Raw genomic sequence first — 72089 nt, forward strand, 5'->3', positions numbered from 1 at the left:
GTTGGGATGGCTGCTGGATGCCATGGAGGAGAGGAGAGCCATCTTCTTCTCCCGAGACAGTCAGTAATCAAGGGGTCGGGCTGGCAAGAGGGGGGAGCGGCAGTGAGTGCCCATGCACAGTCACAGAGGACCGCTGCCCAGTGCCGAAAGAAAATAAATGACCTCCTTCAGGCAGCAAGGGTGAATGTCTATCACGTCCTGGCATTTGTCCCATCTGTCGTGCCTGGCATGTCCACGTCAATTCACTCCCTGACACCTCGCGGCCTTACAGCACTGGACCCCCAGCACCTTCCTCAAACCCATCTGGTCCCCCACGTCACAAACCCCTGGCTGCCGAGGCACGATCCCGACATGCGCCACCCAATTGCCCTGCCCCCAACACCCCTGACACCCACGCCCTTCCATCCATAAGGCATTCAATCCCCCTGTTGTTGCTGCACAAAGGACAGAGATGGAATCTCCGAGCTGCATCTCCTCATTCCAATGGAGGAGTGAGCACTAGAGCTTTTGGGGAAGTCTGAGGATAGAGTTGTGACCAGCAGCCAGGTGGGGTGCGCCACAGAGTTGAGGAGCCAATAAACCTTTATCTCAAGAAAGTTGCAATCTTCCAGACACCTGTTGCAGCCAATGACACCGATGCAAGCCGATCTGTCAGGCATCTTCGCCCAAACCCCACCCCCACCATGGACCCCACTGAGATGCTTGCCAACACCTCAGAGGACAGCCAGAAAGCCACCTTGGAGGAAAGCTCCGAAGAAACCTTGGAGAAAGCTCCAAGGAAACTTCCGAGGAAACATCTAACAATTGATGCAGACATCACAGGCACCATCCACCAGTGCAGATAGTCACCACAGTGAAACATGTTAGTAGTGAGGCTTCTGGGTCACTTTCTGGTGCACACAACACAGCTATAGATGTACTTCAGGTGGAGGTGGGGCCGTCCAAAGATCAGGCAGGCGGAGGTCTCCCAGAGCCAAGGAAACAGCTATCTCCCAGCCAGATGTTGAGCCACTGGAATCAGTTCTCCTTAAGCTGTTGGACATGCAGAAGCAGAGCCGTGGAATGCAAGAGTGGTTGTCAGCAATTCTCCAGCAACTGAAAAGCTATTTGGAGGACTCCTACAGACTACAGGGCAGGAGGAGGTGCTAGCATTCCATGGTGCTCAGACCAACACTGAAAGGATCGTGTCCATAATCAAAAGCCTGGGCATAGGAGTAGAGGAGCAGAGTATCATTCTGCACGAGGGAGGCACTTCAGCCCACTGAGTCGGTGACAACCCAGTTCCCAGCACCTGTGCCAGACCCATAACTGCTGTGGCACTCCAATCACTCATCCAAAAACGCTGTTAGGGCTGCAAGGTCACCGACTCCCATTGCTGATGGGGGAATTCAGCAGTCTGAGCTCCTCTGCTCCAGTCTCTGGAAACATCCCAAGTAGTCTCAGCACTGGGGGCCCTATGGGCCCACAGTGATAGCCTGGGATGGCATAAGAAATATACCACCACTGTCTTCTTTATGTTGTGAAGTTAGGTAGAGTAATTGTAGATTGGAAGATAGAATTTGGTGTTTGTAAAAAGGGTAAAATTGTAAAATGCTAGGGGGAGAAGAATTGCATGGTCCCTTTAAAAGGTGATGCCCAATGAAAGTACATAGGCAGCCCAAACTGAAACATTAGTATCAAAAGGCCAAGCAGCAGTTTTTACCAAGACAAAAAGTTTTTGAATTTAGCCAATCAATTTGAATCAGGCATTTAGATGCCAAAAACCTATTAAATTTAAATCTGACAACCTAGGGCCGATTCTATTGTGGGAAATATTGATATGTCATCATGGGTATAAAAGAAAGGGGCAGTGAGACAAAGAGGTAGAGCAACTGCCACCTGACAGAGCTAACAGTTCACAGCTCAAGCGAGAGTGAGAGAATCACTGGCTCTCATAGCTTTATCTATATCTTAGAGAAAGCAACATCTAGATAGCAAAGATACTAAAGAAGAAAGAAGTTCCAGAAAGAAGAATCAACAGAGAAGGCCTAGAATATTCCGGAAGACACAAAACCTGGTTGTAATTTAGCGAGTGACTAAATTCCATTTTTGTTAATGAGTGCAAATTGTATTTATTGGAACAGCATATTAGAATCTTGTGTTATTCGGAAAAAGTTAATAGAAGAGATTTATTCGGTTTGTTAATAGATTAATTTGTTCACTGTTAGATAAATAAATTGTTACGTGTTGATTTTAGAGTGAGTGTCATAGAAATCATAGAAACCCGACAGCGCAGAAGGAGGCCATTCGGCCCATCGAGTCTGCACCGACCACAATCCCACCCAGGCCCCACCCCCACATATTTACCCACTAATCCCTCTAACCTACACATCCCAGGACTCTAAGGGGCAATTTTTAACCTGGCCAATCAACCTAACCCGCACATCTTTGGACTGTGGGAGGAAACCGGTGCACCCGGAGGAAACCCACGCAGACACGAGGAGAATGTGCAAACTCCACACAGACAGTGTCAGTGGTTTATTTCGAATTTAACCACTAAAAGTTGCTGAAGAGCAGGTCACACTACTTCACACACACTTTTTACAGATTATAAGGCGAAGTACTCCTCTTTGGGTGTTTCGGCGTTAGTTCTCAGAGAGGGGAATCAACCTCTGCTTTATAACATTTACACCTTGAGAGTGGCCTAAAATGCAATGGTAATGATTGCTTGCAGATTTTGCTGGTCCGTTTGAGTATTACATGGTCTTAGTTAGAATTGATGCACACTCAAAGTGACCAGAAGTAGAGACCATGAGATCTACCACAACTGAACAAACCACTGACAAACTTGACAAAATCTTTTGCAAGATTTGGTAAACCAGAACAGATTGTTTGCTGCCCCCACGAATCAACCTTCTCCCTCTGCAGTGTTCCCCTTCCCTCCCCACAGTGTAGAGCTTCACCCCACCTTCCTGGTTTTTTCCATCTCCTGCCGATCCTGGTTTTTCGCCTCTTGCCCCATTTTACCAGCTTGTCTTTACCAGCGGGATGAGTCAGTAAGATCACAGCCAGTTTTTTTTAGGAAAATTCCACCACTACTAAAAACATCCGTGTTCAACACCATTATTCCTACAAAACCCATCTCCAAACTCCGTGGCCTGGGCCTCGGCTCCTCCCTCTGCGACTGGATCCTGAACTTCCTAACTCATGGACACAATCAGTAAGGATAGGCAACAACACCTCCTCCACGATCATCCTCAACACAAGGCTGTGTTCTCAGCCCCCTACTATACTCCTTATACACCTATGACTGTGTGGCCAAATTCCCCTCCAACTCGAGTTTCAAGTTTGCTGACGACACCACCATAGTGGGTCAGATCTCAAACAATGAAGAGACAGAGTACAGGAATGAGATAGAGAATCTGGTGAACTGGTGCGGCAACAATAATCTCTCTCTCAATGTCAACAAAACTAAGGAGATTGTCATCGACTTCAGGAGGCGTAGATGAGAACATGCCCCTGTCTACATCAACGGGGACAAAGTGGAAAGGGTCGAGAGCTTCAAGTTTTTAGATGCCCAGATCACCAACAACCTGTCCTGGTCCCCCCATGCCAACACTATTGTTAAGAAAGCCCGCCACTGCCTCTACTTTCTCAGAAGACTAAGGAAATTTGGCATGTCAGCTACGACTCTCACCTTTTACAGATGCACCATAGAAAGTATTCTTTCTGGCTGTATGGTATGGCTCCTGCTCTGCCCAAGACTGCAAGGAACTACAAAAGGTCATGAATGTCACCCAATTCATCACACAAACCAGTCTCCCATCCATTTACTCTGTCTACACTTCCCACTGCCTGGGGACTCGACGCACCCCGAACATTTTCTCTTCCACCTTCTTCCGTCGGGAAAAAGATACAAAAGTCTGGAGTCACATACCAACCGACTCAAGAACAGCTTCTTCCCTGCTGCCGTCAGACTTTTAAATGGGCCTACCTTGCATTAAGTTGATCTTTCTCCACATCCCAGCTATGACTGTAACACCACATTCTGCACTCTCTCTCATTTCCTTCACCACGAATGGTATGCTCTGTTTGTATAGCACGCAAGAAATAACACTTTTCACTGTATACAACTAATACATGTGACAATAATAAATCAAATCAAATCAAAATGTCTGATGATTGTGTCTTTGCTACAATATCATGTGAAAATGATGCAGAAAATAAGTGTCGACTGAAATTCTAGGGTCAAAATCAGCCAAATTACAGAATGTTGTATACAATGAAAGAGGAATTGATGTACACCTTATTGACTTTCTTATTGACTGCGTATAATACTTAATGATGCATCGTACTGTGTAGAGTATTATTCATCCTATGTATGACATCATGGTAATTTTGTGTTGTGACCGCAGAAGTAAATGAGGAGTGTTGCTATATATTTAAAGGGGTTGCATGAATGCTTTCAGAACTGATTACATGATTTGATGGTGATTTCTCCAGAGGTTTTTTCTACAGGCTCCTGATTTTACTTTCAATTTTTACTCAGTGCAGTGTAGAGTACATCTATAGAACATAGAACAATACAGCACAGAACAGGCCCTTCGGCCCACGATGTTGTGCCGAGCTTTATCTGAAACCAAGATCAAGCTATCCCACTCCCTATCATCCTGGTGTGCTCCATGTGCCTATCCAATAACCGCTTAAATGTTCCGAAAGTGTCTGACTCCACTATCACTGCAGGCAGTCCATTCCACACCCCAACCACTCTCTGCGTAAAAAACCAACCTCTGATATCCTTCCTATATCTCCCACCATGAACCCTATAGTTATGCCCCCTCGTTACCGCTCCATCCACCCGAGGAAATAGTCTTTGAACGTTCACTCTATCTATCCCCTTCATCATTTTGTAAACCTCTATTAAGTCTCCCCTCAGCCTCCTCCGCTCCAGAGAGAACAGCCCGAGCTCCCTCAACCTTTCCTCATAAGACCTACCCTCCAAACCAGGCAGCATCCTGGTAAATCTCCTCTGCACTCTTTCCAGCGCTTCCACATCCTTCTTATAGTGAGGTGACCAGAACTGCACACAATATTCCAAATGTGGTCTCACCAAGGTCCTGTACAGTTGCAGCATAACCCCACGGCTCTTAAACTCCAACCCCCTGTTAATAAAAGCTAACACACGATAGGCCTTCTTCACAGCTCTATCCACTTGAGTGGCAACCTTTAGAGATCTGTGGATATGGACCCCAAGATCTCTCTGTTCCTCCATAGTCTTCAGAACCCTACCTTTGACCCTGTAATCCACATTTAAATTAGTCCTACCAAAATGAATCACCTCACATTTATATCTCTTTCAATAAAACCTGTTGTGTGTTAGCTTGAAAGCCATGTCTATTCTTTTTGTGCAATACCCACAACTCCAAACATAGGACAGATTTTAAAGAGCTTAAATTAGTTTGGATAAAATTACCAATTCGACAGAAGAACTGATAAACTAACTTCAAATGGCAGGGTGGAATGATTGGCCATATCTGAAAAGTCTCATGCCGCAAACTATTAGATGTAGACGACTAACAACAAGGCAGGAAGCAGAGGGTAGAGATAAATATGTCTTTTTCAGTTGACAAACTGTAAGTGGTGGAGTGCCACATGGATCAGTGCTGGGTGCTTAACTATGCGCAATTTATATCAATGACTTGGATGAAGGTATGACAGCCAAATTTGACGATCACACCAAGATAGGTAGGAAAGTAAGTTGTCAAAATGAGATGCAGTGTCTGGAAAGAGATATAGACAGGTTAAGGGAATTAGCAAAAATTGGCAGCTGGAGTATCACAAATGTGAACTGTTCATTTTGGCAGGAAGAATAGAGAATCATGACACCTAGAATCAGGAGACCTATTAAGTAGAGAAAGATTGCATAATTCAGTGGTACAGGGTACCTTGGTATATGAATCACAGAAGTTAGGTTGCAGGTACAGCAGGTAAGGAAAGCAAATGGATTTCTAAAAATGAATTTACTGGATACGAGCATCTATTACAGTATTTATTGTCCTTTCCTAGTTGCCCTTGAGAAGGTGGTGGTGAGCTATGGTGTAGGTACACCCACAGTGCTGGAGGTATACCCACAGTGCTGTGAAGGGGGGAATTCCAGGATTTTGACTCAGCAACAGTGAAGGAACAGCAATATATTCCCAAGTCAGGATGGTGGCACGGTGGCAAGCACTGCTGTCTCAGTGCCAGGGACCCGGGTTCGATTCCCGGCTTAGGTCACTATCTGCTTGGAGTTTGCAGGTTCTTCCTGTGTCTGCGTGGATTTCCTCCGGGTGCTCCAGTTTCCTCCCACACTCCAAAAATGTAAAGGTTAGGTGCATTGGCCATGCTAAATTCTCTCTCAGTGTACAAATGCCGGATTGTAACGACGAGGGAATTCTCACAACAATTTTCATTGCAGTGTTAATGTAAGCCTACTTGTGACAAATAAATAAACTTTAACTTTAGTAATAGAGTCAAAGAACAAAGAAAAGTGCAGCACAGGAACAGGTCCTTTGGCCTTCCAAGCCTGTGCCAATCATAATGCCCTAAAAAAAAACCTTCTGTCCTTACTCGGTTCATATCCCTCTATTTCCTCCCCATCCAAATGCCTCTTAAATGTTGCTTACGTGCCTGCTTCCATCACCTCCTCTGGCAGGGCATTCTAAGCACCCACCATTTTCTGCGTGAAAAACATCCCCTCGCACATTTCCCTTAAACTTTCCCCCTCTCACCTTGAACCTGTGCCCCCTTGTAATTGACACTTCCACCCGAGGAAAAACCTCTGGCTATCCACTTAGAGGTCTACAAAATTATGCCTGTCATAATTTTGCAGACTTCCATCAGGTCTCCCCTCAGCTTCCATCTTTCCAGTGAAAATAATCTTAGTTTATTCAATCTCTCCTCATAGAGAGGACCCTCGAGACCAGGCAACATCCTGGTGAACCTTCTTTGCACGCTCCCAAAGCTTCCACGCCGTTCTGGTAGTGTAATGACCAGGATTGCAAGCAATACTCCAAATGCAGCCTGACCAAGGTTTTATATAGCTGCAACATGGGGCCTATTTCTCCCATCCCGACATGCACGTTTTTTGGCACGTCAGAATGGGAGAATCACCTGTCGGCCGCTTCGCGGGATTCGCGCATGCGTTCCTAATACATGCGCGTCTCCCACAGCCAGAGAACAGGCGCAGTTGGGACCACGCTGGAAACCAGCGGGAAGAGAGGTAAGTCATTTAAATCTGTTTTTAATGTATATTAAATGTGATTATCGGGCCCGGCACGGAATTCTCCAGGCCCGATAGTATTTCCCATCCCGCCAGGAGTACTTCACTCCGGCAGGGATTAGAGTAGCTCCCCACTTGCGGGGAACTAGCGGGAGACCCTGCCGGAGTGAAGGGGGGACAATCGGGCCCCCCCAGGGTGTCGGGCGGCAAGGGCGTGCTGCCCCCGGGCAAGGGCACTCTGGCAGTGCCAGCCTGTGCCCCCTGGCACTGCCCAAGGGGCAATGTGCCCATAGCCAGGGCGCACCTTGGCACTGCCCATCAGGCATTGGGCAGTGCCAAGTAGGCAGGGCCTAGGGTAGACAAGGGGGTGGGGGCTGGGGCGGAGCCAAGGAGGCGGAGCCAGCGAGGGGCAGGACCTATTGTGGTTGGGGCCAGGGAACGATTGGTGGGGATGGGGGTTCCTGCTGCCACTCTGCATGGGAATCAGTCGGGGCTGGATGGAGGCCAGTGATCGGTCCGCGCTGGTCTGCCGGGGGGTTCTGCCTCCGGGATGGTGGGAATGTCTCCCTCCTGTGGGAGTGGAGGGGTCTGCTGGAGTGGGTGAGGTGGGGGGATTGCCACTAGTTGGGGAGGGGGGAGGCGGTGGAGATCGGGCGCTCCGGGATGGGGGGGGGGGGGTTGGGTCTGGCCCAGGAATACTTGCACGGGCCGCGATCGGGCTGTGGTGGGGGTAGGTAGGGGCAGTATTGAGAGTGTCCCGGGCTGGCCAGTGATCGAGCTGGCCAGCAAACTACAATCTGACAGATCGGGGCCACTGCGCATGCGCAGAGTTGGTCACCTGTGTTGCCACTTTTAGAGAACAATGGACCTCCACGCCCAGATTCCTCTGTATGTTAGAACATAGAAAAACTACAGCACAAAACAGGCCCTTCGGCCCCACAAGTTGTGCCGAACATATCCCTACCTTTTAGGCCTACCTATAACCCCCCATCCTATTAAGTCCCATGTACTCATCCAGGAGTCTCACAAAAGACCCTATTGAGTTTGCCTCCATCACCACTGATGGCAGCCGATTCCACTCGCCCACCCCCCTGTGTGTGGAAAAACGTCCCCCCAACATTTCCCCTGTACCTACCCCCCAGCATCTTAAACCTGTGTCCTCTCGTAGCAGCCATTTCCACCCCAGGAAAAAGCCTCTGAGAGTCCACCCGATCTATGCCTCTCAACATCTTATATACCTCTATTAGGTCTCCTCTCATCCTACGTCTCTCCAAGGAGAAAAGACCGAGCTCCCTCAGCCTATCCTCATGAGGCTTGCCACTCAATCCAGGCAACATCATTGTAAATCTCCTCTGCACCCTTTCAATCTTTTCCACATCCTTCCTGTCATGAGGCGACCAGAACTGAGCACAGTACTCCAATTGGGGTCTGACGAGGGTCTTATATAGCTGCATCATTATTCCCGGACTCCTAAACTAAATCCCTCGATTGATAAAGGCCAGCACACCATACGCCTCCTTAACCACCTCCTCCACCTGCGGGGCTGATTTTAGAGTCCTATGGACCTGGACCCCAAGGTCCTTCTGATCCTCTGCAGTATTAAGAGTCTTTCCCTTTATATTGTACTCCTTCATCCCATTTGACCTGCCAAAATGGACCACGACGCATTTATCTGGGTTGAAGTCCATCTGCCACTTGTCCGCCCAGTCTTGCATCCTATCTATGTCCCTCTGTAACTTCTGACATCCCTCCAGACTATTCACAACCCCACCAACCTACGTGTCGTCGGCAAACTTACCAACCCATCCCTCCATTTCCTCATCCAGGTCATTTATGAAAATGACAAACAGCAAGGGTCCCAGAACAGATCCCTGGGGCACACCACTGGTGACCGACCTCCATTTAGAAAAAGAGCCATCTATACCCACTCTCTGCCTCCTTTGGGCAAGCCATTTCTGGATCCACAGGGCAGCAGCCCCTTGGATCCCATGCCCTCTCACTTTTTCGAGAAGCCTTGCATGGGGGACCTTATCGAACGCCTTGCTAAAATCCATACAAACCACATCTACCGCTTTCCCTTCATCAATGTGTTTAGTCACATTTTCGAAGAACTCCACCAGGCTCATGGTGGCCTTTGACAAAGCCATGCTGAGTATTCTTGAGCATACTAAAGCTCTCTAAATGCTCATAAATCTTGTCCCTCAGGATTTTCTCCATCAGCTTACCAACCACTGAGGTTAGACTCACCGGTCGGTAATTTCCTGGGCTTTCCCTATTCCCCTTCTTGAAAATAGGAACCACATCCGCAATCCTCCAATCCTAAACATTCTGCCATTTACAGTATAATTCATACCTAAATTTGATCCTCCAAAACACATCACCTCGCATTTGTACAGATTAAACTCCATTTGCCATTTCTGTGCCCAAGTCTCCAATCTATCTCTATCCTGTTGTATCCTCTGACAATCCCCGGCACTATCAGCAAGTCCACCAAGTTTTGTGTCATCTGCATATTTACTAATCAGACCACCCATTTTCCTCCAGATCATTTACATGTACTACAACAACAGAGGTCCCAGCACTGATCCCTGCAGAACACCACTAGCTACAGATCTCTATTCTGAAAAACATCCTTCCACCACTACTATCTGTCTTCTATAACCAAACCAGGTATCCATCTAACCAGCCTATCCCAAATCCCATGTGGGGAGTCTGCCATGTGGGACCTTGTCAAATGCCTCATAGAGGTTTACAGTATGGAAATAGGCACTTAGGCCCAAGTTGTCCATGCCACCCTTTTTTTTAAACCACAAAGCTAATCCCAATTGCCTGTATTTGGCCCATATCCCACGATATCTATCTTACTCATGTAACTGTCCAAATGCTTTTTAAAAGACAAAATTGTAACCGCCTTGTTGTGAAGTTAGTGTTTGTAAAATTATTGTAAAAATGCTAAGAACAGAAAGCATTGCATGGACTGTTTAAAAAAAGGTAGTCTTTTTTGTACTGAAGAGAAATAGGTGCATCCAGTACACAGACTTAAACAATGGGTGGCACAGTCGCACAGTGGTTAGCACTGCTGCTTCACAGTGCCAGGAACCTGGGTTCGATTCCTGGCTTGGGTCACTGTCTGTGTAGAGATTGCATGTTCTCCCCGCGTCTGCGTGGATTTCCTCCAGGTGCTCTGGTTTTCTCCACATTCTGAAAGACGTGCTGGTTAGGTGCATTGACCCAAACAGGCGCTGGAGTGTGGCAACTAGAGGAATTTCACAGTAACTTCATTGTAGTGGTAATGTGAGCCTTACTTGCGACTAAATAAATAAACTTTAACTTTAATGTATCAGAGGCAAAAACAACAGGGTTGCCTTTGCAACAGACTTGGGCATTTGAATCAGAACATGTTTTTGAATTTTAACCACTCAATTTGAAATTGGCCTTTGAATAGCAGCAGCCTACCAGATTTGAATTTGATGTTTTCATAACTGGTAAAGCAATTCTATTATTGGGATTTTTGGCATGTCATCAGGGGTATAAAACAAGCTTCCAGCTCCAGAGAACTGCCAGAAGACAACCTGCCAGTAACTGCCACAGTTCACAGCTTGAGAGAGACACACAGACAACAACTGTCTCTAACAGCGTAACAGCCACATTTATGTCTTAAAAGAAAGCATCATCTCAACCATAAAAGATACCAACAGAAGATAGTGAAAACAGAAGATAGCAAAGAAGACAGAATATTCCGGAAGACGACAAACCTGTTTGCATTTTAAGAGTGACGAGAAATTTTATTTTTTTTGGTAATAAGTGGGAATTGTAGTCATCTAAACAGCATTCCATTAGAATATTGTTTTATTGGGTTCGTTCATTGTTTAGTTAACCTGTTTACTGTTAGTTAGATAAATAAAGTGTTACGTGTTGTTTTACAGAAGGAGTCTCAGGCAGTTGTTTTGATTTGACCACTAAAAGTCGTTGAAGTACAGATAATCCCCCTTTTCACACACATTTTAACAGATTATGAAGGGAGGTACTTCTCTTTGAGTGATTGAGTGTTAGTTCTCAGAGAGAAGTTCAACCTCCCCTTCGTAACACCCTCCATTAATACCTCTGGCAGCTTATTCCAATCACCCAACACCCTCTGTGAAAGATTTGCCCCTCTGGACACTTTTGTGTCTCTCCCTTCTCACCTTAAACCTATGCCCTCGAGAACCATAGAACCATAGAAAATTACAGCTTAGAAACAGGCCTTTTGGCCCTTCTTGTCTGTGCCAAACCATTTTTTGCCTTGTCCCACTGACCTGCGCTTGGACCATATCCCTCCACACCGCTCTCATCCACGAACCCGTCCAAGTTTTTCTTAAATGTTAAAAGTGTTTAAAAATGTTAAAAATGTTAAAAGCATTTACCACTTTATCCGGCAGCTCATTCCACACTCCCACCACTCTCTGCGTGAAGAAGCCCCCCCTAATATTCCCTTTAAACTTTTCTCCTTTCACCCTTAACCCATGCCCTCTGGTTTTTTTCTCCCCTAGCCTCAGCGGAAAAAGCCTGCTGGCATTCACCCTATCTATACCCATCAAAATCTTATACACCTCTATCAAATCTCCCCTCAATCTTCTACGCTCCAGGGAATAAAGTCCCAACCTATTCAATCTCTCTCTGTAACTCAGCTTCTCAAGTCCCGGCAACATCCTTGTGAACCTTCTCTGCACTCTTTCAACCTTATTTACATCCTTCCTGTAACTAGGTGACCAAAACTGTACACAATACTCCAAATTCGGCCTCACCAATGCCTTATATAACCGTACCATAACACTCCAACTTTTATACTCGATACGCCGATTTATAAAGGCCAATGTACCAAAGGCACTCTTTACGACCGTATCCACCTGTGACGTCACTTTTAGGGAATTCTGTACCTGTATTCCCAGATCCCTCTGTTCAACTGCACTCTTCAGAGTCCTACCATTTACCCTGTACGTTCTACTTTGGTTTGTCCTTCCAATGTGCAATATCTCACACTTGTCTGCGTTAAATTCCATTTGCCATTTTTCAGCCCATTTTTCTAGTTGGTCCAAATCCCTCTGCAAGCTTTGAAAACCTTCCTCACTGTCCACTACACCTCCAATCTTTGTATCATCAGCAAACTTGCTGATCCAATTGACCACATTATCATCCAGATCATTGATATAGATGACAAACAACAATGGACCCAACACCAATCCCTGCGGCACACCACTAGTCACAGGCCTCCACTCAGAGAAGCAATCCTCCACAACCACTCTCTGGCTTCTTCCATTGAGCCAGTGTCTAACCCAATTTACTACCTCCCCATGTATACCTTGCGACTGAACCTTCCTAACTCGTCTCCCATGAGGGACCTTGTCAACGGCCTTGCTGAAATCCAGGTAGACAACATCCACCGCCTTCCCTTCATCCACTTTCCTGGTAACCTCCTCGAAAAACTCTAATAGATTGGTCAAACATGACCTACCACGCACAAAACCATGCTGACCCTCCCTAATAAGTCCCTGTCTATCCAAATATTTGTATATTGTATATTTGTAGATCTAGTTTTAAACTCCACTACCTTTGGGAAAAGATGTTGACTATCTACCTCATCTATGCCCCTCATTATTTTATACACCTCTATAAGATCACCCATAAGCCTCCTACACTCCAGGGAAAAAGTCCCAGTCTACAGCCTCTCCTTATAGCTCAAACTATCAAGTCCCGGTAGTATTCTAGTAAATCTTTTCTGCACTCTTTCCAGTTTAATAATATCCTTTCTATAATAGGGTGACCATTTCTCCACACAGTATTCCAAGTGTGGCCTTACCAATGTCTTGTACAACTTCAACAAGACGTCCCAACTCCTGTATTCAATGTTCTGACCAATGAAACCAAGCATACCGAATGCTTTCTTCACCACCCTGTCCATCTGTAACTCCACTTTCAAGGAGCTATGAACTTGTACCCCTATATCTCTTTCTTCTGTAACTCTCCCCAATGCCCTACCATTCTCTGAGTAAGTCCTGCCCTGGTTCAACCTACCAAAATGCATCACCTCGCATTTATCTGAATTAAACTCCATTTGCCATTCATCAGCCCACTTGCCCAATTGATCAAGATCTCGTTGCAATCCGAGACAACCTTTTCATTGTCCACTGTGCCACCAATTCTGGTGTCATCTGCAAACTTCTCATCCAAATCATTAACATAAATGACAAATAACAGAGGACCAAGCACCGATCCCTGAGGCACACCGCTGGTTACAGGCCTCTAGTTTAAAAACAAACCCTCGACAACCATCCTCTGTCTCCTGTCATCAAGCCAATTTTGTATCCAGTTGGCTATCTCACCCTGGATCCCATGAGATTTAACCTTATGCAGCAATCTACCATGCGGTTCCTTGTCAAACGCCTTGCTAAAGTCCATGTAATATGTACACTCCTCAAGACATCGCTATCTATTTCCCCAAGTTCCCTAACATTCATGCCTTTCTCAACAGTAAATACAGATGAGAAATATTCATTTAGAATCTTACCTACCTCTTGTGGATCCACACATAGAGGCCCTACTCTCTCCCGAGTTACTCCTTTGCCCTTTATGTATTTGCAGAAGCTCTTTGGATTCTCCTTTGCCTTATCTGCCAAAGCAATCTTGTGTCCCCTTCTTGCCCACCTGATGTCTCTCTTAACTCTACTCTGACAACCTCTATTCTCTTCCAAGGGATCCACTTGATCCCAGCTGGCTATGCATGTCAGATGACTCCTTCTTCTTCTTCACCAGGGCCTCAATATCTCGAGTCATCCAGGGTTCCCTCCTTCTACCAACCTTGCCTTTCACCCTAAACAGAATGCGTTTGCCCTGAACCCTGGTTAGGAAATGTCTGAAAGCCTCCCACTTGCCAGAGGTCCCTTTGCCTGCCAACAGATTCCCGCAATCAAATTTTGAAAGTTCCTGTCCAATATCATCAAAATTGGCCTTGTTCCAATTTAGAATTTTAACTTTTGTGCCAGATGTATCATTCTCCATAGCTATCTTGAAACTAATGGAATTATGGCCACTGGTCATTGTTCCACTGGAGCAAGCAGAGGGGGAGTGATTTGTGGCAGGAGTGCTGGTGAGAGATTTATTTATTTATTTCGTCAGTTAGTGTGTTCTTTTTGCCTTTATTTTTGTAGTAGTGTTTTTCTTAATTCTAAACTGAAAACCGGAAGTGGGCTGCTAAGGAGTCTGGGAAGGGTTTTTTAAGCATGCGAAGTATAAAAGGTAGTCTGCAATATACAGCGGGCAGCGTCGGGAGCAGGCAGCGGAGTGTGTGGGAAGCAGAGTGTGAGCTATAAGGGCTTTGGCTCACAGGGCTTCGGGGGACAGGGCGAGCAGGGGTCAGAGAAAAGTAAACAAGAATGAAAAAAACTGACCTTGGTATAAAGGGGCAAATATGAGTGTGAAGCCAGTGTGTTGTTCCCAGTGTAGGATGTGGGAGGTCCTGGAGGCACCTGGCCTCCCGGACATCCACAGCTGTGAGGGGTGTGTCGAGCTGCGGTTCCTGAGGGACCTTGTTACGGAGCTGGAACTGCAGCTCGAGGATCTTAGGCTGTTAAGGGAGAATGAGGAGGTGATAGACAAGAGCTATCATCAGGTGGTCACACCAGGGCCACGGGTGGAGGCCAAGTGGGTGACGGCCAGGAAGGGTAAAGCTCGGGTGATTGAGAGCACCCCGGTGGATGTGCCCCTACACAACAAGTACTCCTGCCTGAGTACAGCTGGGGGGGACAGCCCGCCTGGGGGAAGCTGCAGTGGCCGTGTCTCCGGAGTGGAGTCTGGCCCTGTAACTCAGAGGGCTAAGGAAAAGAGGAGGAAGGCAGTGTTAATCGGGGATTCGACAGTAAGGGGGTCAAACAGGCGTTTTTGCGGAGGCGGGCGGGGGTCTCGCATGGTGGTCTGCCTCCCTGGGGCCGGGATCCAGGATGTCGCTGGTCGACTCCCAGAAATCCTGACGGGGGAGGGAGAGGAGCCAGAGGTAGCGGTACATATTGGTACCGCTGATGTGGGAAGGAAGGGGGAAAGAGTCATGAAAAGAGAGTAGAGGGAATTAGGGAGACAGCGGAGAAGGAGGAACGCAAAGGTAGTAATCTCAGGATTGCTACCTGTTACACGGGAGGGTGAGGGCAGGAATGGAGTGAGGTGGAGGATGAATGTGTGGCTGAGGGACTGGTGCAGGGGGCAGGGATTCAGGTTCCTGGACCATTGGGACCTCTTTAGGGGCAGGTGTGACCTGTACACAAAAAACGGGTGGCACTTGAATCCCACGGGGACAAATATCCTGGCGGGAAGGTTGGCTAAGGCAACTGGGGAGAGTTTAAACTAGATAGGTTGGGGGGAGGGGATCGAGACGAGGTGACTGGGAGCAAGGAAGTTAGATCACAGAGAAGGATTATGGACGGTGCAAGAGGGAAGATGGACGGGGGATAGAGAAGGGGAGAGCTCAGACAAAAGGATTGAGATGTGTTTACTTGAATGCCAGGAGTGTAGTGAATAAAGTGTCTGTGTGGAGTTTGCACATTCTCTGTGGACAGTTTGCACACTGTCTGTGTGGAGTTTGCACATTCTTCTCGTGTCTGCGTGGGTTTCCTCCGGGTGCTCCGGTTTCCTCCCACAGTCCAAAGATGTGCGGGTTAGGTTGATTGGCCAGGTTAAAAATTGCCCCTTAGAGTCCTGAGATGCGTAGGTTAGAGGGATTAGCAGGTAAATATGTGGGGGTAGGGCCTGGGTGGGATTGTGGTCGGTGCAGACTCGATGGGCCAAATGGCCTCCTTCTGCACTGTAGGGGTTCTATGAAAGGGGATGAGCTCAGAGCGTGGATCGATGCCTGGAAGTGTGATGTGGTGGCCATTACGGAGACTTGGATGTCTCAGGGACAGGACTGGATACTACAGGTGCCGGGATTCAGATGTTTCAGGAAGGACAGGGAGAGAGGCAAGAGAGGGGGTGGAGTGGCACTGCTGATCAGGAATAGTGTAGAGCTGTAGAGAAGGTGTATGCTGTGGAGGGATTGTCTACAGAGAGAGAGTGGGTGGAAGTTCGGAGTGGGAAGGGATCGATCACTTTGCTGGGAGTTTTCTATAGGCCGCCCATAGTAACAGGGAGGTGGAGGAGCAGCTAGGAAACAGATCCTGGAGAGTTGCAATAATAGTAGAGTTGTTGTGATGGGAGACTTTAATTTCCCAAACATAGATTGGAATATCCCTAGGGTAAGAGGATTGGATGGGGAGGAGTTCGTTAGGTGTGTTCAGGAGGGTTTCCTGACACAGCATGTGGACAAGCCTACAAGAGGAGAGGCTGTACTTGATCTGATACTGACCAATGAGCCTGGACAGGTGTCAGATCTCTCAGTGGGAGAGCATCTTGGGGATAGCGATCATAACTCTATTTCCTTTCTGCTTGCATTGGAAAAAGAGAGGATCAGGCAAGCTAGGAAAGCGTTTATATGGAGTAAGGGGAAATATGAAGACATAAGGCAGCAAATTAGAGGAGTAAATTGGAAGGAGGTATTCTCGGGGAAATCTACTGAAGAGAGGTGGCAGTTTTTCAAGGAATGTCTGTCCAGGGTTCTACAGGACAATGTTCCGAGCAGACAGGGAGGAGTTGGTAGATTAAAGGAACCGTGGTGCACGAAAGCTGTGCGGGACCTAGTCGAGAAGAAAAGGAAAGCGTACAAAAGGTTCAGAGAGCTTGGTGAAGATAGGGATCTAGATGAGTATACGGCTTGTAGGAAGGGACTAAAGAAGGAAATTAGGAGAGCCAGAAGGGGTCATGAGAAGGCCTTGGCAAGTAGAATTAAGGAAAACCCTAAGGCGTTCTATAAATATGTGAAGAGTAAAAGGATGAGACGTGAAGGAATAGGGCCTATAAAAGGTGAAGGCGGGAAAATCAGTCTGGAACCAGTAGAAATAGAGTAAGAAGTTTAACAACACCACGTTAAAGTCCAACAGGTTTATTTGGTAGCAAAAGCCACACAAGCTTTCGGAGCTCCAAGCCCCTTCTTCAGGTGAGCCCAGTCCAACGCCGGCATCTCCACATCATGACCAGTAGAAATGGCAGAGGTGCTTAATGAGTATTTTGCCACCGTTTTCACAGAGGAGAAGGACATGGGTGGATGTACTGTGGGCTTGCAGTGGACTGAAAAGATTGAGTATGTGGACTTTAACAAAGAGGTTGTGCTGGAATCTTTGAATGGCATCAAGATAGATAAGTCGCCGGGTCCGGATGGGATGTACCCCAGGTTACTGTGGGAGACAAGGGAAGAGATTGCAGAGCCTCTGGCGATGATCTTTGCGTCGTCGATGGAGACTGGAGAGGTGCCGGAGGATTGCGGATGTGGTTCCTATTTTCAAGAATAGGGATAGCCCAGGAAATTACCGACCGGTGAGTCTAACCTCAGTGGTTGGTAAGCTGATGGAGAAGATCCTGAGGGACAAGATTTATGAGCATTTAGAGAGCTTTAGTATGCTCAAGAATACTCAGCATGGCTTTGTCAAAGGCAGATCGTGCCTTACGAGCCTGGTGGAATTCTACGAAAATGTGACTAAACACATTGACGAACGGAAAGCGGTAGATGTGGTTTATATGGATTTTAGCAAGGCGTTCGATAAGGTCCCCCATGCAAGGCTTCCAGAAAAAGTGAGAGGGCATGGGATCCAAGGGGCTGCTGCCCTGTGGATCCAGAACTGGCTTGCCCAAAGGAGGCAGAGAGTGGGTATAGATGGCTCTTTTTCTAAATGGAGGTCGGTCACCAGTGGTGTGCCCCAGGGATCTGTTCTGGGACCCTTGCTGTTTGTCATTTTCATAAATGACCTGGATGAGGAAGTGGAGGGATGGGTTGGTAAGTTTGCCGACGACACGAAGCTTGGTGGGGTTGTAGATAGTCTCAAGGGATGTCAGAAGTTACAGAGGGACATAGATAGGATGCAAGACTGGGCGGACAAGTGGCAGATGGACTTCAACCCAGATAAATGCGTCGTGGTCCATTTTGGCAGGTCAAATGGGATGAAGGAGTACAATATAAAGGGAAAGACTCTTAATACTGCAGAGGATCAGAAGGACCTTGGGGTCCAGGTCCATAGGACTCTAAAATCGGCCCCGCAGGTGGAGGAGGTGGTTAAGGAGGCGTATGGTGTGCTGGCCTTTATCAATTGAGGGATTGAGTTTAGGAGTCCGGGGATAATGATGCAGCTATATAAGACCCTCGTCAGACCCCACTTGGAGTACTGTGCTCAGTTCTGGTCGCCTCATGACAGGAAGGATGTGGAAAAGATTGAAAAGGCGCAGAGGAGATTTACAATGATGTTGTCTGGATTGAGTGGCATTCCTTATGAGGATAGGCTGAGAGAGCTCGGTCTTTTCTCCTTGGAGAGACGTAGGATGAGAGGAGACCTAGTAGAGGTATATAAGATGTTGAGAGGCATAGATCGGGTGGACTCTCAGAGGCTTTTTCCCAGGGTGGAAATGGCTGCTATGAGAGGGCACAGGTTTAAGGTGCTGGGGGGTAGGTACAGGGGAAATGTTAGGGTGAGTTTTTCACACAGAGGGTGGTGGGCGAGTGGAATCGGCTGCCGTCAGTGGTGGTGGAGGCAAACTCAATTGGGTCTTTTAAGAGACTCCTGGATGAGTACATGGGACTTAATAGGATGGAGGGTTATAGGTAGGCCTAGAAGGTAGGGATATGTTCGGCACAACTTGTGGGGCCGAAGGGCCTGTTTTGTGCTGTAGTTTTCTATGTGTCTATGTCTATGGTCCCAAAGTGATCCCTCACTAACATTTCTTTCACCTGCCCTTCCTTATTTCCTAAGAGGATGTCAATTTTGCCCCCTCCCTAGTTGGGCCATCCACATACTGAAAGAGACATTTCTCCTGAATACATGCAACAAAGTTTTCTCCATTCAAGCCTCTGATATTCTGACTGCCCCAGTCAACGTTGGGAAAGTTAAAGTCCCCGACTATTACCACCCTATTTTTCTTGGAGCTATCTGTAATCTCCTTAAATAGTTGTTCCTCAATTTCCCACTGACTATTTGGGGGCCCATAGTACAATCCTATCAAAGTGATCTCCCCCTTCTTATTTCTCAGTCAAAAATGCAACTCCCCTCCCCTCCTGTTCTATCTTCCCCACCTGTACCCTGGAACATGCGAGTTCATCTGCCTTGCCCATCAGGCCTCTTGCATTGAAATAAATGCAGTTTAATCTGGACTTCTCTTGCTTTCTGCTTTGCTTTTGCCGGACCTGTCTAGTGCTAGGATTACTGACACTGCCTTTACTATTTAATGTGCTCTCTTTAACTTTCGTGCTGTCCTCAACCTTCTCTTCTGTCTCCCTAGTGCTTTGGGTCCCAACCCCCTGCCAAACTAGTTTAAACCCTCCGGAGTGGCTTTAGCAAATCTCCCCGCCAGGATATTAGTCCCCTTCCAATTCAGGTGTAACCCGTCCCTCTTGGTCATCCCTGCCCTGGAAGAGATCCCAATGATTCACAAATCTAAATCCTTGTTTCCTGCACCGGCTCTCAAGCCACACATTCATCTGTCTAATCTTCCTATTCCTACTTTCATTAACACATGGCACCAGCAGTAGTCCAGAAATCACTACTCTCGAGGTCCTGCACTTTAGCCTTCTGCCTAAATCTCTATATTCACACTTCAGAACCTCATCCCTTCTCCTCCCTATGTCATTGGTACCAATGCGTACAACGACCTCTGGCTGCTCACCCTGCCCCTTAAGAATGTCCTACAACTGCAGAGACGTCCTTGACTCTGGCACCAAGGAGGCAACAAACCATCCTAGAGTCTTGATCACGGCCACAGAAATGCCTGTCTACGCCTCTAACTAGCGAGTCCCCTATTACTACTACTCACTTGCTCTTTGCTCAATCCTGCTCTACAGCAGGACCAGGTGTGGTGCCATAGGCCTGGCAGCTGCTGGCATTTTCCCAAGAAGCTTTCTCCCTCAACAGTATCCAAAATGGTACACCTGTTTGAAAGGGGAATAGCCACAGGAGACTCCTGCATTACCTGCCTACTTCTCCTGGTAGTCACCCATCTACCTAACTGAACATGTGGTGTGACAACTTCCCTGTAACTGGTGTCTATCACACTCTCTGTCCCTGTACGCTCCGCACTGCGTCCAGCTGCTGCTCCAACCGAACAATGCGGTCTGTGAGAAGCTGAAGCTGGACACACTTCTTGCAAACAAAGTTGTTAGGGAGACTAGATGGCTCCCTGATTTCCCACATCTGGCAGGAGGAGCATACCACTGCCATACTGCCCTTTTACAATTAAAGGGATAACAGAATCCAACTCACCTTTCCCTGGCTTGTAGTGCTCAGGATTACTTTTTTTTTGGTTCGAGGAGGTGGTAGGGAGGGAAACACTGTAGTGTTTGGGGTTTACCTGTCTCTTGACAACAGCTCCTCCACAAACCACTCTCTTTTAACAGTGACTGCACCGATGCAAATCTTCCCCGCGACAGCCAATCAGCATCACCATGCTGCTGCCCACTGCTGGACGCTTGTCTTCATTTGAACATGGAGGGTGTCTTCCTAAGGTCCAACTTCTGGAAGCAATGACTGCGCCAACGAGGTGAGGGACAAAATGTATTATCACCAAATTTGAAGATGATACGAAGTTGGGTGGGAGGGTTAGATGTGAGGAGGAAGCAGAGATGCTTCACGTGATTTGGACAGATGGGTGAGTGGACATATGAATAGCAGATGCAGTATAATGTGGATAAATATGAGGTTCTCCACTTCAGTGGCAGGAAGACAGATTGTTATTTGAATGGGTGTAAATTGAGAGAGGTGGATACTCAGCAGACATTGATGCTTTCATGCATTAGTTTCAGAAAGTAAGAGTGCACGTACAACAGGTAATAAAGAATGTCTTCATATTCTTGATTAGGCCACATTTGGAGTATTACAGACAGTTCTGATCACCACACTACTCGAAGGACATGGAAGCTTTGGAGAGAGTTCAAAGGTTCACCAGGATGTTGCCTGGATTCGAGATGTTGGCTTTGAGAAGAGGTTGAATAAACTAGGATTATTTTCACTGGAAAGACAGAGGCTGAGACTCTAGTTTTGCTGGGGCTCCTTGATATCATACTTGGTCAAATGCTGCTTTGATGTCAAGGGCAGCTACTCTCACCTCACCTCTGGCATTCAATTTGAACCAAGGCTGCAATGAGGTCGGGAGTTGAGTGACCCTGGTGAAAGCCAAACTGAGCATCCATGATCAGCTATTGCTGAGTAAGTGCTGCTTGATAGCATTAGTGATGACCTTTTCCATCACTTTGCTGATGACCAAAAGGGCGGTAATTGAAGGGTTGGATTTGTCCTGTTTCTTGTGTATAGGACATTTCTGGACAATTTTCCACATTACTGGGTTGATGCCAGTGTTGTAGCTATAATGGAACAGTATAAGGGCATAGCAAGCTTTGGAGCACAAGTCTTCAGTACTGTTAAAGAACAAAGAACAGTACAGCACAGGAAACAGGCCCTTCGCCCCTCCAAGCATGTGCCGCTCATTGCTCCAACTAGACCAATCGTTTGTATCCCTCCATTCCCAGGCTGCTCATGTGACTATCCACGTAAGACTTAAACGATGTCAGCGTGTCTGCCTCCACCACCCTACTTGGCAGCGCATTCCAGGCCCCCACCACCCTCTGTATAAAAACCATCCCTCTAATATCTGAGTTATACTTCGCCCCTCTCACCTTGAGCCCGTGACTCCACGTGATTGTCACCTCCGACCTGGGAAAAAGCATCCCACTGTTCACCCTATCTATGCCCTTCATAATTTTGTACACCTCTATTAGGTCTCCCCTCATTCTCCGTCTTTCCAGGGAGAACAAGCCCAGTTTACCCAATCTCTCTTCATAGCTAAGACCCTCCATACCAGGCAACATCCTGGTAAACCTTCTCTGCACTCTCTCCAACACCTCCACGTCCTTCTGGTAGTGCGGCGACCAGAACTGGACACAGTACTCCAAATGTGGCCTCACCAGCGTTCTATACAGCTGCATCATCATACTCCAGCTTTTATACTCTATACCCCATCCTATAAAGGCAAGCATACCATAATGCCTTCTTCACCACCTTCTCCACCTGTGTTGCCACCTTCAAGGATTTGTGGACTTGCACACCCAGGTCCCTCTGTGTTTCTATAGGAGGAATTTCTTCAGCCAGAGTGGTGAATCTGTGGAACGCTTTGCCACAGAAGGCTGTGGAGGCCAGGTCATTGAGCGTCTTTAAGACAGAGCTAGATAGGTTCTTGATTAATAAGGGGATCAGGGGTTATGGGGAAAAAGCAAGAGAATGGGGATGAGGAAAATATCAGCCATGATTGAACGGCGGAGCAGACTCAATAGGCTGAGTGGCTTAATTCTGCTCCTATGTCTTATGGTGTGGAGGGGAGAGAGAGAGTTGGGGGGGGAAGGAAGAAAGAGTGGGAAAGAGAGAGAGTTGAGGGAGTGAGAAAATGGGGAGGAGAAAGAGAAGAAGAACATAAAAACTAGGAGCGGGAATAGGCTATCTGGCCCCTCGAGCCTGCTCTGCCATTCAAAAAGATCATGGCTGATCTTTTCGTGGACTCAGCTCCACTTACCTGCTCGCTCACCATAACCCTTAATTCCTTTACTGTTCAAAAATTTATCTATCCTTGCCTTAAAAACATTCAATGAGGTAGCCTCAACTGCTTCACTGTGCAGGGAATTCCACAGATACACAACCCTTTGTGTGAAGAACTTCCTCCTCAACTCAGTCCGAAACCTGCTTCCCATTATTTTGAGGCGATGCCCCCTAGTTCTAGTTTCACCCGCCAGTGGAAACAACTTCCCTGCTTCTATCTTATCTATTCCCTTCATAATCTTATATGTTTCTATAAGATCTCCCCTCATTCTTCTGAATTCCAATGAGTATAACCCCAGTCTACTCAGTCTCTCCTCATAAGCCAACCCTCTCAACTCCAGAATCAACCTAGTGAATCTCCTCTGCACCCCCTCCAGTGCCAGTATATCCCTTCTCAAGTAAGGAGACCAAAACTGTACACAGTACTCCAGGTGTGGCCTCACCAGCACCCTATACAGCTGCAACATAACCTTGCTGTTTTTAAACTCCATCCCTCTTCTTAATTACCTGCTGCACCTGCAAACCAACTCCTCGAGATACCTGCACGAGGACACCAGGTCCCTCTGCACAGCAGAATGCTGCAATTTTTTACCATTTAAATAATAGTCCATTTTGCTGTTATTCCTATCAAAATGGATGACCTCACATTTACCAACATTACTCCATCTGCCAGACCCTTGCCCACTCACTGAGACTCCCTATATCCCTTTGCAGATTTTCAGTGTCCTCTGCACACTTTGCTCTGCCACCCATCTTAGTTTCATCTGCGAATTTTGACACACTACACTTGGGCCCCAACTCCAAATCATCTATATAAGTCAGAAACAATTGCGGTCTCAACACTGATTCCTGAGGCACACCACTAGTCACTGATCGCCAACCAGAAAAACACCCATTTACCCCCACTCTTTGCTTTCTGTTCGTTAATCAATCCTCTATCCATGCTAATACATTACCCGTGACAATGTGTACCTTTATCTTATGTAGCAGTCTTTGGTGTGGCACTTTGTCAAATGCCTTCTGGAAATCCAGAAAAACCACATCCACAGGTTCCCCATTGTCCACTGCACATGTAATGTTCTCAAAGAACTCCACCAAATTAGTCAAACATGACCTTCCCTTCATGAACCCACGCTGCATCTTACCAATGGGACAATTGTTATCCAGATGTCTCGCTATTTCTTCCTTGATGATAGATTCAAGCATTTTCCCGACTACAGAAGTTAAACTAACCGGCCTATAGTTACCTGCCTTTTGTCTACCTCCTTTTTTAAACAGTGGCGTCACATTTGCTCTTTTCCAATCTGCGGGAACCACCCGAGTCCAGCGAATTTTGGTAAATTATCACTAGTGCATTTGTTATTTCTCCTGCCATCTCTTTTAGTACCCTGGGATGCATTCCATCAGGACCAGGAGACTGGTCTACCTTTCGCCCCATTAACTGCCCAACACTACCTCTTTCATAATGATAGTTTCTAGGTTCTCACCTGCCATAGCCTTCCTGTCATCAATTTTTGGCATGTTATTTGTGTCTTCCACTGTGAAGACTGACACAAAATACCTGTTCAATGCTTCAGCCATTTTCTCATTTCCAGTTATTCCATCCTCTTTCTCATCCTCTAAAGGACCAATGTTTACTTTGGCCACTCTTTTTCGTTTTATATATTTGTGGAAACTTTTGCTATCTGTTTTTATATTCCGAGCTAGATTACTCTCACAATCCATTTTACCTTTCTTTATAGCTTTTTTCGTGGCTTTTTGCTGACCTTTAAAGATTTCCCAATCCTCTAGGTTCCCACTAATCTTTGCCACTTTGTATGCATTGAATCACGTGAGAGAGAGAGTGTGGGAGGGCAGAGAGAGAGGGAGAGAGCGAATGGGGTGTGAGAGAGAGTGTGGGGAGAGAGAGTAAAGCAAGAGAGAGGGTGGAGAGAGTTGGTGGGGGGGGGGGGGAGAGCATGGGATCGGGAGAGAATGTGTGGGGAGGGGAGAGAGAGAGTTGGGGGGGCGGGAGAAAGACTGGGGGGGAGAGAGAGTTGAGGGAGTGAGAGGGTGGGGAGGGGAGAGAGTGTGTTTGGAGAGAGTGTGTGGGAGGGGAGAATGAATGGGGGTGAGAGAGAATGGAGAAAGAGAGTGGGGGGAGAGAGAGTTGTGGGGGACAGTGTGCGCAGGGAGAAAGAGAGAGTGGGGGAGAGGGAGATAGAGTGTGGGGGAGAGATAGAGGGCGGTATTTTTACAACCGTGTCACGCCCAGAAATTGAAGATCGGAAAGCAAATAGCGCAATTGGCGCTGGTTTTCACAACCGGCGCCATTTTACTGACACAGGAAAACACGCCCAAAAACGGATCTGAAACTCTCCCAGTTACACACCTGCCCAGCACTGAGACAAAAAGTGGTAAAATTCTGGCCAGAGTGGGGGGAGTGAGAGAATCGGGGGAGAGAGAGAATCGGGGGAGAGAGAGAATGGTGTGTGACAGAGAGGAATAGAGTGGGGAGAGAGGAGGGGAGAGTAAGTGGACAAAGAGACTGGGGGAGAGAGAGAGAGTGAGGGTAGAGAGAGAGTTGGGCGAGTGTGGGAGAGAGAAAGCGAGGGGAGGAGAGAGAGAATAGGGTGAGGGAGAGTGGGGGGAGAGGGAGTGGGGTAAGAGTGGGGGGATAGAGAGAGGTGGGGGAGAGAGTTTTGGGGGGGAGAAAACATGGGCAGAGAGAATGGAGGGAGGGGAGTGTTGGGGAAGGAAAGAAGAAAGAGTGGAGGGAGAGAAAGAGAATGTGGGGAGAGAGGGCGTGAGTGGGGGGAGAGAAAGCTGGAAGAGAATGGGGGAGAGAGGGGGAAGAGAGAGAGGGGGAGAGAGTGGCTTAGGATGGGAGAGAGTGGGGGTAGAGAGTGTGTGGGGGAAAGGGAAAGAGTTGGGGGAGCAAGATTGAGAGTTGGGAGGAGAGAGAGAGAATGGGGAGAAACAGAGAGTGGGAAGACAGCAAGTGCAGGCGAGATTGCGAGAGACTGGGGGCGAAAGAGAGAAAGAGTGGGGGAAAGAGATAGCAATAGAGAGTGGTGGAGTGATAGAAAAAGGACAGGGAGTGAAAGAGAGATGGGGGGACAGAGAGCAGAGGGAATAGAGAGAGTCGGCGGGGGGGGGGGGGGAGATATAGAGAGAGTGGGGGAAGAGATAAACAGAAGTGGTAGGGGTGAGATACCAGAGATGGTGGGGGATCGAGAGAGAGGGAAAGTGGGAGAGATAGAGAGAGAGGGAGAGCAGGGGCATAGAGAGGGGGAGAGTGGGGCGGAGAGAGAATCATAGAACACTACAGTACAAAAGGTGGAGATTCATCCCATCAAGTCTGCACTTACCACAATCCCACCCAGGTCCTATTCCTGCAACTCTATGCATTTACCCTGTCAATATCAAAAAGGAGGTGGTATTGGCCGTCTGAAAAAGCATTAAAGTAGATAAGTCCAGAGGGCCTGATGAGCTCTACCACAGAATACTGAGGGAGGCAAACACGGAAATTGCTGGGGCTTTGACAGAAATCTTTGTATCCTCATTAGCTACAGGTGAAGTCATGATGTGGAGATGCCGGCGTTGGACTGGGGTAAACTGTATCCATCTTGCCATCTCTCCTCTGATCCTGTGTGACTTCACCGTTCGTACCAGTCGCCCATGAGGTACCTTGTCAACATCCACTGCCTTTCCCTCATCTACCATCTTCGTCACTTCCTCAAAAAACCTGATCAAGTCGTGAGGCACGACCTCTCCTTCACAAAACCATGCTCTCACTAATAAGTCCATTTGTTTCCAAATGTGAGTAAATCCTGTCCCTAGAATCTTTTCCAATAATTTCCCTGCCACTGACGTAAGGCTCTCTGACCTATAATTTCCTGCATTGACCCTGCTGCCCTTCTTAAACAATGGAACAACATTGGCTATCCTCCAGTCCTCTGGAACTTCACCTGTAAGAAGTCTCACAACACCAGATTAAAGTCCAACAGGTCTATTTGGTAGCACAAGGCACTAGCTTTCGGAGCACTGCCCCTTCATCAGGTGAGTGGGAGTTCTATTCACAAACAGGGCATATAAAGACACAAACTCAATTTACAGAATAATGGTTGGAATGCGAGTCTTTACAGGTAATCAAGTCTTAAAGGTACAGACAATGTGAGTGGAGAGAGGGTGAAGCACAGGTTAAAGAGATGTGTATTGTCTCCAGCCAGGACAGTTAGTGAGATTTTGCAAGCCCAAGCAAGTCGTGGGGGTTACATATAGTGTGACATGAACCCAAGATCCCGGTTGAGGCCGTCCTCATGTGTGCGGAACAGCAGGAAAGGATGTCCCAAGGCATGGTACATTGGGGAGACCATGCAGGCGCTACGACAATGGATGAATGAACACCGCTCGATAATCACCAGGCAAGAGTGTTCTCTTCCTGTTGGGGAACACTTCAGCGGTCACGGGCATTCGGCCTCTGATCTTCTGGTAAGCGTTCTCCAAGGCAGCCTTCACGACACACGACAACGCAGAGTCGCTGAGCAGAGACTGATAGCCAAGTTCCGCACACATGAGGACTGCCTCAACCGGGATCTTGGGTTCATGTCATACTATCTGTAACCCCTGGGAGGCCCCGATTGCCCTCCTTCACTTCAGCAGGGTCTCCCGCTAGTTCCCCAGAAATGGAGAGCTACTCTAAAAGCCGCTGGAGTGAAATCGTACTGGCAGGGTGGGAGATGCTACTGGGCCCGGGGACTTCAGTCCTAGGCCCGATAATAACATTTAAATAACATTAAAATACGATTAAAATGACTTACCTGCTGGTCCCGCTAGTTTCCAGCGTGGTCCCAACTGCACTGGATATCGGCGCTGGGAGATGCGCGAATCCTTCGAATTGGCCCACACGCAATTCTCCCAGCCCGGTGCGTGAAAATAATTAGCCCCCATACTCTTTGAGGAGATAGGATAGCGAGAAGGGGTTAAATGATTCTTTATAACAAGTTAATATGGACAGTTTGCTCATATGAGAATGCAGGAGCAGTATTGAAACAAAATGAATATGATTTTAAAGTATATACATATATATATGAAAGTATTGAATGTATTTCAATATATATTGTTCACTTTGGCCAAGAAGATGCCGCAATGTATAATGGTTTGGGTCAGAAGGTTAGAAGCAGGGGGTGAATATCCCTTAGATAGCAAAAAAAGGAAATGTTGCATATGTGGAACAAATATTGTAATTTTATGAATAGCGGCATTCATTGTCCAGAATAGATACGTACCTTGGGCCCAAGGTTCACGTGCCTGTTCATCTGGCAATGTGCTGGTGGAAAAGTTCATTTTTACCTCTGTGGACAGCACCTGTGGGTGCCTAGCAACCAGGAAGTTAGTTTTACCAAGATAGAGGGTGATATCCATATTAAACGGACCAAAAAAAAAGCATTGTGCTGGGTGGCAAATTGTGAATGGCCAGAGTAACTGACAAAAGTGTGTATTGATGTATAATTGTTTAATAAAATTGATTCTGAGCCAAAGGGAGGCAGAATTATAGCTGACAGAATCCTATAACCGACTTGTAATTTGGTTGAATGCCCAGATCTCAGGGAGAGGTTTTACAACTCTGAACCTGAGCTATTTAACCCTTTGAAAGGTCTCCAGAACGGCCGTACATTTATGTTTTGTTTGTCCTGTTTGACTTTATATTTTAAATAAATTTTGTTACGTTTTTTGAACAGAGACTTTTCCATTTGCGAGTTTTTTGAATAAAGTCTAAGTTCGTTTTGACATAAATTGGCCACCTTTTCAAATTTCCCACAACAGTCACCAAGAGGACACTGATGAAGGAGTGTACCACCTCGGTTGAGGGAAGGAGGCACAGTTAAGTTTCACAAGTACAAGTTAAGTATGAGCACTGAGTTATTGCGCTGTTAATGACAAAACTAACTGCATTTGCAGCCCACAGCTGACTAATATCTCTCTGATTATCCTCCAGCAGGGATGACCATACCCCAACCTCAGTCAGAGGGGCTCAGAACATTGTTATCACCCGGCTATTTCAATCTCCTAATCCAGGCACATGTTGTTTGCATGTCACTGTACTTAAAATCAAAGTGCTCAAAACAATCAGTGCCAGTTCTGGGTGCCATGCTGGGCCACTGAGTCACTGAAGCTGACATGACATCCCCAGAACCTCCAAGCCACCCACCCCAGTATCCTGCGATGTTGGCTCATGACCCCAACCCAGGTGCCAGCGTGCATGCAGACCTCAGGTAGGAGTCAGACTTGTTTGCACCAGGGCACCATCACAGTCTGCCACATAGCCACCATGGTGCGGGAGACTGACTAGGGCAAATATGGAGGAGAGGGGTGTTGTTTTCCAGCTTTAAGATTATACTCTGACGGATCATTTCTATAGTGTTCTCCTCGAGAAATGTGTTTCTAAGTGTGATTAGGTGGGCAGATCAGGGCCTTTCATACATCGGTGCAGACCTGATAGGCCGAAGGGCCTCTTCTGCACTGTGGTATTCTGTGATTCTGTGATTTAGTACCACATGACCTCCAGTTGGAGAACCTGATAGCAATGAGGGCCTCCCTTCCCGTCTGTCCTCCATCGCCTGGTCGCTCATCGGTCTCGTCATCACTCCGCACAAATCCTCCTCCTCCAAAAGGCCTCCTCACTGCTGCGCCAAGTTGTGGAACGTACAGCAGATCACCACAATGTGGACACTGTCAGGGAACTGTACTGGAGGGCTCCGCCAGAGTGGTCCAGGCACACTCTACAATTGACCAGCTAGCTGCGTGGACCTTATTGTAATGGATCTCCACATCGTTTAGTGGCCTCTGCACTCGCGTCATCAGCCAAGTTCTGAGCGGGTATCCCATGTCCCCCATGAGCATCCCTGCAGCCTGGGCTGCTCCTCGAATACTTCTGGGATATCGGAGCTCCTCAGGATGAAACTATCATGCACACACGCAGCCTGGGTGCCGTGCACACACAAGTACGACGTACATCCTGTGGTCACACAGCAACTGCATTTTAAGGGACTGGAATCCCTTCCTGTTCACAAACCAGTGGGAGTTCCAGTCAGGGGACCTCAGGGTGATGTGTGTGTACAGTCAATTGCCCCCTGTACATTAGGCATTCCCACTATGGTGACAAATCCTGCAGCCCAAGTTTCGTGCTGGGCCTGGCCCAGTTCAAAGTTAATATACTGCTCAGCCTGGGCGTACAGGGCATCTGTTAGCTCACGGACACATCTGTGGATGGCAAACTGGGAGATCCCACAGAGGTCCCCGCTTGTGGCCTGGAAGGACCCAGTGACATAAACGTTTTAGACCAGCATGACTGTCCCTTTACAACAGCTCCTCCGCAGACCACCTTCTGGAAGCAGTGGCTGTGCCTTTGCAAATCTTCCTCGCAACAGCCAATCAGCATCGCTGCTCTCTGCTGTAAGGTGGGAATGGTAAGTAAAAATGTGCGCAATTCCCAATTTTGCACTCACTCCTGATTTTACAACCTCACTTTGCTGAAAAATGGGCGGGATGAGATCACAAGATCGCCCCCTGTCTCTGGAGGAGCAGCAAGATTGGGAGAGAATAAACCTGTGATTGGAGAAGCTGGAGCAATCAGCTTGGTAGAAAGAGAATATGTTCCTGGAGGAGCAGCTCTGTCTTTCCCACACCTGCTGTTCTTTCAGTCAGTGCTCTCAAACAATGCTGTAAGTTAAGGTGCGGTGAATGCCAGGCAGGATTGCGATGCGAGACACCTGGGACAGGATCTTTCAGCCATGCTCGCCCCCAAGACCAGAAAATCCCGCCAAGGTCAACAGACCTTTGCATGAACCGTTTCCCACCCACTACAATTCCCGTGGCAGGTGGGATGGGAAAATTCTGCCCTTGGTGCATGCAAGTCAAATGGGAAAAAAAATCAGCAGGATACCATTTGTTTGCATGTGAAGAAGTATAAAGTGAGACCCTGGGTGGATGATAGGCAAGAGAATGCTCTGCAATGTGAAGGCAGAGAATGCTGTCTCAGTTACTAGTTGCAACCCTTAAGCACCCTACAGGTGTTCCTTTGGCAGGATTATTAAACTTCAGGAAACATTGCAATCAAGTCCTGCAATTATGGTGCACACATTGACACATGCTTGTATTTTGACCAAGATACATGACATGTGTCATGTAACCTTTCTGTGGAAATTCAATTTATTCATTCTCAAACAGAGTGTCCAATTTAAATGTTGCTGCAAACATCAAATAACTGAGAACAAAATTGGCATAGTAGAAAAATAGTCTTAAATGGGACATAAACTGCAACTGAAAATTATGCAACCTCAGTCACACAGAACAAACAAAGAACAAAGAACAGTACAGCACAGGAAACAGGCCCTTCGGCCCTCCAAGCCTGTGCCGCTCCTTGGTCCAACTAGACCAATCGTTTGTATCCCTCCATTCCCAGGCTGCTCATGTGACTATCCAGGTAAGTCTTAAATGATGTCAGCGTGCCTGCCTCCACCACCCTACTTGGCAGCGCATTCCAGGCCCCCACCACCCTCTGTGTAAAAAACGTCCCTCTGATGTCTGAGTTATACTTCGCCCCTCTCAGCTTGAGCCCGTGACCCCTCGTGATCGTCACCTCCGACCTGGGTAAAAGCTTCCCACTGTTCACCCTATCTTTACCCTTCATAATCTTGTACACCTCTATTAGATCTCCCCTCATTCTCCGTCTTTCCAAGGAGAACAACCCCAGTCTACCCAATCTCTCCTCATAGCTAAGACCCTCCATACCAGGCAACATCCTGGTAAACCTTCTCTGCACTCTCTCCAACGCCTCCACGTCCTTCTGGTAGTGCGGCGACCAGAACTGGACGCAGTACTCCAAATGTGGCCTAACCAGCGTTCTATACAGCTGCATCATCAGACTCCAGCTTTTATATTCTATACCCCGTCCTATAAAGGCAAGCATACCATATGCCTTCTTCACCACCTTCTCCACCTGTGTTGCCACCTTCAAGGATTTGTGGACTTGCACACCTAGGTCCCTCTGTGTTTCTATACTCCTGATGACTCTGCCATTTATTGTATAACTCCTCCCTACATTATTTCTTCCAAAATGCATCACTTCGCATTTATCCGGATTAAACTCCATCTGCCACCTCTCCGCCCAATTTTCCAGCCTATCTATATCCTGCTGTATTGCCCGACAATGCTCTTCGCTATCCGCAAGTCCAGCCATCTTCGTGTCATCCGCAAACTTGCTGATTACACCAGTTACACCTTCTTCCAAATCATTCATATATATCACAAATAGCAGAGGTCCCAGTACAGAGCCCTGCGGAACACCACTGGTCACAGACCTCCAGCCGGAAAAAGACCCTTCGACCTCTGTCTCCTATGGCCAAGCCAGTTCTCCACCCATCTAGCCACTTCTCCTTGTATCCCATGAGCCTTAACCTTCTTAACCAACCTGCCATGTGGGACTTTGTCAAATGCCTTACTGAAATCCATATAGACGACATCCACGGCCCTTCCTTCATCAATCGTTTTTGTCACTTCCTCAAAAAACTCCACCAAATTTGTAAGGCACGACCTCCCTCTTACAAAACCATGCTGTCTGTCACTAATGAGATTGTTCCGTTCTAAATGCACATACATCCTGTCTCTAAGAATCCTCTCCAACAACTTCCCTACCACGGACGTCAAGCTCACCGGCCTATAATTTCCTGGGTTATCCCTGCTACCCTTCTTAAACAACGGGACCACATTCGCTATCCTCCAATCCTCAGGGACCTCACCCGTGTCCAAAGAAGCGACAAAGATTTCCGTCAGAGGCCCAGCAATTTCATCTCTCGTCTCCCTGAGCAGTCGAGGATAGATGCCATCAGGCCCTGGGGCTTTGTCAGTTTTAATGTTCCCTAAAAAACCTAACACTTCCTCTCTTGTAATGGAGATTCTCTCTAACGGGTCAACACCTCCCTCCGAGACACTCCCGGTTGACACGCCCCTCTCCTTCGTGAATACCGATGCAAAGTATTCATTTAGGATCTCCCCTATTCCCTTGGGTTCGAGGCATAATTCCCCTCCTTTGTCCCTGAGAGGACCGATTTTCTCCCTGACAACTCTTTTGTTCCTAACGTATGAATAGAATGCCTTAGGATTCTCCTTAATCCTGCCTGCCAAGAACATTTCGTGACCTCTTTTTGCCCTTCTAACTCCCCGTTTGAGTTCTTTCCTACTCTCTCTGTATTCCTCCAGAGCTCCATCTGTTTTCAGTTGCCTGGACTTAACGTACGCCTCCCTTTTCATTTTAATCAGATCCTCAATTTCCCTGGTTATCCACGGCTCTCGAATCCTCCCTTTCCTATCTTTCCTTTTTACAGGCACATGCCTACCCTGCAGCCTTATCAATAGTTCCTTAAAAGACTCCCACATGCCAGACGCGGACTTACCGTCGAACATCCTCTCCCAATCAACATCCACCAATTCCTGCCTAATCCGGCTATAGTCAGCCTTCCCCCAATTTAGCACCCTGCCCGTAGGACAGCACTCATCCTTGTCCATTACTATCCTAAAGTTAACAGAGTTGTGGTCACTATTTGCCACATGTTCCCCTACCGAAACTTTGACGACCTGACTGGGCTCATTTCCCAGAACTAGGTCCAGTATAGCCCCCTCTCTAGTCGGGCTATCTACATACTGTTCCAAAGAACCTTCCAGTACGCATTTTACAAATTCCTCCCCGTCCGGACCCCCAGCTCTCAGCACTTTCCAGTCTGTGCCAGGGAAATTAAAGTCCCCCACTACAACAACCCTATTTTTTCTGCACCTATCCAGAATCTCCTGACATATCCTTTCCTCCACTTCCCGTGGGCTGTTGGGTGGTCTGTAGTACACCCCCAGCATAGTGACTGCACCCTTCCTGTTTCTGAGTTCCACCCACAGCGACTCAGTACATGACCCCTCTAAGTTGTCTACCCTCTGCACCGCGGTAATATGCTCCTTAACTAATATCGCTACAGGTAATGAGTCTGGACGAGAGCAGACAATCGAGACAACACTTTGAGATTACAGGTATTCTAGGTCTGCACTGGAACTGCTACTTCATAGGATTACTAAGCGTTCAATTCATAATCATAAGAGCCAGCAAATGGGTATGCTGTTACACTGCCCCCCAGTAAGACAACAAAGGCAGTCCAACAGCAGCATCCTCTCCCAAGCTAGCATACCCAGCATTGAGGTGCTGATCACTCAAAACCTGCTCTACTGGTCAGGACATGTCGCTCATATATCTGACACCAAACTCCTGAAACAACTGTTGTACAAAAAACAAAGAACAAAGAAAATTACAGCTCAGGAACAGGCCCTTCGGCCCTCCAAGCCTGCACCGACCATGCTGCCCGACTTAACTAAAACCCCCTACGCTTCCGGGGACCATATCCCTCTATTCCCATCTCATTCATGTACTTGTCAAGACACCCCTTAAAAGTCAGTACCGTGTCCGCTTCCACTACCTCCCCCGGCAGCGAGTTCCAGGCACACTTGGGATAGTCAACATGGATTCGTGAAGGGGAAGTCTTGCCTCACAAATTTGATTGAATTCTTTGAGGAGGTAACTAAGTGTGTAGATGACGGTAGAGCAGTTGATGTCGTATACATGGATTTTAGTAAGGCATTTGATAAGGTTCTCCACGGTCGGCTCATGAAGAAAGTAAGGAGGTGTGGGATAGAGGGAAATTTGGCCGATTGGATAAGTAACTGGCTATCTCATAGAAGACAGAGGGTGGTGGTGGATGGAAAATTTTCAGGCTGGAGACCGGTTACCAGCGGTGTGCCACGGGGATCAGTGCTGGGTCCTCTGCTATTTGTGATTTTTATCAATGACTTGGAGGAGGGGGCTGAAGGGTGGGTCAGTAAATTTGCTGATGACACAAAGATTGGTGGAGTAGTGGATGAGGTGGAGGGCTGTTGTAGGCTGCAAAGAGACATTGATAGGATGCAAAGCTGGGCTGAAAAATGGCACATGGAGTTTAACCCTGATAAGTGCGAGGTGATTCATTTTGGGAGGACAAATTTAAATGCGGATTACAGGGTCAACGGCAGGGTTCTGAGGAATGTGGAGGAACAGAGAGATCTTGAGGTTCATATCCACAGATCTCTGAAGGTTGCCACTCAAGTGGATAGAGCCGTGAAGAAGGCCTATAGTGTGTTAGCGTTTATTAACAGGGGGTTGGAGTTTAAGAGCCGTGGGGTTATGCTGCAACTGTACAGGACCTTGGTGAGACCACATTTGGAATATTGTGTGCAGTTCTGGTCACCTCACTATAAGAAGGACGAGGAAGCATTGGAAAGAATGCAAAGGAGATTTACCAGGATGCTGCCTGGTTTGGAGGGTAGGTCTTATGAGGAAAGGTTGAGGGAGCTAGGGCTTTTCTCTTTAGAGCGGAGGAGGATGACAGGCGACTATTGCTGGAATATTGTTCGGGCCCATAGCTTTTGCAGTATCTAGTGCCTTCAACAGTTGCCTTGTAGCACATGAAGTGACTCAAACTAGCTGACACCTGTGAAGCTGGTGACGTCCTGAGGAAGTCAAGATGGATCATCCACTCAGCACTTCAGGCTGAAGATTTTGCGAATGCTTCAGCTTTATATTTAGCAGTGATGTGCTGCGCTCTTCCTTCATTAAGGGTGAGGATATTTGTGGAGCCTCCTCCTCCTCTGGTGAGTTGTTTAATTGGCCACTACCATTCACAACTGGATGTGGCAGGACTGCAGTGCTTAGATCTGATCCATTGGTTGTGGAATTGCATAGCACTGCCTTTTATTGGTTGCTTATTCTATTTGGTACACAATTAGTCCTGTGTTGTCGTTTCATCAGGTGGACAATCCATTTTTATATATGCTTGGTGTTGGTCAAGGCATGCCTTCTTCATTGAATCAGGGTTGATGCTTGGTGGTAATGGTAGAGTAGGTAGCAGTGAAGAAAATGAGAGACCTTGGAGTGCAAATCTACAAGTACTTGAAAGTGGCAGGACATGAACAAGATGGTCAATGTGGTCAGAATGCTTTTCTTTATTGGGAGAGATATTGAATACAAAAGCAGGGATCGAATGATGGAACTGTATAAAACACAGGTTGGACCACAGCGAGAGTTTTGTGTACATTACAAGAAGGAAATAACTGCTGTGGAGTAAGTGCAGAGGAGATTTATATGAATGTTGCCAGCTTTGAAAATTGCAGCTGTGAAGAGAGATTGTAAAGGATAGGGTTATTTTCTTTAGAACAGAGAAGATTAAGGGGTGACCTATTTGAGGTGTACTAAATTATGAGGGGCCTAGATACGGTGGATACTTGGGCCAGGACTTTTCAGGCTACGACTGACAGGATCTTCCAGTCCTGCTGAAGGTGACCCCCACCCCCCCCCCCCCCCATTGCAGATGCCCCAGCAATTAAACACATTAAACTCTGTAGGTATCGGCAGGATTGGAAGATTCAACCGACAGCCAATGGCAAGCTGCCTCCGCTGAAGGAAAATATGCCACCGGGAACCAGAATATCCCACGCTAAGCGGTCAATTACTGAGGGTAGAAATTTAAGGTGATTGATAGAAGGGTTAGAGGGGACATGGTGGAAAACCTTTGCATCCAGCGAGTCATGGGCATCTGAGATTCACTGCCTAAGTAGGTGATTGAGGCTGAAACACTCCATTCATTTAAAAAGTATGTGGATCTGCATCTGAAGTACTGTCACCTGCACAGCCACAGACCATGTGCTGGAAAGAGTGATTAAAATAATCAACTAGCTTTTTTTTTCTCTTTTTGGCTGGCACATATATGATGGGCTGAATGGATCTCTTTCTGCATCACAACCTTTCTATGGTTCTATTGTAGGTCTCCCTTTTAATACAGAGATGTGGAAAAACTTTTCCTCCCAAGGGGGTTGTTGGTGCATGGAATTCTCTTGGTCTGTCACAGTAAAAGATAACTACCTGGAACTCTTTATCGACAATTGTTACCAGAGATGAGAAATAATTTAAAAAGGAAACTGGATGATCACTTGGGAGAAAAAAGTTGTCAGGCTGCAGAAGTAGAGTGGGTGGAATGGGTTTGACTGCGCACTGAGATGGCATGGACTCAATGCCTCCTTCAGTAGCCTGAATTCTGTGCACGTAATTGAAGTGGGTTCCCACAGGGAAACTTTGTGCATTCTATATTGCGTATTGATGTGGTATTGCTCCATGTCATCAATACGCAATGCCTTTAGTCGATGATATCCCTCGTGTCACAGAAAAAACAAGGAATTAACTGTATTTATATCATGTATTTTGTCACCGCTGGACATCCAAATCATTTTATAGCTCATGAACTAGTTTTAAGTGGTGGTGCTGGATGTCAACAGCCAATTGTTACATAATAAAGATCCATAATCCACAATATGATAATGACCAGATCATCTGCTCTTGTGATGTTGATTGAGGGTTAACATTTGCTAGGACACCAGAGATAACACCCTTGCTCTCTTAGAATCATAGTTTCATGTTTTATCATGTTTCATGTATATCATGGAGTATATTTAAAATTCAGTTGTTTTACACAGTGCCAATTTAAAATCCCCATTCGGCCCATTGAGCCCACACCGACAACAATCCCACTGACAACAGGCCCTATCCCAACAACCCCCACGCATTTACCCTGCAAAGCCCCGTGACACTAAGAGGCAATTTAGCATGACTCAAATCATAGAAAGCATGACTAGAATTATAGAATCGTTTGTCTGCACCAGGCAGCTCACATGTTGAGAATGCAGGATAATGCTTGATTTTAGCTAGGCATGCGGTTGTTTTAATCTGAGTTAATGCATTTTAGTTTATTTTGATTTTTCCCCCGGGGTTTCAGAGTAGGCTTTTGATTAGATTGATTGCAGAGACAGAGTCTAAGCTTGCAGGGAAAACACAAAGTCAGTTTCTGCCTGGTCCTGAAAGAAGCAAGAGATGTCTGTCTGTCTGTCTCTCTCTCTCTGGAAGTTGCTGCTTGGGACTGTCAGAAAACTGGTGGCTCTCTCATCTCTCTCTCCAGAGGTGTTCAAAAGATTCTAGCTTCAGGACAGTTAACAAGTACAAGCACATAAGCCCATGTGTCGCTAACTGAATTTGAAGAGGAGTTTAAGTCTTTAAGAGGAATATTGCTTGAATTGGAACACAGAGCTAGGTTAACAGTTAAGAATTGTATCTTGTCATGTATCTTGTATTTCAATTGGTAAAAGTTAAGCTAATTCATTTGTTATAGTTAAACTGTATTGTTAAACAAAGTTTGTTTTGAATGTTCAAGTGTGTCAATAAAATCACACCTGGAGTGAATCATTCACAATAATGCCAAAATAGAAAACCTGTTGGGGTCTAGTCGGGCTGCATAACAGTTCAGGCTTCTGCTCTTGTACCCTAACAATACCAACTATTAACAAACACTGGAAGGTTCTGCTATAATTGATGATAACTGCTAATATGGCGTCAAGTGACTGCCAAACGTAGAGTAGATGCAGGGAAATTGATGTTTAATTATTAGTTTTAGTTTAATTCACATACAATCAAAATATTAATTCATAGAAATCATAGAAACCCTACAGTGCAGAAGGAGGCCATTCGGCCCATCGAGTCTGCACCGACCACAATCCCACCCAGGCCCTACCCCCACATATTTACCCGCTAATCCCTCTAACCTACGCATCTCAGGACTCTAAGGGGCAATTTTTAACCTGGCCAATCAACCTAACCCGCACATCTTTGGACAGTGGGAGGAAACCGGAGCACCCGGAGGAAACCCACGCAGACACGAGGAGAATGTGCAAACTCCACACAGACAGTAACCCGAGCCGGGAATCGAACCCGGGACCCTGGAGCTGTGAAACAGCAGTGCTAACCACTGTGCTACCGTGCCGTACCGTAACCTCATCGTGTACTATCCTATTTAACTGTGGCCAATGGAGGACTTCAGTATTTAGTATCATGTGGCTTTACTTAGCTTCATTTAACAGAATAATGCACCATGGCATCATGGTGCATCTGAAGTAAAGCAGAAAATCAATGTAATTACTAAATTATTTGTCTTATTGTGATCTGGTATATTTTTAGTTGATACTATGCTTTTAAGAAATGTATTTTTATCATGTTTCTTATAAGGGGTATATTTAAAATTCAGCTGTTTTACACGGTGCCAATTTAAAATCCCCACAATGCAGGAGGAGGCCATTCGGCCCACTGAGCCAACACCGACAACAATCCCACCAACAACAGGCCCTATCCCCATAACCCCCACGCATTTACCCTGCAAAAATGCACCATGGTGTAGTAAGTTAATTACAGAATAACTGCTGAAGAGCCTCCTGTTGTACTTATTTCCATATCACGCAACCACAATGCAAGAGGCGTCTTACATCATAAAACCTTATCAAAGCTCCTGTTATCAGCAAAGGAAAGTTAGAAGGAATTTGGAGTATGGAAAGGAGAAAAGAATAACAGCTGTGTTCTGCCTTGTCAGTTTTAATTCGTAGTATTTTTGGAAAATACAAATGCATTTGGCTCAGTGCATTCTTTGTATTCGAGTTATTTGTAACTGCATAATCCTTTTAGACACTTTTTAACACTAGACTATATATTAATTGAATGTATAACGAGACTTTGCTACCTTCAATTTTAAACACTGATTACTGCTTTGCACTTATATTTTATACACAATGTATAACTTTTAAGTACTACCTATTTTATAATATTTTGTATTCGTACTTTCTTAGTCTTCTTTATGAGGTTTTGCAATTAGAAGAAACGTTACCACTCTATCCTTTCTTTTAAAAGTAAAGTAACTCTCCAAACATTAAGAACAACAGAGAGAAAAGCATCACCCAGCAACTGGCCTGAAAAAAAGTCACTGATCAGATTCTGATTCAGTTAGGAACCAACGCCAATTAAACAAAGTTTGAGACAATGAGTCAAGGTATCCTAAACAAACAGATGAGGATGGTATCATAAAAAATATTTTTTCTTAGCAAGAAGTAATTAAAGTAACAGAAACAAACTTTAATGAGGTGGTTGGTCCTATTATAAAGCATTAGTCAGGGGATACTGGGAACTCTTTTTTTTCCCCAACCAAATAAATGAAATCAAATTAACTTAGGGACAACTCAAAAGGGGCAGCTCCCTAAAAGGAGGGGAACCCGCCCGAAACAAAAACAGGGGATATTGGGAGGTGATATCAATCAATCCATCACCCTTAGGAACCAATCACAGATAGATCGCGCACACTCTTTGCCAATTAGAAGCTAGCCTAGCTAATCGGAGTGCAATAATATAATTAATCATGCTGTGCATTCGGGTTTGGAAACAGTTAATAAACAGCAACTTTCACTGATCAAGATCTGCACCAAGTTTAAATGTGAAATTTACAGAGCCTGGAAGCAGAAGTAACAGAGAGAAAACAAAGACCATCGCTGGAAATCTACCGCCTCGCCCGCCACAGAAACGGAGTAGGCAAGGGACAGACAACGGAAATTGACCTCGGGTGGGAATTTCCAATCTTGCTCGAGTGAGGCCGTAAAATCCAGCCTAAATGTTGGCCTGTGCCCAAAACTGAATCGGGAAGCAAGAACCGTGATACATCTGTAAATTTGCTGGCCTATTTTGGTAAGTATTGATTCACAACTTATTAAAATTTCCTGAGTTACTTGACCAAAAACTGTCTCCTGTTGCCTGTATGATTAAAGTCTCAAATGAACAAAATTGCAATTTAAGATCAATTAGTACCTTCAACTTACCCTGGTAAAACACCCTTCCCTCGCCAATGGTGCAAGTACCTGATTTGCTTCTTGTATCAATAATAAGTAAACAATTTCATAGCATCCCTACAATGCAGAAGGAGAGTCTGCACCGACAACAATCCCACCCAGACCCTATTGCCATAACCCTACAAATCCCCCAACACTAGGGTCAATTTAGCGTGGCCAATTAAACTAAGTAAGAGTTTTAACAACACCAATTAAACTAACCCACACATCTTTTGACTGTGGGAGGAAACCGGGGCACCTGGAGGAAACCCACGCAGACACGGGGAGAACGTGCAAACTCCACACAGACAGTGACCCGAGACCGGAATTTAACCCGGATCCCTGACACTGTGAGGCAGCTGTACTAACCACTGTGCCACCATGCTGCCCCATTTCTAGCTTATCAGAACTCAGGCAAAGAATATTAATCCAAAATAACTTTACCTTGTCCTTTCACCAAGCATTCCATTAACCTGATTGAGGAATCTTCTACAGTCCTAGAAATAATAGCAAATTGAAAGTGTTATCTCTTCCTTTTTCAAATCAGATTTACCTTTTGGAAAGTTTGAATGCTCTTGCCTCACCCCAGATTTTCTTTTATTCATAGAATATTCAATGTAACATAATTCAAAATGTTCATCCAACCAATCGGGAAAACAATTTGTAACATCAAACTAAAGGAGTAAAAATGAGTTCAAAAAATTATCCCATATGTACCTTTCAAGTAACGTAGGAACAGATTATTAAATTAATGACTGCCATCAAAAAAACATACCAAACTTACTGAAATGTACATAAAATAAAGGCTACAAATTGTGAAGTGAATGTAACAGTGAAGTGGAAATAATACACATTACATATATTGCAATATTATTGTTTCATTCATGGTAACACATAGATACTTATTTTTTAAAAAACATTCACATCTGGAGTATCAAATTTTCTAATTTCAATTTTCTTGCTGAGGATACCAGCACTTTTTGTAACTCAATGTAAAATAAATTTATAAATTAAGGGTTTGGAGGGTAGGTCTTATGAGGAAAGGTTACGGGAGCTCGGGCTGTTCTCTCTGGAGCAGAGGAGGCTGAGGGGAGACTTAATAGAGGTTTATAAAATGATGAAGGGGATAGATAGAGTGAACGTTCAAAGACTATTTCCTCGGGTAGATGGAGCTATTACAAGGGGGCATAACTATAGGGTTCGTGGTGGGAGATATAGGAAGGATATCAGAGGTAGGTTCTTTACGCAGAGAGTGGTTGGGGTGTGGAATGGACTGCCTGCAGTGATAGTGGAGTCAGACACTTTAGGAACATTTAAGCGGTTATTGGATAGGCACATGGAGCACACCAGGATGATAGGGAGTGGGATAGCTTGATCTTGGTTTCAGATAAAGCTCGGCACAACATCGTGGGCCGAAGGGCCTGTTCTGTGCTGTACTGTTCTATGTAAGGGTGATGCTCTGTCAATGGAAAGTGCCTCAAAAAGGTTAAGTGTAGTATCAAAGTCATTAGGTTACATTTTAGCTTAATTTGAAGCAATTTTTAAAAGCGGCATCTCGGCCTTTTGGCTAAGATGTGTAAGCGGACACAAATTTCTGTGATTCCTTAGATTAAATATTTCTTAGAATAAAATCAAATAAATGAAACAGGACAAAGCAGCACCCAGGCACAAAGTGTGAACAGACAAGCAGGTCTTTTAAAACGCAGAAACAAGGCTGACAAAAGGACTCAGGAACTCACAATAGCATAGAACATAGAACATAGAACATTACAGCGCAGAACAGGCCCTTCGGCCCACGATGTTGCACCGACCAGTTAAAAAAAAAACTGTGACCCTCCAACCTAAACCAATTTCTTTTCGTCCATGAACCTATCTACGGATCTCTTAAACGCCCCCAAACTAGGCGCATTTACTACTGATGCTGGCAGGGCATTCCAATCCCTCACCACCCTCTGGGTAAAGAACCTACCCCTGACATCGGTTCTATAACTACCCCCCCTCAATTTAAAGCCATGCCCCCTCGTGCTGGATTTCTCCATCAGAGGAAAAAGGCTATCACTATCCACCCTATCTAAACCTCTAATCATCTTATATGTTTCAATAAGATCCCCTCTTAGCCGCCGCCTTTCCAGCGAAAACAATCCCAAATCCCTCAGCCTCTCCTCATAGGATCTCCCCTCCATACCAGGCAACATCCTGGTAAACCTCCTCTGCACCCTCTCCAAAGCCTCCACATCCTTCCTGTAATGTGGGGACCAGAACTGCACACAGTACTCCAAGTGCGGCCGCACCAGAGTTGTGTACAGTTGCAACATAACGCTACGACTCCTAAATTCAATCCCCCTACCAATAAACGCCAAGACACCATATGCCTTCTTAACAACCTTATCTACTTGATTCCCAACTTTCAGGGATCTATGCACACATACACCTAGATCCCTCTGCTCCTCCACACTATTCAAAGTCCTCCCGTTAGCCCTATACTCAACACATCTGTTATTCCTACCAAAGTGAATTACCTCACACTTCTCCGCATTAAACTCCATCCGCCACCTCTCGGCCCAACTTTGCAACCTGTCTAAGTCTTCCTGCAAACTACGACACCCTTCCTCACTGTCTACCACACCACCGACTTTGGTGTCATCAGCAAATTTGCTAATCCACCCAACTATACCCTCATCCAGATCATTAATAAATATTACAAACAGCAGTGGCCCCAAAACAGATCCCTGAGGTACACCACTTGTAACCGCACTCCATGATGAATATTTACTATCAACCACCACCCTCTGTTTCCTATCCGCTAGCCAATTCCTGATCCAATTTCCTAGATCACCCCCAATCCCATACATCTGCATTTTCTGCAGAAGCCTACCATGGTGAACCTTATCAAACGCCTTACTAAAATCCATATATACCACGTCCACTGCCTTGCCCCCATCCACCTCCTTGGTCACTTTCTCAAAAAACTCAATAAGGTTAGTAAGGCACGACCTACCTGCCACAAAACCATGCTGACTATCACCTATCAATTCATTACTCTCCAAATAACTATAAATCCTATCCCTTATAATTTTTTCCAACATCTTGCCGACAACAGAAGTGAGACTCACCGGTCTATAATTCCCGGGGAAGTCTCTGTTCCCCTTCTTAAACAATGGGACAACATTCGCTAACCTCCAATCTTCTGGTACTATACCAGAGGCCAACGACGACCTGAAGATCAGAGCCAGAGGCTCTGCAATCACTTCTCTTGCCTCCCAGAGAATCCTTGGATAAATCCCATCCGGACCAGGGGATTTATCTATTTTCAGACCCTCCAGAATATCCTGCACATCCTCCTTATCAACTGTAATACTGTCTATTCTACTCCCTTGCAACCCAGTGTCCTCCTCAGCTATATTCATGTCCCCTTGCGTGAACACCGAAGAGAAATATTGGTTCAATGCTTCACCAATCTCCTCCGGTTCCACACATAACTTCCCTCTGCCATCTATAACTGGCCCTAAACTTGCCCTAACCAACCTTCTGTTCTTGACATAACTATAGAACGCCTTAGGATTCTCTTTAACCCTATCCGCCAAAGTCTTCTCATGTCCCCTTTTAGCCCTTCTAAGCTCGCTCTTCAACTCCCTCTTAGCCAATCTAAAGCTTTCTAGTGCACTACCCGAGTGCTCACGTCTCATCCGAACATAAGCCTCCTTTTTCTTTTTAACCAACAAAGAAACTTTTTTGGTGCACCACGGTTCCCTAGCCCTACCAATTCCTCCTTGCCTGACAGGGACATACCTATCACAGACTCGCAGTAGCTGCTCCTTGAAAAAACTCCACATGTCGGACGTTCCCAGTCCCTGTAATCTCCTAGTCCAACCTATGTTTCCTAATTCTCTCCTAATAGCCTCATAATTACCCTTCCCCCAGCTAAAACCACTGGCCCGAGGTTCATGCCTATCCCTTTCCATCACTAAGGTGAACGTAACCGAATTGTGGTCACTATCACCAAAATGCACACCAACTTCCAAGTCTAGCACCTGGTCTGGCTCATTTCCCAGCACCAGATCCAATATAGCCTCACCTCTAGTTGGCCTGTCTACATACTGAGTCAAAAAACCTTCCTGCACGCTTTGAACAAAAACTGACCCCTCTAACGAGCTAGAGCTATAACAATTCCAGTCAATATTAGTCAAGTTAAAATCCCCCATAACAATTGCCCTATTACTTTCACTCCTAAGCAGGATTGACTCCGCAATCCTTTCCTCAACCTCTCTAGAACTTTTAGGAGGTCTATAAAAGACTCCCAACAGGGTGACCTCTCCTCTCCTATTTCTAATCTCCGCCCATACTACCTCAACAGATAAGTCCTCATCAAACCTCCTCTCTGACACTGTGATACAATCTCTGACCAATAATGCTACCCCTCCCCCTCTTCTACCTCCTTCCCTACTTCGACAAAAACATTTGAACCCCGGGACCTGCAGCATCCATTCCTGCCCCTGCTCTATCCATGTCTCTGAAATAGCCACAACATCGAAGTCCCAGGTACATTTAATTAAATTGGCTCCAAGGTTAACAGGAAGCCCTTATCAAACACTTCAGAAGGTCTCCTAGACCTGGAAGACTTCCTGATATCCAATTAAACACCTATAAGAAACTCCGGAGATCTCAGACAATTCTCACCTCCCTAGACTGGGCAATCACCAGACTTAACACATCAACTCCGCACCATAGCAGAAAACCATAAACAAACCATTTACACATCAACTACAGAATATGACTATAACTATAACCCGTTTTGGTGGGCCTTCAGAGTACCTTCGGGACTGTTATTGTATCTATGTCCTGATTGTACCTCCGTCAACGTAAAGCAATAAAGCTGTGCCATTGTTGAACCTGACTCTGGGTCCGTAGTGGTCGTATTCGCCCACTCGCGCTAACAGATGCAAATGAGATCAAGCCTTGGAGGAGGTGCAATGCCTACTCCAATCAGCTTGGATCATATAGATCAAGCCCAAGACAGGAGGTGAGAGTCCTGTCTTGTTAGCTTGGATCGGGAATGTCTCAACTTGTTGAGACTCTGAATTGGAATTGATTTGATTGAATTGGATAAAGAAAAGGTTTTATTGTTTTAAAAACCATCATGAAGAATGTGATTTTTCACTCACGCAGAATTGTTTTCAGTATGTTGCCATTTTATTATTTTTATATTGGCCTGAATTGTTACCCATTCCTAATTGCCCTTAAAAAGGTGGTGATGATCTTACAGAGTAAGAACCGCACAGCAAGGAGACGCTGCTGGAGTGGGCGGCATTTCTCAGTTGCACTCGTCCCAAAACCAGAAAATTCCACCGAGGTCAACGGACTTTTACATGGTCTGCCCCCAGCCACTACGATTCCAGTGGCGGATGGGATGGGAAAATTCCCCCCAATGTGTGTAATTGGGAATTTAGTTCAGCTGGGAATTTGATGCAAAGGGAAAAAGAAATGTTCCCTTTTCTAACGTGAATCTAACACAAACAATTCCTCCTCCATCTCGCATCTGCATGGATATCAGCCCACTGATTGGTCTTCAGTCACACTGACAAGACACATTCATGCCAGGGTCACCTTGGCCACAAGGAGCTCTCTCTCTCTTGGGTCAACACCACCACTCAACCTAGTCATGTGGGAAAGTCTGATCTCAGCAAAGGAACCCAGCATTTACATCCTTGTGAGAGCTGCTTCTCTGGCACCACTTCCATAGATCCTCAGGTGCATCCTAACGAAGAAGAAGCCTGTATCAGGAGAGATGACACTGTCTGCGTATATCACCCTGAGATTAACATGGTCACAGAGAGTTCACGAGTTGCCTTCAGCCAGCCAGGAGTCAGATATTCGCAGTAGAGCAATGCTCTATCCGCACTGCAAATCATCATCAACTTCCTGTATTTGTGGATGATGGGCAACTGCATCCTTCCCATGGCAGGAGCAATATCAGGTCTGTGGTCACGCTGCCATCACACATTAAGGAGGGGCCATTTCTGATTCTGCCATCTCAGTGCCCACCCCAATACTGGTCATTATTCAAGCTATCAGGGTGCCCCAAACTCTCCTCCCCATTCGGGCCCTCACCACTGCCTGATGGCCTTCTGCTGTCTCCTCCAGGGATTTCCCCTCTGTGTACTCCTCAAGAGATGTGCCGCTTGTTCATCTCCTCCTCTGCCAGCTCCTCGCCATATTGCAGCAGCAGGTTATGGAGGACACAGCGCATCATAGCAATGCAGGAAATTCTCTGGTTGGCTACACAGGAGGGCTGTGCCTGATCAGTCAAGGCACTAGAACTGCATCTTCAGGATGCTGATCATCTGTTTTACCAAAGCATGAGTTGCAGAATCCACGTAACGGGTCTCTGCTACATTTGTGGCTTCTGCACAAGTCCTGAGGGGGTACCTCTTATCTCTGAGGAGCCAACCCTGTGACCAATGAGTTCCAGAAACCTCCAGTATCGGAGAGTGGCCAAGGATGTAGCTGTTGTGGATGCCTCCAGGAACTTAGTACATACCTTCAGAATGTGCTTGGCATGGTTACAGACAACCTGGACATTCAGGGAATAGAATCCCTTGCAGTTTCATGAAGGGGATAACTTGAAACCATTGGAAACAGCCAAGTGCATGCAGTCAATGGCTCCCTGCACTCCCTGTATGAACCCTCATGGACGGAATTTTACCATTGCATGTGCCAGTTTTTGGGGGCGGAAAAGTGGTAAAATTCAGGCATGAGGCAATTAGTGCAATCTGCACCCATTTTCACGGCAATTCCCACTTTACCAAGGGAAAAATATCGGCACGATCAGGAACCTGCCCAAAACGGTCAAGACATCAGTTTATATATTTTTCATACATCTCAATGCAATTAGCGAGCTGTACGCCCCAATTTACCAGCACACCTGCCTTTACCACCTCATTCGCCCAACCCGGTTCGGTCTGGAAAACATCTCCTCTTTAAAAATCGGATTCTGGTACTCCATCAGTGAGGGTTGGTGAGGAGGTAAGTGTCTACCGTCAGACGTCTCCATGCTGCTCTCAGGGGGTCGTTTTGTGGCACCCATGTTGCATTTTGGGTCGTGAGAGGTCTGCGAGTGTTTGGAGAGGTGGGGGTCTGTTGCTGATCACGGTGTCTGATGTCGGATTTTCAGCACCTCGAGGGTCCTGGCTGGCTTCCAGGTGTCTGGGACGTATCCATGACACCCTCTTCATCCCGCTGCCCTCTTTTTTTTTAGGTCAAACCAAACCAAGTAAACAAACTCAGATTAAATCAGGACAAAGTAAAAGGGGCAGCTCCCCAAAAAGGAGGGGGAACAGCCCGAACAGAAATCAAAGTACAAAGGAAACTTAAAAACATCAAATTAAAATGTGATTATTGGGGTCAATGATGCACCCCAACCCCTGTGGTGCCCAGCGGGCGCGGAAAGCGTCAACCTCGCCCGTGGACACCGCATGCTCCCTCTCCAGGGACACCTGGCCGCGAACGTAGCCGCGGTAGAGGGGAAGACAGTCAGGATGGACGGCCCCCTCGATCGCCCGCAGCCTGGACCGGTAAATGGCGCGTTTCGCCAGGCCCAGGAGCAGGTTCACGAGGAGGTCGCCATCCCGACCCTCCCCTCTCCGCACCGGGTGTCCGAGAGATGTGTCAGGAAGGGAGTCAGACGGTGTAGCCACAGCCACAGTCTCTTGGCTGGAAAGCCCCAGCATGGGCTCAAGCCCGTCCTCCCCTCTCAGGGCTCCTGTAGGTCTTGGGTCACTCCATGGGACAGTGGTGTTTCTGCACTGAGCTCCAGAAGCTCTGCCATCACCTGGCCCTACCAGTCCTGGAGGACCATCTGCTTTCTACACATGGTGGTTGAGCAGTCTGCGATGGTCACCTGAGTCGGGGGCCACCTGTCAATGGCAACATCACTGCCCTCTGAGACTGGGCCACACTCTGCAGTCCCTCAGCCATGAACCTCTGTGACTGAGCCACATTCCCAGGAACTGCTGCCATAGCCCGCTGTGTCTCTGCGCTGTGCAGCTGAGTCTCCTGCTGGCTCTCGAGCCTCGGGCCGCAGAATCTTGAAGCTTGTTGAGCTCCTCAGCTGTGGTCCGTTGTGACTCAATCTCAGCCCTCTGGGATTCCGTTGTGACTTGGTCATTGCTTAGGGCCTGCCATTCATGGTGAGGATTCCCTGCCCCAGGCTTTCCACCGCGGATGCCACCCTTGCAGTGTTGGCTTGGGAACCATACAAGACTGGCAATAGCTGGTCCACCTGAAAGCTTTGGGACTGCTCCCTACAGTCTCACAGTCGGTCTGGTGTTGCCGTCAGCTCCTCCTGCATTCCCCAGCTCTGCAACTCCAGCAGCTGAGGGAGAAGTGATCTCAGAGGCCCAGCATGTAGCCTGGGGCCAGCTGAGTCCTCACCTCTGGCAGGCCCCCGTGTGCCAGAGACCTTGGACGTTCTCTCCTCCACCCGATGTACATCAGCAGATGTGTCATGCTCACCAGAGAGGACGTCCATGCGAGTCTCTGGGATGGTTAGTTGTGAGGTGGAAGCTGACGCCAAACATGACCTTCAGAGATCCTTTCATCGGCTTTCTTGAGGAGTCTTCGAAGCTGTCAGGGACTGGATGGGCAGGGACAGCAGTGGGGGCCACGATGCCAGATGGCCTCAGAGCATCCGGGTCACTTCCTGCAATGCAGGGCACAAGGTTAAGTGCAAGGGAGGGAGAAGAATTTAGGATGCCAGAAACTTACTTGACAGCGGCACGGTAGCATAGTGGTTAGCACTGCTGCTTCACAGCTCCAGGGACCTGGGTTCGATTCCCGGCTCGGGTCACTGTCTGTGCGGAGTTTGCACATTCTCCCCGTGTCTGCGTGGGTTTCCTCCGGGTGCTCCGGTTTCCTCCCACAGTCCAAAGATGTGCGGGTTAGGTTGATTGGCCAAGCTAAATTGCCCCTTAGTGTCCCGGGATGCGTAGATTAGAGAGATTAGTGGGTAAATATGAGGGTTAGAGGGGTTAGCAGGTAAACATGTAGGGATGCAGGGATAGGGCTTGGGTGGGATTGTTGTCGGTGCAGACTCGATGGGCTGAATGGCCTCTTTCTGCACTGTGAGATTTCTATGGTTTGACATTTCTCCATTAAACTTAGAATAAAGAAAATTGCTGCACAGGAACAGGCCCTCCAAGCCTGCACCAACCATGCTGCCCATTTGAATTAAAACTCCCTATCCTTCCGGGGACCATAGCTCTGTATTCCCATCCCATTCATGTATTTGTAAAAATCACTATCGTATCTGCTTCCACGACTTCCCTCGGCAGCGAGCTCCAGGCACCCACCACCCTCTGTGTAAATAACTTGCCTCGTACATCTCCTTCAAACCTTGCCCCTCGCCCCTTAACCCTATGCCCCCTAGTAATTGACTCAAATTGCATGGAGGGTTGACAGGTGCTCACTTCTTGACTCCAGCCCGACCATGCTGTCGCTGATAGCCCAGATGTCTTAGCCCTCTCCTGAGTGCTATGGGCATTCTTCTCCTGTGGGGACAGAAGGAACCATGAAAGAAATTATGGCATGACTCCTACGGAGTATCAGGGGTGGCCCTCAGAGGGCAAGCACTGTGATACTCTTAGGGGGAAGGAAGGAGGTGCTTGGGGATCAGGGACTGGAAGCATGCAGGGAGGTGGGGGATTTGGGCGTGATTTGGGGGAAGATGCTAGATGGGGTTCAATACTCACCCTTGCTGCCCAGATTAGGTCACTGACCTTTTTGCGGTACTGCTTCCATGCTGGGGACCAGTGCCATGACACTAAACAATGCGGCAACTGCCTCACAGGCCGTTTTGCCATCACCTCCCCTTGGTTTGCATCCTGCTGCGGGGGGAAGAGGATGCCCTATCTCGTCTCTGCAGCATCCAGCAACTTACTGAGGTTGACTTCTACAAATCTGGATGCTGACTTCTTGGACATTTTTTCTTGCACTGCCACCTGTCTGTCCATCCTTGGGGTTTTCATGGAACAGCCCCTTGTTAGGGCAGATCAGCTGCAGGAAGTTTGGGAGAGCATTCCATCAAGTTAAATGCAGTTTGCTTGTTAGCATTGAGGGGAAGGCAAGTGAGCACTTGCAGGTGTGCTAATGGGGGGCGTGGGGGATCTGTGCCTCTATGATGATTGGGGGCAGGAGAGAGAGAGATAGGTGTTATACAGCAATTGGAGTCAGGGGAAGATGAGGGCCATGTGCAGGTGAGTCCGGGGTATGGGGTGGGGGCTGCTGCCATTCTGCCTGTGATTGGTGGGGGATTCTTTGGACACATCTTTGGACTATTGGAGGAAATCAGAGCACGCAGAGGAAACTCAGGCAGACACGGGGAGAACGAGCAAACTCCACACAGACAGTGGCCCAAACCAGGAATCGAACGCAGGACCATAGAGCTGTGAGACAGCAGTATAACTACCGTGCCGTAGAATCTGTGTGGGAAGAGTTGATGAATCGGTAATTCCCCTACCGATCAGAAATCCATCTATCCGTGACTTAAACATATTCAACGAGGTAGCCTCCACCACTTCAGTGGGCAGAGAATTCCAGAGATTCACCACCCTCTGAGAGGAGAAGTCCCTCCTCAACTCTGTCCTAAACTGACCCCCCTTTATTTTGAGGCTGTGCCCTCTAGTTCTGGTTTCCTTTCTAAGTGGAAAGAATCTCTCCACTTCTACCCTATCCAGCCCCTTCATTATCTTATATGCCTCTATAAGATCACCCCTCAGCCTTCTAAACTCCAACGAGTACAAACCTAATTTGCTCAATCTCTCCTCATAATCTACACCCCTCATCTCCAGTATCAACCTGGTGAACCTTCTCTGCACTCCCTCCAAGGCCAATATATCCTTTCGCAAGTAAAGGGACCAAAACTGCACACAGTATTCCAGCTGCGGCGTCACCAATGCCTTGTACAGATGCAGCAAGACTTCTCTGCTTTTATATTCTATCCCCCTCACGATAAATGCCAACATCCCAATTGCCTTCTTGATCACCTGTTGTACTTGCAGACTGAGTCTTTGCGACTCCTGCACAAGGACCCCCAGGTCCCTTTGCACAGTAGCATGTTGCAATTTTTTTCCATTTAAATAATAATTCAATTTGCTATTATTTCTTCCAAAGTGAATAACCTCGCATTTGCCAACGTTTTACTCCATCTGCCAGATCCTCGCCCACTCACTCAGCCTATTCAAATCTCTCTGCAGACCTTGCGCTTCCTCTACGCAATTCATGGCTCGCCTGATCCTGCCAGGGTCAGAGGGTGTAGAAATCATAGAAGAAATGAATGTTTAATGCAGTTGTTATCAAGCAGAAATCATAGAAACCCTACAGTCAGCCCATCGAGTCTGCACTGACAAAAATCCCACCTAGGCCCTATGCCCGTAACCCCACGCATTTACCCCCCTCATCCCTCGAATTTACGCTTCCTGGGACACTATGGGGTAATTTAGTATGGCCAATGCACCTAACCCACACATCTTTGGACTGTTGGAGGAAATCAGAGCACCCAGAGGAAACTCAGGCAGACACGGGGAGAACGTGCAAACTCCACACAGTGACCCAAACCAGGAATCGAATGCAGGACCATAGAGCTGTGAGACAGCAGTATAACCACTGTGACACTGTGCTGTAGAATCTGTGTGAGAAGAGTTGACGAACTGGAAAAGTAAAAAGGCTGTAATGGGAGTTACATACTGGCCATCTAGCCAGTAGTCAGGATGTGGGGCACAAGATACACCAGGAGATAAAAAAAGCGGGTAAGAAAGGCAACGTTACAGTGATCATGGTGGGCTTCAATATGCATGAGGACTGGGAAAATCAGGTCAGTAGTGGATCCCAAGAAATTTAATTTGTGGAATGTCTACAAGATGGCTTTTTGGAACAGCTTGTGGTGCAGCGTACTAGGGAACAGGCAATTCTGGACTTCGTGATGTATAATGACGCGGACTTGATAAGAGAGCTCAAGGTGAAGGAGCCCTTGGGAGGCAGTGACCATAATATGATAGAATTCACCCTGCAGTTTGAGAGGAAGAAGCTGAAATCAGACATAATGGTATTGCAGGATACAGCAGGATATAGATCGGTTGGAGGCTTGGGCGAAGAGATGGCAGATGGAGTTTAATCCGGATAAATGTGAGGTAATGCATTTTGGAAGGTCTAATACAGATGGGAAATATACAGTAAATGACAGAATCCTTTAGTGTATTGATAGGCAGAGGGATCTGGGTGTACAGGTACACAGGTCACTGAAAGTGGCAATGCAGGAGGAGAAGGTATCATGAAGGCATACAGCATACTTGCCTTCATAGGCTGGGGCATTGAGTTTAAAAATTGGCAAGTCATGTTGCAGCTTTATGGAATCTTAGTTAGGCCACACTTGGAATATAGTGTTGAATTCTGGTCACCACTCTACCAGAAGAATGTGGAGGCTTTGGAGAGGGTACAGAAAAGATTTACCAGGATGTTGCCTGGTATGGAGGGCATTAGCTATGAGGAGGGGTTGGAGAAACATGGTTTGTTCTCACTGGAACAATGGACGTTATGGGGCGACTGATAGAAGTCAACAATATTACGAGTGGCATGGGCGGCAAGGTGGCACAGTGGTTAGCACTACTGCCTCACAGCGCTAGGGACCTGCATTCGATTCCGGCCTTGGGTAGCAGTCTGTGTGGAGTTTGCACATTCTCCCCATATCTGTGTGGGGTTCCTCCAGGTGCTCCGCTTTCCTCCCACAGTACAAAGACGGCAGGTTAGGTTGATTGGCCATGCTAAATTGACCCTAGTGTCAGGGGGATTAACAGGGTAAATATGTGAGGTTAAGGGAATAGGGCCTGTGTGGGATTGTGGTCGGTGCAGACTAGATGGGCCGAAAGGCCTCCTTCTGCACTATAGGGATTCTATAATTCTATGGCAGAGTGGATAGTCAGAAGCTGACGTGGATAATTGGAACACATTCTGGGGAAGGTGGGACCTGCACAAACAGGACGGGGTGCACCTGAACCAGAGGGGCACCAATATCCTAGGAGGGAAATTTGTTACGGCTCTTCAGGGGGGCTTAAACTAATTTGTCAGGGGAGTGGGAAAAGGAGTTGTAGTCCAGAATTCAGTGAGGGTGGTGAGGTATTGGGGAAGGTATCAGGGTCAAGGGTGGGTACCGGTGGACAGGAAGGTGGGTTGAAGTGTGTCAACTTCAATGAAAGGAGCATCCGGAACAAGGTAGATGAACTTGGGGCGTGGATTGGTACTTGGGACTACGATGTTGTGGCCATTACGGAGACGTGGGTAGAACAAGGACAGGAATGGTTGTTGGACGTTCCGGGGTATAGATGTTTCACTAAGTGTAGGGAAGCTGGTAAAAGAGGTGGAGGAGTGGCATTGTTAATCAAGGATAGTTTAACGGCTGCGGAAAGGCACTTCGAGGGGGATCTGCACACTGAGGTAATATGGGCTGAGGTTAGAAATAGGAAAGGAGCGGTCACGTTGTTAGGAGTTTACTATAGGCCCCCAAATAGTAATAGAGATGTGGAGGAAGAAATTGCTAAGCAGATTATGGATATGTGTGGGGGTCACAGGGTAGTTGTCATGGGGGACTTTAACTTTCCAAATATTGATTGGAGCCTTTGTAGGTCAAATAGTTCGGATGGGGCAGTTTTTGTGCAGTGTGTGCAGGAGGGTTTCCTGACACAGTATGTGGGTAGGCCGACAAGAGGTGAGGCCACATTGGATTTGGTACTGGGTAATGAACCGGGCCAAGTGTTAGATTTGGTTGTGGGAGAGCACTTTGGAGATAGTGACCACAATTCGGTGTCTTTTGTTATTGCAATGGAGAGGGATAGGGCCGTACGGCAGGGCAAGGTTTACAATTGGGGGAGAGGTAATTATGATGCGATTAGGCAAGAATTAGGGGGCATAAGTTGGGAACAGAAACTGTCAGAGAAAGGAACTAATGAAAAGTGGAACTTTTTCAAGGAACAAATACTGGATGTCCTTGATAGGTATGTCCCTGTCAGGCAGGGAGGAAATGGCCGAGTGAGGGAACCATGGTTCACGAAAGAGGTGGAATGTCTTGTGAAAAGGAAGAGGGAAGCTTATGTAGGGATGAGGAAACAAGGTTCAGATGGCTCGATTGAGGGTTACAAGTTAGCAAGGAATGAGCTGAAAAAGGGGAGCTATGAGGGGACACGAGAAGTCCTTGGCGGGTCGGATCAAGGAAAACCCCAAGGCTTTTTACTCTTATGTGAGAAATAAAAGAATGACCAGGGTGAGGTTAGGGCCGGTCAAGGACAGTAGTGGGAACTTGTGTATGGAGTCAGTAGAGATAGGCGAGGTGATGAATGAATACTTTTCTTCAGTGTTCACCAAGGAGAGGGGCCATGTTTTTGAGGAAGAGAAGGTGTTACAGGCTAATAGGCTGGAGGAAATAGATGTTCGGAGGGAGGATGTCCTGGCAGTTTTGAATAAATTGAAGGTCGATAAGTCCCCTGGGCCTGATGAAATGTATCCTAGGGTTCTTTGGGAGGCAAGGGATGAGATTGCAGAGCCTTTGGCTTTGATCTTTGGGTCCTCGCTGTCCACGGGGATGGTGCCATGAGACTGGAGAATGGCGAATGTTGTTCCTCTGTTTAAGAAAGGGAATAGAAATGACCCTGGTAATTATAGACCGGTTAGTCTTACTTCGGTGGTTGGTAAATTGATGGAAAAGGTCCTTAGAGATGGGATTTACGACCATTTAGAAAGATGCGGATTAATCCGGGATAGTCAGCACGGATTCGTGAAGGGCAAGTCGTGCCTCACAAATTTGATTGAATTTTTTGAGGAGGTAACTAAGTGTGTTGATGAAGGTAGGGCAGTTGATGCCATATACATGGATTTTAGTAAGGCGTTTGATAAGGTCCCCCATGGTCGGCTTATGATGAAACTGAGGAGGTGTGGGATAGAGGGAAAGTTGGCCGATTGGATAGGTAACTGGCTGTCTGATCGAAGACAGAGGGTGGTGGTCGATGGAAAATTTTCAGATTGGAGGCAGGTTGCTAGCGGAGTGCCGCAGGGATCAGTGCTTGGTCCTCTGCTCTTTGTGATTTTTATTAATGACTTAGAGGAGGGGGCTGAAGGGTGGATCAGTAAATTTGCTGATGACACCAAGATTGGTGGAGTAGTGGATGAGGTGGAGGGCTGTTGTAGGCTGCAAAGAGACATAGATAGGATGCAAAGCTGGGCTGAAAAATGGCAAATGGAGTTTAACCCTGATAAATGTGAGGTGATTCATTTTGGTGGGACTAATTTAAATGTGGATTACAGGGTCAAAGGTGGGGTTCTGAAGACTGTGGAGGAACAGAGAGATCTTGGGGTCCATATCCACAGATCTCTAAAGGTTGCCACTCAAGTGGATAGAGCTGTGAAGGCCGATAGTGTGTTAGCTTTTATTAACAGGGGGTTGGAGTTTAAGAGCCGTGGGGTTATGCTGCAACTGTACAGGACCTTGGTGAGACCACATTTGGAATATTGTGTGCAGTTCTGGTCACCTCACTATAAGAAGGATGTGGAAGCGCTGGAAAGAGTGCAGAGGAGATTTACCAGGATGTGCCTGGTTTGGAGGGTAGGTCTTATGAGGAAAGGTTGAGGGAGCTAGGGCTGTTCTCTCTGGAGCGGAGGAGGCTGAGGGGAGACTTAATAGAGGTTTATAAAATGATGAAGGGGATAGATAGAGTGAACGTTCAAAGACTATTTCCTCGGGTGGATGGAGCTATTACAAGGGGGCATAACTATAGGGTTCATGGTGGGAGATATAGGAAGGATGTCCGAGGTAGGTTCTTTACTCAGAGAGTGGTTGGTGTGTGGAATGGACTGCCTGCAGTGATAGTGGAGTCAGACACTTTCGGAACATTTAAGCGGTTATTGGATAGGCACATGGAGCACACCAGGATGATAGGGAGTGGGATAGCTTGATCTTGGTTTCAGATAAAGCTCGGCACAACATCGTGGGCTGAAGGGCCTGTTCTGTGCTGTACTGTTCTATGTTCTATGTAAGCTTTTTCCCAGGGTGGAAGAGTCAATTACTAGAGTGCATAGGTTTAAGGTGCGAGGGCAAGGATTAAAAGAGATGTACAAGGCAAGTTTTTTTTACATAGAGGGTGGTGGGCGCCTGGAACTCGCTGCCGGTGGAGGTAGTGGAAGCAGATACAATAGTGACTTTTAAGGGGCGTCTTGACAAATACATGAATAGAACATAGAACATTACAGCGCAGTACAGGCCCTTCGGCCCTTGATGTTGCGCCGACCAGTGAAACCAATCTAAAGCCCCTCTAATCTACACTATTCCAATATCATCCATATGTTTATCCAGTAGCCATTTGAATGCTCTTAATGTTGTCGAGTCCACTACTGCTGCAGGCAGGGCATTTTACGCCCTTACTACTCTCTGAGTAAAGAACCTACCTCTAACATCTGTTCTATATCTCTCACCCCTCAATTTAAAGCTATGTCCCCTCGTGTTAGCCATCACCATCCGAGGAAAAAGGCTCTCACTATCCACCCTATCTAACCCTCTGATCATCTTGTATGCATCTTGAATAGAATGAGAATAAATGCATATGGTCCCTGAAAGGGTTGGTGGTTTTAGTTCAGTCAGGCAGCATGGTCGGTGCAGGGTTGGAGGGTTGAAGAAGAAGCATACTAAGAGGAGGATGAGGCAACCATGGTTGATGAGGGAAGTCAAGGCATAACTATAAGGTTCGTGGTGGAAGATATAGGAGGGATGTCCAAGGTAGGTTCTTTACTCAGAGAGTCGTTGGGGTGTGGAATGGACTGCCTGCTGTGATAGTGGAGTTGGACACTTTAGGAACTTTCAAGCGGTTATTGGATAGGCACATGGAGCACACTGGAATGATTGGGAGTGGGATAGCTTGATCTTGGTTTCGGAAAAGGTTCGGCACAACATCGTGGGCCAAAGGGCCTGTACTGTGCTGTACTGTTCTATGTTCTATGACAGCATGAAAGCAAAAGAAAAAGCATACAATGTAGCAAACATTAGTGGGAAGCCAGAGGATTGGGAAGCCTTTCAAGACCAACAGAAGACAACTAAAAAAGAAATGGGGGGGGGGGGGGGGGGTGAAGCTGAAATATGAGGATAAGCGAGCAAGGAATATAAATGAAGATTGCAAGAGGTTTTTAGAACATAGAACATAGAACATTACAGCGCAGAACAGGCCCTTCGGCCCACGATGTTGCACCGACCAGTTAAAAAAAAACTGTGACCCTCCAACCTAAACCAATTTCTTTTCGTCCATGAACCTATCTACAGATCTCTTAAACGCCCCCAAACTAGGCGCATTTACTACTGATGCTGGCAGGGCATTCCAATCCCTCACCACCCTCTGGGTAAAGAACCTACCCCTGACATCGGTTCTATAACTACCCCCCCTCAATTTAAAGCCATGCCCCCTCGTGCTGGATTTCTCCATCAGAGGAAAAAGGCTATCACTATCCACCCTATCTAAACCTCTAATCATCTTATATGTTTCAATAAGATCCCCTCTTAGCCGCCGCCTTTCCAGCGAAAACAATCCCAAATATATTTTTAGATATATAAAGGGTAAGAAAGAGGCAAGAGTGGTCATTGGTCAGCTGGAAAATGACACTGGAGAAGTAATAATGGGGAACAAAGAAATGGCAGAGGAACTGGATAGATTCTTTGCGTAAATCTTAATGGTGGAAGACACCAGCAACATACCAATAATTCAAGAGAGTAAGGGGCATAAGTGTGGTGGCCATTTCAAAGTGCTCGGGAAGCTGTAAGGTCTGAAAGGTAAATAATCTGGACCAGATGCTCTACACCCCAGAGTTCCGAAGAAGATAGCCGAAGATAGTGGAGGCATTAGTGGTGATCTCTAGTGGAGTCAGGGAGGGTCCCAGAGGACTGGAAATTCGCTAATCGCTGAAATCCCCAGTTTAAGAAGGGAGGGAGGCAAAAGACGGGAAATTACAGGCCAGTTTCAGGAGAGGATGGCACCTGTACAAGAAGGACGGGTCACAACTAAGTTGGAAGGGCACGAATATCCTGGCTGGGAGTTTTGCTAGTGCAGTTCATAGAACATAGAACATAGAAAGCCACAGCACTAACAGGCCCTTCGGCCCACAAGTTGCGCCGATCACATCCCCACCTCTAGGCCTATCTATAGCCCTCAATCCCATTAAATCCCATGTACTCATCCAGAAGTCTCTTAAAAGACCCCAACGAGTTTGCCTCCACCACCACCGACGTCAGCCGATTCCACTCACCCACCACCCTCTGAGTGAAAAACTTACCCCTGACATCTCCTCTGTACCTACCCCCCAGCACCTTAAACCTGTGTCCTCTCGTAGCAACCATTTCAGCCCTTGGAAATAGCCTCTGAGAGTCTACCCTATCCAGACCTCTCAACATCTTGTAAACCTCTATCAGGTCGGGGGGGTTTAAACTAGTATGGCAGGGGGGAGGGGATCAAAATATTAGGTCTACAAGTGTAGAGGCTGGGGACGAGCTTGGGGCTGGGACAAGGCTGGCAAAGAAGACGAGCACTCTGGGGGAGGATGACCTCACTGGGCCTGGAGGTCTGGAGTGCTTATACTTCAATGCAAGGAGCGTGGCAGGTAAGACAGATGAACTTAGGGCCTTAATGCTCACGAGGAATTTGGATGTGGTTGCGGTGACAGAGACTTGGTTGAAAGAGGGACAGGACTGGCAGCTGAATATTCCGGGGTACAAGTGTTTTAGGCGAGACAGAGGAGGGGCCAAAAGAGGTGGGGGAGTAGCAGTATTAGTTGGAGAGCATATTACAGCGGTGCAGAGGGAGGACAATTCAGAGGGGTCGTGTAACAAGTCACTCTGGGTGGAGCTTAGAAACAGGAAGGGCGCAGTCACTATGTTGGGGGTGTACTACAGGCCCCCCAACAGCCCAAGGGAAGTGGAAGAACGGATATGTCAGGAGATACTGGATAGATGCAGGAAAAATAGGGTTGTTGTAGTGGGAGACTTCATTTCCCTGGTATAGACTGGAAATCGCTGAGAGCAGGGACTCTGAATGGGGAGGAATTTGTAAAATGCGTACAGGAGGGTTCTTTGGAACAATATGTAGATAGCCCAACTAGAGAGGGGGCTATACTGGACCTCGTACTGGGGAATGAGCCCGGTCAGGTCTTCAAAGTTTCGGTAGGGGAACATGTGGCAAATAGTGACCACAATTCTGTTAGCTTTAGGATAGTAATGGAAAAGGATGAGTGGTGTCCCAAGGGTAAGGTGTTGGATTGGGGGAAGGCTAACTTTAGTGGGATTAGGCAGAAATTGGCAGCTCTTGATTGGGAGAGGCTGTTTGAGGGTAAATCCACATCTGGCATGTGGGAGTCTTTTAAGGAACAGTTGTCAGGGCTACAGGACAGGCCAGGCATGTGCCTGTAAAAAAGGATAGGAAGGGTAGGATTCGAGAACCGTGGATAACCAGGGAAATTGAGGGACTGGTCAAAAAGAAAAGAGAGGCGTATGGTAGGTCCAGGCAGCTAAAAACGGAGGGAGCTCTGGAGGAGTACAAAGAAAGTAGGAAAGAACTCAAACGGGGAATTAGAAGAGCAAAAAGGGGTCACGAAATGTTCTTGGCAGACAGGATTAAGGAGAATCCCAAGGCATTTTATTCATACGTTAGGAACAAAAGGGTTGTCAGGGAAAAAATCGGACCTCTCAGGGACAAAAGTGGGGAATTATGCTTGGAGCCCAAAGAAGTAGGGGAGATCCTAAATGAATACTTTGCGTCGGTATTCACAAAGGAGAGGGATGTGTTGACTGGGAGTGTCTCGGAGGGGAGTGTTGAACCGTTGGAGAAAATCTCCATTACAAAGGAGGAAGTGTTAGGTTTGTTAGAGAATTTAAAGAGTGACAAATCCCCAGGGCCTGATGGAATCTATCCAAGGCTGCTCAGGGAGACGAGAGATGAAATCGCTGGGCCTCTGACGCAAATCTTTGTCTCGTCACTGGACGCAGGTGAGGTCCCAGAGGATTGGAGGATAGCTAATGTGGTCCCGTTATTTAAGAAGGGTAGGAAGGATAACCCGGGTAATTATAGGCCGGTGAGCTTGACGTCCGTGGTGGGGAAGTTGTTGGAGGAGATTCTTAGAGATAGGATGTATGCGCATTTAGAAAGAAATAAACTCATTAACAATAGTCAGCATGGTTTTGTGAGAGGGAGGTCATGCCTCACTAACCTGGTGGAGTTTTTTGAAGAAGTGACTAAGAATGGTTGACGAGGGAAGGGCCGTGGATGTCGTCTATATGGACTTTAGTAAAGCGTTTGACAAAGTCCCTCATGGTAGGCTGGTGAAAAAGGTTGGATCTCATGGGATAAAGGGGGAGGTGGCTAGATGGGTGGAGAACTGGCTTGGTCACAGAAGACAGAGGGTGGTAGTGGAAGGGTCTTTTTCCGGCTGGAGGCCTGTGACTAGTGGTGTTCCGCAGGGCTCTGTATTGGGACCTCTGCTGTTTGTGATTTATATAAATGATCTGGAAGAAGGTGTAACTGGGGTGATCAGTAAGTTTGCGGACGACACAAAATTGGCAGGACTTGCAGATAGTGAGGAGCATTGTCAGAAGCTACAGAAGGATATAGATAGGCTGGAAATTTGGGCAAAGAAATGGCAGATGGAGTTCAATCCTGATAAATGCGAAGGGATGCATTTTGGTAGAAATAATGTAGGGAGGAGCTATATGATAAATGGCAGAACCATAAAGGGTGTAGATACGCAGAGGGACCTGGGTGTGCAAGTCCACAGATCCTTGAAAGTGACGTCACAGGTGGAGAAGAAGGCATATGGCATGCATGCCTTTATAGGACGGGGCATAGAGTATAAAAGTTGGGGTCTGATGTTGCAGAACGTTGGTTCGGCCGCATCTGGAATACTGCGTCCAGTTCTGGTCGCCACACTACCAGAAGGACGTGGAGGCTTTGGAGAGAGTACAGAGGAGGTTTACCAGGATGTTACCTGGTATGGAGGGGTTTAGTTATGAGGAGAGATTGGGTAAACTGGGGTTGTTCTCCCTGGAAAGACGGAGGATGAGGGGAGACTTAATAGAGGTGTATAAAATTATGAAAGGCATAGATAGGGTGAACGGTGGGAAGCTTTTCCCCAGGTCGGTGGTGACGTTCACGAGGGGTCATAGGTTCAAGGTGAAGGGGGGGAGGTTTAACACAGATATCAGAAGGACATATTTTACACAGAGGGTGGTGGGGGCCTGGAATGCGCTGCCAGGCAAGGTGGTGGAGGCGGACACACTGGGAACGTTTAAGACTTATCTAGACAGCCATATGAATGGAGTGGGAATGGAGGGATACAAAAGAATGGTCTAGTTTGGACCAGGGAGCGGCGCGGGCTTGGAGGACCGAAGGGCCTGTTCCTGTGCTGTATTGTTCTTTGTTCTAGTTAGTCTGACCTCAGTGGAAGATTCGTCCCATTGAATCTACACCGACAACAATCCCATGCTGGTCCGATCCCTGTAATCCCACATATTTACTTCGCTAATCCTGCATTCCTACACATAATCCTACACATCCCGGGACACTAAGGGGCAATTTAGAATGGCCAATGCACCTAACCCGCACATCTTTGGACTGTGGGAGGAAACCCACGCTGACACAAGGAGAATATGCAAACTCCACACAGACAGTGACCCAAGCCAGGAATTATTGTCACATGTATTGGTATACAGTGAAAAATGTTTCTTGCACACTATACAGACAAAGCATACCGTTCATAGAGAAGGAAAGGAGAATGTGCAGAATGTAGTGTGACAGTCATAGCGAGGGTGTAGAGAATGATCAACTTAATGTGACGTACAAAGAACAAAGAAAAGTCGGAACAGGCCCTTCGACCCTCCAAGCCTGTGCAAAACATGATGCCTGTCCAAACTAAAACCGTATGCACTTATGGAGTCCATATCTGTAGTTGAGAATTCTGATTAATTCTAAAGACCAAACATAGTGTTTTTAGATTTCCAGAAGGCGTTCGATAAGGTGCCTCACAAAAGGTTGCTGCAGAAGATTGGGGTACACGGAGTTAGGGGTAAGATGTTGGCGTGGATTGGGGATTGGCTATCTAACAGGAAGCAGAGAGTTGGGATAAATGGGTGCTTTTCTGGTTGGCAGTTGGTGACCAGTGGCGTGCCGCAGGGATCGGTGCTGGGGCCTCAATTGTTTACCATTTACATAGATGATCTGGAGGAGGGGACTGAATGTAGGGTATTCAAGTTTGCTGATGACACGAAGGTGAGTGGGAAAGCGAATTGCGTGGAGGACGCGGAAAGTCTGCAGAGAGATTTGGATGGGCTGAGCGAGTGGGCGAGGATCTGGCAGATGGAATATAACGTTAGCAAATGTGAGGTTATCCACTTTGGAAGAAATAATAGTAAATTGGAATATTATTTAAATGGAGAAAAATTACATCGTGCGACTGTGCAGAGGGACCTGGGGGTCCTTGTGCACGAATCGCAAAAACTCAGTCTGCAGGTGCAGCAGGTGATCAAGAAGGCGAATGGAATGTTGGCCTTTATCGCGAGGCGGATAGAATATAAAAGCAGGGAGGTCTTGCTGTAACTGTACAGGGCACTGGTGAGGCCGCAACTGGAGTACTGTGTGCAGTTTTGGTCCCTTTATTTGCGAAAGGATATATTGGCCTTGGAGGGAGTGCAGAGAAGGTTCACCAGGTTGATACCAGAGATGAGGGGTGTGGCTTATGAGGAGAGATTGAACCGATTGGGTCTGTACTCGTTGGAGTTTAGAAGGATGAGGGGTGATCTTATAGAGACATATAAGATAATGAAGGGGCTGGATAGGGTAGAGGTGGAGAGATTCTTTCCACTTAGAAGGGAAACCAGAACTAGAGGGCACAGCCTCAAAATAAGGGGGGGCCGGTTCAGAACAGAGTTGAGGGGGAACTTCTTCTCTCAGAGGGTAGTGAATCTCTGGAATTCTCTGCCCATTGAAGTGGTGGAGGCTTCCTCGTTGAATATGTTTAAATCACGGGTAGATAGTTTTCTGATCGATAAGGGAATTAGGGGTGATGGGGAGCAGGCGGGTAAGTGGAACTGATTCGCTTCAGATCAGCCATGATCTTGTTGAATGGTGGGGCAGGCTCGAAGGGCCAGATGGCCTACTCCTGTTCCTATTTCTTATGTTCTTAAACCCTACAGTGCAGAAAGAGGCCATTTGGCCCATCGAGTCTGCACCAACCACAATCCCACCCAGGCCCTACCCCCTTATCCCTACATATTTTACCCGCTAATCCCTCTAACCTACGCTTCTAAGGACTCTAAGGGGCAATTTTAGCATCGCCAATCAACCTAACCTGCACATCTTTGGACTGTGGGAGGAAACCGGAGCACCCGGAGGAAACCCACGCAGACACGAGGAGAATGTGCAAACTCCACACAGACAGTGACCCAAGCTGGGAATCAAAACGAGGTCCCTGGAGCTGTGAAGCAGTAGTGCTAACCACTGTGCTACCGTGCCACCCACATGAGGATTATTAGCAGTTAATGTTTTAATATGTGGTTTGGGAATAATACAAATATTTAAGTAATATATTAATAATGTCTCTAAGAAATGAATTTGTAACATGCCAGTAAAATGAAAGATTTTTTATGAAAGATACCAACACAAGTCAGGCACAAACTATGCAACAAAGTAAATTACCCATGTATATCCAGGCCGAGGGATAATGCCAAAAGATAAAGGCACTTTCATTTGGTATCAGAACTGGTTTCAACTGGTTGGAGAAATGCTGAATCATAAGAATGATGTGGAGATGCCGGCGTTGGACTGGGGTAAACACAGTAAGAAGTTTAACAACACCAGGTTAAAGTCCAACAGGTTTATTTGGTAGCAAAAGCCACACAAGCTTTCGAGGCTCTGAGCCCCTTCTTCAGGTGAGTGGGAATTCTGTTCACAAACAGAACTTATAAAGACACAGACTCAATTTACATGAATAATGGTTGGAATGCGAATACTTACAACTAATCCAGTCTTTAAGAAACAAAACAATGGGAGTGGAGAGAGCATCAAGACAGGCTAAAAAGATGTGTATTGTCTGCAGACAAGACAGCCAGTGAAACTCTGCAGGTCCACGCAACTGTGGGAGTTACAAATAGTGTGACATGAACCCAATATCCCGGTTGAGGCCATCCTTGTGTGTGCGGAACTTGGCTATCAGTTTCTGCTCAGCGACTCTGCGCTGTCGTGTGTCGCGAAGGCCACCTTGGAGAACGCTTACCCGAATATCAGAGGCCGAATGCCCGTGACCGCTGAAGTGCTCCCCAACAGGAAGAGAACAGTCTTGCCTGGTGATTGTCGAGCGGTGTTCATTCATCCGTTGTCGCAGCGTCTGCATAGTTTCCCCAATGTACCATGCCTCGGGACATCCTTTCTTGCAGCGTATCAGGTAGACAACGTTGGCCGAGTTGCAAGAGTATGTACCATGTACCTGGTGGATGGTGTTCTCACGTGAGATGATGGCATCTGTGTCGATGATCCGGCACGTCTTGCAGAGGTTGCTGTGGCAGGGTTGTGTGGTGTCTTGGTCACTTGATGCTCTCTCCACTCCCATTGTTTTGTTTCTTAAAGACTGGATTAGTTGTAAGTATTCGCATTCCAACCATTATTCATGTAAATTGAGTCTGTGTCTTTATAAGTTCTGTTTGTGAACAGAATTCCCACTCACCTGAAGAAGGGGCTCAGAGCCTCGAAAGCTTGTGTGGCTTTAGAACATAGAACATAGAACATTACAGCGCAGAACAGGCCCTTCGGCCCACGATGTTGCACCGACCAGTTAAAAAAAAAAACTGTGTGGCTTTTGCTACCAAATAAACCTGTTGGACTTTAACCTGGTGTTGTTAAACTTCTTACTGTGAATCATAAGAAGCCATTTTTGGGCGAGGACTTCATAAAACAGACAAACGAATGACAGATCAATATTTGAAGGTGTCAAACTATAATTGATTGAAGGACATGCCATTGTTAGATTGACAGAACAGTGAATGAATGAAATTGCTTTTAATTAAGTGCTGGGCTGGATAATCTGATAAGAAAAAGTATAACCATTTCTGCTTTTTGGCATGAAATCGGAGATCTTTTGAGAAAGCCTAATAGTGCATTAGCTGTGTCGATGGAACCATGGATCTCCCCTTTTGACCGAAAGAAATTTGTCTTGTCTTAATTGCATGCTTGTCTGAATATATTTTTAATTTGTAATGTTTTTGATTCTAACATTTCAATGTTTTAATAAAAACTAGTTTAATAGAAGAATTTCATTGAACTGAATAAATTTTTTTGCCTTTGTGAAATGAAATGTTTAACGAAACGATTTAGTCTTTAAATTAATCAGGGCACCTGGAAGAATTTCCCAACGACAGTATCCTTCCATTCCCATCCTATTCATGTATTCGTCTAGTTCCCACTTAAATGCCGCTATCGTATCTGCTCCCACGACCTCCCCAGGCAGCGCGTTCCAGACATTCACCACCGTCTGTGTAAAAAACTTGCCTCGCACATCTCCTCTAAACTTTTCCCCACGCACCTTAAAATCTGTGTCCCCTAGTACTTGACTTTTCCACCCTAGGAAAGAGCATCTGACTATCCACTCTATCCAAGCCACTCAATCTTGTAGACCTCTATCAGGTCAACCCTCAACCTCCGTCGTTCCAGTGAGAACAAGCCGGGACACTAAGGGGCAATTTAGCATGGCCAATGCACCTAACCCGCACATCTTTGGACTGTGAGAGGAAATCAGAGAACTAGAGGGGGGCAGCACGGTAGCACAGTGGTTAGCACTGCTGCTTCACAGCTCCAGGGACCCGGGTTTGATTCCCGGCTTGGGTCACTGTCTGTGTGGAGTTTGCGCATTCTCCTCGTGTTTGCGTGGGTTTCCTCCGGGTGCTCCGGTTTCCTCCCACAGTCCAAAGATGTGCGGGTTAGGTTGATTGGCCATGCTAAAATTGCCCCTTAGTGTCCTGAGATGCGTAGGTTAGAGGGATTAGTGGGTAAAATATGTAGGGATATGGGGGTAGGGCCTGGGTGGGATTGTGGTCGGTGCAGACTCGATGGGCCGAATGGCCTCTTTCTGTACTGTAGGGTTTCTATGATTTCTAACCAAGTTTATCAAACCTCTCTTCATAGCTTATACCTCCAGACCAGGCAACATCCTGGTAAACCTCTTCTATACTCTCTCCAAAGCATCCACATCCTTCTGTAGTGTAGCGACCAGAATTGTACACAATATTCTAAATGAGGCAAAATTAAGGTTCTGTATAGCTGCAGCACGACCTGCCAATTTTTATACTCAATGCCCCGACCGATAAAGGCAAGCATGCCATATGCTTTCTTGATTACCATATCCACCTGCTTTGCCACTTTCAGTGATCGGTGGATATGTACGCCCAGACCTCTCTGCCTGTCAATACTCCTAAGGGTTCTATCATTTACTGTATGCATTGGACCTTCCAAAATGCATTATTTCACACATGTCCAGATTAAACTCCATCTGCCATTTCTCTGCCCAAATCTCCAACCGGTCTATATCTTGCTATATCATCTGACACCCCTCTTCACTATCCACAACACCACCAATTTTTGTGTCGTCTACGAACTTACTAATCAGACCAGCTACATTTTCCTCCAAATCATTTATATATACTATGAACAACAAAGGTCCCAGAACTGATCCCTGTGGAACACTGCTAGGCATAGACTTCCATTCAGAAAAGCACTCCTCAACTTCTATGGCCAAGCCAGTTCTGTATCCAGCTCTCCTCTGATCCCGTGTGACTTCACCTTTCGTACCAGGCTACCATGAGGTACCTTGTCAAAGAGGTAGGTCCATTCAAAAGTCTGATGGCAGTAGCCAAGAAGCTGTTCTTGAGTTGGTTAGTACGTGTCCTCAGACTTTTGTATCTTTTTCCTGACGGAAGAAGGTGGAAGAGAGTATGTCCGGGTGCTTGGGGTCCTTAATTATGCTGGCTGCTTTTCAGAGGTAGCAGGAAGTGTCAATGGGTGGGAAGCTGGTTTGAGTGGTGGACTAGGCTTTGTTCACGACCGTTTGTAGTTTCTTGGGTTTTGGATAAAGCAAGGGCAATACCAAGCAGTGATACAACCACAAAGAATGCTTTTGATGGTGCATCTGTAAAAGTTGGTGAGAGTCACAGTGGACATAGCAAATTTCCTTAGTCTTCTGATAAAGTAAAGGCATTGGTGGGCTTTCCTAACTATAGTGTCGGCATGGGGGGACCAGGATAGGTTGTTGGTGATCTGGACACCTAAAAACCTGAAGTTCGCGGCCATTTCTATTTTGTCCCCTTTGATCTAGACAGGCATGTCCTCCACTACACTTCCTAAAGTCGATGACTATCTCCTTTGTCCTGTTGACATTGAAGGAAAGATTATTATCGTCACACCAGTTTCCAGATTCTCTGTCTCATTTCTGTGCTCTGTCTTGTCATTGTTTGAGATCCGACCCATTATAGTGGTGTCATCAGCAAACTTGAAAATCAAGTTGGAGGGGAATTTGGCCACAGAGTCACAGGTGTATAAGGAACATAGTAAAGGGCTGAGGACACAGCCTTGTGGGGCACTGGTGTTGAGACTGATCGTGGGTGAATCAACCCCCTTTAGCCTTATCTGCTCTAAAGTAAACAACAGTAATGGCTACCATCTAAAGAAAACAATCCAAGCCTATCTAGTCTCTCATTATAATTCAAATGCTCCATGGAGGTGGGGATGTGATCGGCGCAACTTGTGGGCCGAAGGGCCTGTTTGTGCTGTGGCTTTCTATGTTCTATGTTCATCTGTTGTCGGCAAGATGTTGGAAAAAATTATAAGGGATAGGATTTATAGTTATTTGGAGAGTAATGAATTGATAGGTGATAGTCAGCATGGTTTTGTGGCAGGTAGGTCGTGCCTTACTAACCTTATTGAGTTTTTTGAGAAAGTGACCAAGGAGGTGGATGGGGGCAAGGCAGTGGACGTGGTATATATGGATTTTAGTAAGGCGTTTGATAAGGTTCACCATGGTAGGCTTCTGCAGAAAATGCAGATGTATGGGATTGGGGGTGATCTAGGAAATTGGATCAGGAATTGGCTAGCGGATAGGAAACAGAGGGTGGTGGTTGATAGTAAATATTCATCATGGAGTGCGGTTACAAGTGGTGTACCTCAGGGATCTGTTTTGGGGCCACTGCTGTTTGTAATATTTATTAATGATCTGGATGAGGGTATAGTTGGGTGGATTAGCAAATTTGCTGATGACACCAAAGTCGGTGGTGTGGTAGACAGTGAGGAAGGGTGTCGTAGTTTGCAGGAAGACTTAGACAGGTTGCAAAGTTGGGCCGAGAGGTGGCGGATGGAGTTTAATGCGGAGAAGTGTGAGGTAATTCACTTTGGTAGGAATAACAGATGTGTTGAGTATAGGGCTAACGGGAGGACTTTGAATAGTGTGGAGGAGCAGAGGGATCTAGGTGTATGTGTGCATAGATCCCTGAAAGTTGGGAATCAAGTAGATAAGGTTGTTAAGAAGGCATATGGTGTCTTGGCGTTTATTGGTAGGGGGATTGAATTTAGGAGTCGTAGCGTTATGTTGCAACTGTACACAACTCTGGTGCGGCCGCACTTGGAGTACTGTGTGCAGTTCTGGTCCCCACATTACAGGAAGGATGTGGAGGCTTTGGAGAGGGTGCAGAGGAGGTTTACCAGGATGTTGCCTGGTATGGAGGGGAGATCCTATGAGGAGAGGCTGAGGGATTTGGGATTGTTTTCGCTGGAAAGGCGGCGGCTAAGAGGGGATCTTATTGAAACATATAAGATGATTAGAGGTTTAGATAGGGTGGATAGTGATAGCCTTTTTCCTCTGATGGAGAAATCCAGCACGAGGGGGCATGGCTTTAAATTGAGGGGGGGTAGTTATAGAACCGATGTCAGGGGTAGGTTCTTTACCCAGAGGGTGGTGAGGGATTGGAATGCCCTGCCAGCATCAGTAGTAAATGCGCCTAGTTTGGGGGCGTTTAAGAGATCCGTAGATAGGTTCATGGACGAAAAGAAATTGGTTTAGGTTGGAGGGTCACAGTTTTTTTTTAACTGGTCGGTGCAACATCGTGGGCCGAAGGGCCTGTTCTGCGCTGTAATGTTCTATGTTCTATGTTCTATGTTCTATCACAGGCAACAGCCTGGTAAACCTACTCCATAACCCCCTCTAGTGCTATCACATCCTTCCTACAGTGAGGTGACTAGAACTGCACATGGTACTCCAGCTGTGGCCTAGCCAACGTTCTGTACAACTCCAACAATACCTGCTTGCTCTTATACTCCATCCCACGAATGATGAAAGCAAGTGTCCCATATGCCTTCTTAACTATCCTATTCATGTGCTTGCAGACTTCAGGAATCTGTGAATAATTACGCCAAGGTCTCTCTCTTCCACTGATCTTTCGAGTGTCCTGCTATTCATTCAATATTCCCTCATCTTGCTTTTTCTTCCAAAGTGCATCACCTTGCACTTATCAGGGTTAAATACCATCTGCCACTGTTCTGCCCAACTGGCAAACCCATCTATATCTTCCTGTAATCTACAAACATCTTCTTCACTATTAACCACCCTGCCAATCTTTGTGTCATCTGCAAACTTGTTTATCATTCCCACCACATTTTCATCTCTAAAAATGTCAAAGATGGACCATGTGAAGGTAATGAGGGGTGCAAATTGGAAGTGAAATTGATAAATTTTTCCAGGTCCAGACAAGAGCATGAAGCAGGAGGGAGCAGGAGTAGGACTGGAATAGGGCATGTTCCACATACCCCATAAAGAGACAAGCATAACTAGGACCCAGGCAGGTACCCATACCCACACTTTTTATTTGAAGGGTGTGAGACAAGTTAAAGGAGAAATTGTTGAGAGAACAAGTTCAGCCAAATGGAGGAGAGTGGTGGTGGATGGGGATAATTCAGGCCTCTGTTCGAGGAAGAAGCGCAGAGACTCCAGACCATCCTGGTGTCTTCCCCTCACTCCCCCTGGCAGACACATCTTATCCTCACTCTCCCTGTCAGTATTCCCCAGGGACTGTTCCCTCTGGGGCACCTAGTCCACTCCTCCATCACACTCAAAACATCACCCACTGCCCGTGGCACTTTCATGTGCAATTGTAGAAGGTGCAATACCTGCCTCTTCACCTCCTCCCTGCTCACTATCCAAGAGACCAAACGCTTCAGGTGAAGCAGCATTTCACATGCACCTCCTTTAATCTGGTCTATTGCATTCATTGCTCCCATTGCAGTCTATTCTACATCAGGGGCCAAACGCACACTGGGTGACCGCTTTGCAGAACACCTATGGTCATTCTGCAAGCAGAATACAGACCTTCCTGTCACTTGTCATTTTAACACACCATCCTGCTCTCATGTCCACATATATCCATCCATGCCCGGTTGCAATGTTCCAGCGAATGTAAACCCACTGTTCAAAAAGGGGGGGTAGAGAGAAAACAGGGAACTATAGACCAGTGAGCCTAACGTCGTCGGAACTGGGGAAATTGTGAGAGTCCATTATCAAAGATTTCATAACTCAGCATTTGAAAGGCAATAGTATAATCATGCTTGATGAATCTATTGGAACATTTTGAGGATGTGTTTGATGTGATCTTTGTTGTATCAGCTATATAATGTCAAATCTATCCCAGCTATTCAAATATTGGCCTGGCCAGTGATGCTGAAACCTTATGGAAGAATAAATACACCCAGAGTGTTGTGGGTGTTCAGTGACTATGTTCAAGACATTAAATTTTTGATATTATAGGAATGAACTGATTTGGGGAGAGTGCAGTTAGAGTTGGAGAGCCAGTGGATGTGGTTTACTTAGACTTTCAGAAGGCTTTCGACAATGTCTCACATAACAGACTACTATGTAAAGTTAAAGCACATGGGATTGCAGGTAAAGTCTTGATATGGATAGAAAGCTGGTTAGCAGATAGGAAGCAAAGAGTTGGCATAAATGGGTCTTTTCTGATTGGCAGTTAGTGACTAGTGGGGTTGCGCAGGGATCTGTGCTAGGACCCCAACTGTTCACGTTAGGGGTTAACCCCATGTTTATCCATATATACTGCATCTGCCATGCAGATGTCCACACATTCAGTTTGCCCAAATCACGCTGAAGTATCTCTGCATCCTTCTCACCGCTCACCCTCCCACCCAACTTTGTATCATCTGCAGATTTGGAGATAATACATTCAGTTCCCTCTTCCAAATTAATACGTCCAAAGATGTGCGGGTTAGGTTGAT

This window comes from Mustelus asterias, chromosome 20, assembly GCF_964213995.1.
Source record: "Mustelus asterias chromosome 20, sMusAst1.hap1.1, whole genome shotgun sequence".
In the NCBI taxonomy this organism is placed as follows: Eukaryota; Metazoa; Chordata; class Chondrichthyes; order Carcharhiniformes; family Triakidae; genus Mustelus; species Mustelus asterias.